This window comes from Calidris pugnax, unplaced genomic scaffold (assembly GCF_001431845.1).
Source record: "Calidris pugnax isolate Ruff unplaced genomic scaffold, ASM143184v1 scaffold95, whole genome shotgun sequence".
Taxonomy (NCBI): Eukaryota; Metazoa; Chordata; class Aves; order Charadriiformes; family Scolopacidae; genus Calidris; species Calidris pugnax.
The window spans coordinates 2,713,820-2,785,908 of record NW_015090885.1 but is presented as its reverse complement, the minus strand read 5'-3'; the positions used below and the strand labels follow the sequence as shown (position 1 = coordinate 2,785,908).

At 35.2% G+C, this 72,089-nt stretch overlaps 2 long non-coding RNA genes across 2 annotated transcripts; both read left to right on the top strand.

Moving 5' to 3' along the window:
- The first annotated feature begins 22,779 nt into the window (after nt 1–22,779).
- LOC106890981 lies at nt 22,780–41,821 on the top strand. Its single transcript, XR_001412607.1, has 4 exons — nt 22,780–22,933; nt 38,703–38,879; nt 40,206–40,277; nt 41,728–41,821. It is a non-coding gene; the product is annotated as an uncharacterized LOC106890981 (long non-coding RNA).
- A 12,838-nt stretch (nt 41,822–54,659) lies between these two features.
- LOC106890982 lies at nt 54,660–59,436 on the top strand. Its single transcript, XR_001412608.1, has 3 exons — nt 54,660–54,797; nt 56,194–56,271; nt 59,337–59,436. It is a non-coding gene; the product is annotated as an uncharacterized LOC106890982 (long non-coding RNA).
- Nucleotides 59,437–72,089: the final 12,653 nt, after the last annotated feature.

Here is a 72,089-nt window from a genome sequence, read left to right as displayed (position 1 = left end):
TTCTTTACATGACATCTAGAGGCCAAAATTGATGTGAGTTGTAATTAATCTTTCTGTGAGGCTTTATAGACCCATTGGTAAACCAGAGATAGGAATCACACTGTCTGCATACATAAAATTATTGAACATCCCAAAACAAATCTGCATTCAGAAACCGTATTTCATGGTGTCTTCGTCCAGCAGATGTAAAAGATCTGTTGAAGAAAAAAAAAGAAGTGTGAAAAACAAAGGCTGAATTTGTTTTATATGCAATCCCCTGTGCAATTAACTCATACACAAGTTGTACAGTAATATAATTAGAGCATCTGACATTTGCCTGTGACAGCCAGAACCCTTTAGGTAATCAATAATGCTAATATAAAGTGCCTGATTAAATACACCTTAATTTCCATCTGTATTCTCAAGTTGATATGCAAATTCACCTTGCCTGTGTATTTTCTAATTCCTATCTTCCGATTCTTGCTTTTAACTACATCCATATGTATCCATCAAAAGACCAAAAGAACCAAATTTTGCTATATAAAGTAGAATAAGTTATACTGTTATAATTTCATATGCATTCTGTGAGCTGCTTCAAAACATCTAATTCAATAAGCTTGAGTTTCATTAAGTCATTGTTATGTATTGCTAAACATATTACTAAATACAGCAAGCAGAAATAACTCATATTGCTTAGAGATTAAGTTTACATAACCTAAATATGGATAACAAACAATTATTTTTTAATTTTTCTGCTTTATTAACAGGGAAAGGTAAAGATTAATTCTGTGATGATGCAAGCAGGAAAATACTGACCCTTGTTGAAGGCAAAGATTTTTTTCTGTAAATTGCTGTGCTTCTCAGATCTGGTTTATCATTTTAGACTGTTTTAACTTTTCTCCCCCCCCCTCCCAAGGCTGCATATTAGGTTTACTGTTATCTATATCCTGGTAAAAAAACTCTCTCTCAGGATTCAGCATATTGATTAGCAATTAGCTAAGCTTGTTTCAAGTCATAAACACTTTAGACTTGGACTGATGTTCACACTGAACCTTCTTAAATAGTTTATACTTATTCCTGCATCCTTGATACTCAGATTGGATTATGAGCACTCAACTACAGGTCCTTGAGTGTGCAAGTGAGATCACTATCAGTAATAGTAATTGTCTTCTCTATAATATTTTGCCTAAAAACGTCATATTGTTTTAGAAGTCTTAAAATTAGATCACAGTGAAGTCTCCATTTAGTACTCCTACTCAATCCCCTGAACCCTTGTTCAAAATGGCCGGTCTGGGATTGGTGGGACAGTCTGGTCCCGCTGCCAGGGCAGGCAGGCATTTCCAAGGCACCCTGGAGATGCAAGGGATACTTCCTCCCAGTGCCAGGAACTGGAATAATTAGGAGCACGCTTGAAGCAATTCCTGTTACCTTTGTCTACAGTCATGGACTCTAGTTGGCTACAGTTATCCACTTCTTCAGCAAAACACTATTTTAGACAAAATGCCAAATGCCATGGTTTTTTTTGCATTCTCATGAAGGATAATCTTTATCTATAATTGTGCTTCTAAAATCATTTTAAATTGTATTCACTTTTTAAACTCATTTTTTTACACTCATTTTACACTCATTTTTTAATAGCAAAGACTGAATCAGTTTTGTGTTTTGATACCTCAACTTAACACAGCACAATACTATAACATGTTAAAAAGTACCTGAGGAAATTACAGGCCTAAATTTTGGTGGCCATCACTCTAACTTTCTCCTCTAAGTTACCCACATATCTTTGAAATTATGAACTTTTGGCTTGCATATTTCAAATAAATACAGTCTATTCTGGAAAAAAAAAACCAACCTAACAACCAAAACAAATATATAAAAATACACATATATTTCACAGAAGTTTCTCTTTGGTTTCCTGTCCTGTAAACTAAAAAAACCACCTGAATATGTAAACACAAAGCAAAATAAAAACCCCATTTCTTACCATGCAATTTAAATCACAGTTTTTCCTTCAGTGTATTCAAATACTTTGAGTAAACAGATGGAATAAGAAAGGATAAAGGTGACTTCAGATAAAATAAAAAAGTAAGTTGAAGGCTTTATTGGAAATGCCAGAATATGTTTATTCATAGATTTCTCAGAAATGATATTTATAAGTCTGTGTACTATGCACATAATTATTTACAAATAGTTGTTTTGCATTCCTGAAGTTTTAGCATATGTTAGGATGCAAGATGATTGGCATCTCTCAGGCATTCAAATACTGATATTTTATTTAAAAAAAAAAAAGTATTTTAAAATTAATTTTATTTACCACCTTCCCATTTTCTCAAAATATTTTTCTCATGGTAGGACTACACATGAGGGTTTCATTGTTTTGAGTAAAGTTTAGAGGTATGGTTTTTTTTATAATAAAGCATTTCAAGGGGACTACTACATCTAAGGACTATGTTTGTCTAGTGTTTTTACTGTATTTAAATTATTTCAAAATATATATTTTAATGAATCACAAGAAGAATGTAATGTTACTGTATCAGTTCTGATTTTACCTACATCTTAAATAATATTTTATTTCAAATTTAAGAACAGATTCACCAACACACTAAAACAAGCAGAGCATGCCAGCCAGTTGAGTTGCATTTTATGGTGGTTTTGACTCTCCTGAGCACTGCTACACAGCCAAAGATATCAATGATGCAGAAGATCCTTAATTTGAAATATTAGGGACATCAGTGTGTTGTAGAGCTCAGTGTTCAAGCCTCAATTTCTATAAGCTCTGTGGGAACATATGATTACCATTTTTCTGGTAGTGCTGCTTCTCCCAGCAGAGGGAATGGTGTGAAGGGGAGTCTTCCAAGAACTGTTGCCCAAGTATAATGTGACCATGTGATTTTCAAATTTCATGAGAATGGAGCTGAGTACTCCCCTTATTACATTTCTAATGCCTTTACCCAGTCTTCCTCAGAGTGATGATATATTACAAACACCAGATGATTTGCATGCTAGTTTGGTTGACTACTTAGCTCTGAATTCACAATGATCTACCAGTATTTAATCTTATTGTGGTTAAGTAAAAATTAACTGATAATAACAGACAGTAAACTTCCAGTTTTCTTGAACTGAGGATTATATACAGGAATTCAACAGCTTTTAAAAATAAACTTCAAGAATGTACAATATTTTCTTTTTGGGCTCATTAGTGGAAAAAGACTGATGTATGCTAAATGGACTAACACTTTTCTTAAAAGAGTGAAATTTTAATTAACTTTTACTCAGATTAATTAACTACCTTGTAATTTCTCAGAAAAATTAATTGTCCTCACAGACTGTGTAGTAATTTGGGGGATAATGCGCTACATTCATCACTTACAACAATGAAGTCCTTGCAAGATGGAACTTGGTCAATACTTGTAGTTCCACAAATGAAGTTCCCCCTGATCCTTCTCTAGGCTGAACAGCTCTAGCTCTATGAGCTTTTCCTCACAGGATGGATGGTCCAGTTCCTTAAACCTCTTTGTGGCCCTTCCCTGGACTCCCTCCAGTAACTCTTTCTCTTGCACTGGTGGCACCAGCACTGGACACAGTACTCTGGGTGTGCTGAATGACACAAAGCTTTGAGGAATTCAGTTTGGTTTAGCTGTTAGTGGCTTGGATAATCTTACACAGGATCAGATCAATGACAAAGTCCTTTTGGACGCCTTTTGATTCAATGCTTCTGGTTAGGCAACGACTGTAGATAAATGTTTTCCAAGTATAGTATAGTATAAGGTCATTTTTGCCTCCACTCTATCAGGTTTTCACATAGAACCTATTTCCTAGAAATCTATATTGAAAGTCAAGGCATACAACATTTGGGATTAATTCAGTTCCCTATGCATGGATGTCCAGTAACATTTTAAGGAACATAAAATATCCTGCCTGGCCTCCAGCTGTCAGCTAGAAGACAGCAGATATCCCTTGGGTTGTAAGTCATATCTGCCAGCCTTGTATGGTTGTCTTGGATGCCTTCATGGTAAGGAATATTGTATGTAAGTAACTGAATTCCATCCCTGCTGTTTCATTTTGTGGGTTTGTTTTCCCCTTTATGCCTAGACTTTATAACTTGTTTTAAAAAGATTTTAGAATGATTTGACATTATTGGCTTTTGAGAGCTGTTACTTATGTTCTTGTAATCTCCCAGGTGTTGGGTACTTCGTTTGGTTATTCATCCCATAAATTTCCTAACCTGTCTGTTCTTAAGTTTTTGGCATCTATTCATATATTTTTTCTTTTATTTTTTTTTTTTGTCCTTTCTGAAAAAATGTCACTATACTTTCAATTTCTTATCTTCGAGGACCTCATCTGCCTTCAACTTATCAAACATTCTGAATAGCAGCTGACCACAAAACCACAAAATAATAATCTGATCCTTGTATAATTATTTAGCAATCCAAATATGCCAGAAATTAGTCATTGTTGTCTCCTCTCTCTGTACCATATTTGCTTTCCTACACCACTGAATCCAGCATTGGCACTGCAGTTGTGAGCATGTGGCCCTAACTGCTGGACCTTTGGATGCATCCTTACTTCTGTTGCATAGAGCATTATCATTCTGCAGAAGAAAAATCTCAGCTACTATCCACCAGGCATCCTCAGAAATATTAAAATTATTAAAATTAAAGTGTAAGAGAATTTTAGACTTATATACGTGCAGTTATACTGAGTCCTGTTAGTAGTAGGTTTTTGCCTGCATGTGCAATCACAAGCTGGCACCCATAGTCATAGCAAGTGCTAACTCGCTACTAGTTTAACAATATTTTTGACTGTTTTGGGGTAGAACACTACAAGCAGTTTGAGTCTAAGTAATGCCCTAGCCGTAGGATCTCTGCCATTTATGCTTTAAATGTATTTTTAGTGAATAGACCTTTAAGAAATCAATGAACAGCTCTGAAATGGTCATTTTTCAAATAGCTAATCTCTTCTCCAGCTTTTCCATTGTATCAGATATCAGGATCATTTAAGGCTGAAGCACAAACTACTTTTCTCTCAGAAAATCTTTCATTTCTTTTTTCATCTCAAGCTTCAGCTTCAGATACTGGATTTGGGCAGCCCTTGGAATTTAAATACCAAATACATTTCAAAGGACTTTGAATTCCTTACAAAGACACAGGAAATGAAATTAGGTTTAAAGATGATAATTATACGCGCTTGTATCTTGTAGCTTTCATGTACACAAAACTCCCATCAATTTCAATATAAACTTATTTTTCCATCTGTCACCGATGAGAATAATTTTATTTGTAGGTTTTATAGTACATGAATTGTAGATTTATTCCTGATATATCACCTTCAGAACAAACAAACAAAAAATAGCAAGCCAAGGAGCAGTAAAACTCTGTAGAGTTTTACTACAAGCTCTGTACCAGCTTTAATGACAAAGCAGCACCTCTAGGTCTCAATGGTTCCTATTCATACCACTGCTATTTTGCAAGTGAAACTTTAAAGAGAAAACTATGCCTGAAATAATTGCAGGTTTACTTTTACATAAGAGAAAAAGACGGAGTGATATTTGTTTCCTACAGAAAAAAGGATCCTTTTTTACTTTTTTAAAAAATATTAAATATTTTCCAGAGTCAGAACTATCTTTAAATATTTAAATAAACCCCTGGAAACTGAGTCACCTCTACCTTTTTAATTGCTTATGCTAGCTTCTTGTTACATCTTTTGATATGGTTATTGGAATCTTTCTTTCTGTCACACACTGATAGTAGTGTAGAAGTGTAGTGTAACTAATACCCTTGCACTATAATGATATGCTCTTTTTATGCCCTGGTGGAGTTCCTGAACAAAGTTCAGTCCCTTAGAGTACAAGTGGAGGGATTCACCCTCGGTGGGTTTTTGTAAGTTCAAGATCTACACCAGTGTTAGTGAGATGCTGAAATAATATCGTGATTTCACATATATACTACTATAGATGTGATGTAGCATAAATTAGAGCTATAGATTCGCCAGTTACTTCATTTTCAGAAAAGGAATAATTAAAGATCTTGTTGTTATGTTTAAAAGAAAATAATTATCCTTGGTTTGCCAGATTCCATGCAAGGTATAGGGTATTTAATTTTAAGTAATCCTCAGAACAGACATCTTGAAAAATGGCAGTACAAATAGGTAGAGTATATTTATATCTTCAGTTCACATATTTCAGCTGTCTTGTTGTCATTAATCAGAGTCAAATGTTTCAAAAATTAATCAATTTATGAAGTCATTCCAGGAGTATACACTTGTACATTTCCTTCTTTTTATTATTTTTAAACAGGGATTTATTTAAAGAAATGACTGACAAGGTTAATGATGCAAAAGGAGTATTTTTAGAAGGGTATTTGATTGGACTTTGTAATAGTTCCACTATTAATTATTATACTTTCACTGATTCCTGTAAGATTTTCTACTATACCTTAACTTAATTTTCAGGAAGTATAATAAAAGTTAAGAGACTATTCATTATATTTGATGTTTATATGTTTCAAACAGCAAATTTTTCTTTTGGGACTGTTTATAAACTGAATTTCTGGATAGAAATTAGAATTTACCTTCAACGCGTCTAGTAACTATTCATCAGTCATGTTTTGGGTCTGGAGCACAAGTCTTACGAGGAGAGGCTGAGGGAACTGGGGTTGTTCAGTCTGGGGAAGAGAAGACTGAGGGGAGACCTTATCGCTCTGTACAAGTACCTGAAAGGAGGCTGTAGAGAGACGGGGGTCGGTCTCTTCTCCCAAGTTACAGATGTCAGGACAAGGGGTAATGGCTTCAAGTTGCGCCAGGGGAAGTTCAGGTTGGATATTAGGAAACATTTCTTTACTGAAAGGGTTATCCAGCATTGGAATGGGCTGCCCAGGGAGGTGGTGGAGTCACCATCCCTGGAGGTATTTAAGAAACGTGTAGACATGTTTCTTCAGGGCATGCTCTAGTGCCCAAGATTACTGGTTTGTGGTGGGGTATTGGGTGGGTGGGGGATGGTTTTTTGGTTTGGAGGTTGTTGTTGTGTGTTCAGGTGGTGGGAGCTGGTGTTGGTGTGTGTGTGTGTTTGTTTTTTTTTTTTTTGGGGTTTTTTTTTTTTTTTTTTTTTTTGTGGTTGGACTCGATGATCTCTGAGGTCCCTTCCAACCACTACAATTCTGTATTCTGTATTCTGTATTCTGTATTTTTTGAGGACATTTTGTCACATAGCCAAAGTTGCTGAAGTATAACTTACACCTTGCTGTGCATGTGTTTCTGTAACACTAAAACTAAGCTTAAATAATTATTTTTTTTGTCTATAAAAAAATGGTGGTCAGGAAAAACAAAGCATATACCATACAGACTTTGCTTAACGAAAACACATAAGTATACTAATATCTAGTCTAATAACAAATTTTGTTATATAAGGAAGTGAATTATAGGGAAAGTAGTCTTACTAATAAACTCTTACCAATAGTGTTGATTGCAGCCCTCCCCTGCACCTGAGGAATTTTCCTAATCTTTCCAAATTCTGTGCTGCTGGAGGGCTATGTATTGCTCAAGCAACAGGGTAAACTGGGGGCGCTCCTGGAGGGTACAGCCTACCTGATGTTGCTGAGTGTGAGAAGACAAACAAGCAATGCTGCTTTACGTTCAAGGAAAATAGTGCAAAATTCTTGCAGAGTCTGGTGGTGACTTGAAGAGTCTGGAGTGCCTGAAGTGCTCTTCAGGCATCAGTGCGGCTGCAGGTCAGCTGCATGTCTGAACTCCCAGCTCCTGGAGGCTCCCATTATTGCTATGGGATTCCTGCTTCAGGGCTGGCCAGAAGCAGGTGGTGGCTCCCTCCAGCAGCCACCTCCTGACACTGTGAAAGGCTGATGAAGGTACAGCACAATTAAAGACAAAGGATTTTCAGGTACCTCTTTGTCCTAAAAGGTTTTAATTGATGGATTGTCATTCCCATGTGCCAAAGGTGATGTAGTCCTGCCCCAAGCCCACAACCTCTGCTCAACCTTGGTCAAAGCAGTTGAAGTGGCAAGGACTCACAGAGGCATTTAGTCCTTTTTTTGTCTTAAAGGAAAAGAAGGTCCCAGATTACAGACATCAGTCCATTCCAGGTGTCCCTCTGCCATAGCTGCAGCAGCCTGGTGTCTACTTCTCCCCCACAGTCAATGGTGACCAATACTGTCCAAAGGTGATGTTGCAAGGGGGAGCAGGCAGCACGTACCACTGTGTCCTTTGAAAGTTGCAGCTACTGAGTTAGCGACTAAGGAAAACACGTGCTTTGACTCAGGCTTTACACAAGTACTGGTGCTATGAGGGTAACAGTGGTGTATTTAAGGTCATTTACTTGAACTAAAGAGAAGCAGAGTGTGGTTCCTCCTGATCTGTGCGGAGGTCCTTACATGTGGGGAAGGAAGGGTTTGTGGGATAGCCTCAGCAAGCTTTGGAGTACAACTGTAAGGCAGATCTTTGGCTCAGCTGGTGGAAAAATGGAGTGGAGCATGGCTAAAACTACTCCAAGGTCAATTCTGCAAGGCTCATGCAATGAAGATCTGAAGAGTCTTAGTACCAGGAGCTTTGATCTGTGCCAAATTACTTATTAATGTGGTTATAATCTTTGTTGCCGAAAACAGGTTTCTGTCCTTATGGTAGCAGGCTTATAATACTCTGAATACAATAAATCTAGGCTGGATTAGGGGTAAGTAAATCTGGTAATCTAGAGAACCTAAAGACAGACACAGGTGTTTTATATGTAGATGTATGTGCATACAGAATACATAACTGTCAGCATCATTTTAATGGGGAATATCACACTATGTATTTATTCACACTGGGTTCCTAGTTAGAAACGTACTTTCAGGCAATGTATCTTTCAAGGTGAAAAATAAGTATAATAGCAAACTTATCTCTTATTAGATCTTCCATAGATATTTCAGTCCTGTGCACTGTAAAAAAAAAAAAAAAAAAAGATGATGAAACTCCTTTGAAGAACCTCGAAAGGACCAACACTATTACAGAAAAAAATAAATTCTACAGATAAAAGTGAAGCATTCCACAGAGTTAACACAAGCAAATATTGAATCAGAGGCTGAGGCAATTAAAGGCTCCAAGTCCTCACACTGTACAAGTGAAGAGCTGCAAACTGGGAAGCTAAAATAAGACAGGTCAAACCAATATTTATGTGTATAAACAAAAATATACAGCAGCCTGAATAGGTAAATAATTTACTTGGAAATTGCAGAGACAAGACACATTCATGACAATATCCTAGTCTATTAGTATTGCAAATGTGAAAATGTCTGTATGTTTATTTTAATGTCTTTCCTTTATACAAAGAAGGGGAAAGGAGGAAGACTGACTTTTGTGTGGTAAGCACTGTGTAAGAGTGTGAGTGTGAGATCTGGTCTCATAGATACTGTTCCAAAGTACCATCAACTTTTGCTTGTAACCTCAGTGGATTTTGGACAGGGTGCCCACCATACATTTTTATCAATTCATCTCTCCGTGTTTAAGTAATTGTATGAAGCCCAATTCTAGTATATGGTGAGTTCAAAAATGTGTTAATATTATGTATCCTGTGAACAGAATATACATTTTTTAAACTATTGAACTATGACACAAATTCATGCAAGCTTAGTCAATAGCATAATTCAATTTGGTCTAAGACGTATATCACATCTTTATTTTATTGTAGAAATTTCAACATAAATGATCTGAGAATTAAGTAAATCTCTCAGGAAAGATATATTTATTCATCAGCCTGGAAAAGGGTTTAGTAGTTTGTATGTGAATGTGTTTGAGTTCTGTTATTCCTGATTATGAACATGGTTCCCTATTAAGATCATACCCAGGAACTAGACTGTTCACACTAGTTCAATAAGTGTTCCCACCGGCATATCAATGAAAATAGATAGTCTAATAAGTCATCACTAGCTACAAAGATTCCAGACTTTTTTGATGCTGGACATCATCAGTCAATGGATACATCCAGAAATTTTGTTGTACTTCTCTGGTTATCCACATGGCCATCATTCTAATGTCTAAGTATAAGGTTTGAATTTTAAAAGGAAATGAAAAATTTGATTGTTTTAAGTTAAGAAGACATTGGAAGAGACTTAAGTGCAATAACATTCAGAGGATAATAATTAAAATATAAACAAAACTGATACATTTTCAAGGAGTTCTTTATCTAAGCAGAGACAAAAGTGACAGGTAAACGCTACCCCACAAAAAGATGCTGCACTTACAAATCAAATGAAAGGCACACAAAAAATAGTGTATAGAGATGTTACTCTGTCCACTTCTGGGCCCCCCAGTTCAAAAAGGACAGGGAACTACTAGAAAGAGTTCAGTGGAGGGCTGTGCAGATGATCAAGGGAATGGAGCACCTCTCTTATCAGGAAACAGACCAAGGCCTCTCTTATGTGAGACCTTGGTCTGTTTAGCCTGGAGAAGACTGAGAGAGCGTGATGATCAAGGGAATGGAGCACCTCTCTTATCAGGAAACAGACCAAGGCCTCTCTTATGTGAGACCTTGGTCTGTTTAGCCTGGAGAAGACTGAGAGAGCGTCTTGTCAATGCTTATAAATATCGAAAGGGTGGGTGTCAAGAGGATGGGGCCAGGCTCTTCTCAGTGGTGCCTGACAAGGTGCGACACAGGCAAAAAGGTGACAGGACAAGGGGCAATGGACACAAGCTGGAACACAGGAAGTTTCATCTCAACATGGGGAAAAACTTCTTTACTTTGAGGGAGCCCAGAGAGCTTGTGGAGTCTTCTTCTCTGGAGATACTCAAAACCCCCCTGAATGCACTCCTATCCAGCCTGCTCTACGTGAACATGCTGTGGCAGCGGGGGTTGAACTAGATAATCTCTGAAGGTCCCTTCCAACCCCTACCATTCTGTTATTCTGTGATGTTGCATCTGTAGAGTTATTGTCATTAATATTATTGTTGATTTTATTACTAGTATTGTTATAAATATGGATAATGAATAATAATGGGTAATCAGTAGTGGCTAGGTACAGCAGGTGATCTGGGAGGTTGCTTTGGAAGTCCCACTCATGAATAAGTGGGTGTGGGACACTGACACATTGTGCTGAGCTCCAGCTGCAGGTAAAGAAGGGAATTCACAGCAGGGTACATGAACTGCAGCATACAGATGGACGCCAGAATTAGAATTTTGTTTTGTGAGTCAGCTGTATGGTTTCATGGAAAAAAGGCTACAAACCTTTGAAAAGATTCATCAAGGACTTGAGGTGATATCTCAGTTTACTTGAAGATCCTCTATGAAGTAGATTCTGAAAGCAAGCTAACTCCAGAGTCTTCTGTTTGTTGCAAAGCAAGTTATATTTTGTAGGCTGTGAAGATTCAAGGATTTGAGAAGAGGCAGATGAACTTGACTGCTTTTTACAGTCTGGCAACCAGTGCAGTAAGAAACCCTGTGCAAAAAGAGTATGCCTTAGCAAGGCTGAGAGGTTTTTTGAGTTTAGACTTTTATCGAATGGTCTTTGCTTTCTTGGAGGACTTTTTATGTTCGTGAATTTGGTTTGGAAGCAGAGCAGATTTGTTGGTAGTGATCAGTTAAAATGATAAAATAGAACCATGATGGAACAAAGTTTCATATTGAAGAATGTTGTGGGAAGACATGATGCACAGCTCTTTGTGCAGAACCTTGAAGGGCAGAACTTCAGCTAGCTGAAAACCTCTGATTTTGTGCAGTCATAGTGAAAGAAAGATATACATAAACTTTAAATTTTTTCTTGTAAAAGGAAAAAAATCTCAAAGACTCCTGATATCTGGACACATGGAAAAATAGAATGGTCAAAAGCCAAATGTAATTTGAATAGGGTTTTTTTAAGCAGAACTTGGCAATGTGATGGAATCACTTAAATATTATTTCTGCATACATAGATCGTGCACATTAAGTCAGGAAGATTCCTTCTAAAAAGTACCTTTTCTATGCCTAAACAATTTTTTTTTTTTCAAAAACAAAAGTCTGGAAAAAAATCAGATGTAATTACAAATATGACTGTAACTGATACTTACGGTGTGGTTAGTAATATACCTGGGAATAGTAAATAGTGTCTGCAACATTTGCAAATGAAGTTATCTTGAAAACTTCCCTGTCTGGGTCATCTTAGGGTAAGTAATGGAAAATATTGGAATTTTGCCAGCAGTTATTAATTTATAGGGTCTATTTTTTTTTTCATTAAATGAATGGATACCAATATTCTTCTCTTAAGTGCAGTTCATTTGTAATGCATGCTGCATCACAGGCTTTTACCCAATGTAAGATTTTTTTTTTTATTTTCTATGGTTCTGTAACCAGTCATCCACAGTATTTTATTTATTCATAGCTTCTAATAGTCCTCGTTTCAGGATCTTCCATTGAAAAATGAAATAAAACTTTACTGGGCCATGTCTGGGAGATGCTTGGGTCTAATAAGTTTATTAGCTTTTCCCTGATGAATTTTAGAGGCTTCACTTCTTCCACTGAGATGGGCTTGTGTGGATTGATTAGCTGCAGTCATTCCCTAAGTAGAAAATTAAATTAAATGCAAGCCAGGAAAATAGAATGGTTAAACTATGGCACACTGATGTGAGGTTTGGAGTGAGTATATGAAGAGGGCAGTCATCCTTGGAACATGCTACTATGGACTTTTCTTTTTCTTTCTTGCCTATATAATCTGATGCCCAAAATACTGGCAGCTTTTGATGCATTAACATTGTGGGGAAACAATGCATTAACAATACTGGGGAAAAAGCCTGGTGGCACCTTACCTAATCCCACAAAGAAGTATCAGGAGTATTTTGTTGAAACCTGCCATGAAAGGCAGTGTGTCTCTTTGCTGTGACCCAAGAAATCGCTTGGTGCAAAAGGAATTCCCTTTTTGTTTTCTTGTCGTCTGTAAAGGACGGTCTGGACCTGACAGTGGGACCTCTGAATTGATGCACTGGCTTGCATGGCAAAACCTGAAAACATTTTCTGTGCATTGAGTAAAACAAAACAAAAGTCTCAAATTATACATCCACAGAGAAACCAACTGAATGTAATCCTATCTTATGTATTTCATTGATTTTTTCTTTAATGTTTTTTAAATTAATTCTGGAATCTTTTTCCCTATTAAAGAAGTAGCTGTTAAATATTTAGGACGTGTTCTGATATTATGCCACAGCATATTTGAGTGTACATGTGAATAAATGCTTGAGAAATAAGTTTTATAGTATTTTCCTGCCTTTGCTAACTATTCCAAGCATTGTGTATTGGAAAATATTGCAAATCCCCTACAAAAGTCATAAAAATGTTTTGATTCCTATAGTGGTTTTTTTTGGTTTTTTTTTTTTTTTAGTCTGTGCTTTGTGCATAAATTAAGTTTGGATTTGTGAGTGTGAGTAAGGCCTTAGGGATCATTGGACTCCAGCTGAGATGCCTAAGGCTCCGTGGCAAGGCCCAGAAATTCAGAGACATTATCCACTGATTAGACAGCAATATTTCAATACAGTGTTTGGAGTTCAAGTGCTCTTTCATTCTGTTTGACTTCCTTCTCATTGCCTTTCTGGCATCAGTCCACATGAGCTCTTACTGAAGCTTCTCTCTTTACTCAGTAGAAATAAATATAGGAAATTAAAAAAAAAGCCTCATATTGTTTATAAATGACAGGTCTGCAATGAAAAGTGCAAAAGATTCAATTTTGATGATAGAGCATCAGAAATCAGTGGATATCACTGGAGCAGTCAACATGCATTTACAAAAAGAAAGTCCAATGTTCTCTCCAAATTTCTCAGCATTACCCATTTTTAGGATATAAATTATTAAACTGTGCTTCTGTATTAGGAAAAATCAATGGGTTCTTTTCATTTATAAAAGTAATTCACCTTCAACATGGAAATTGAGACTGTTTGCTTGCCTTTTTTTAGACATTTATAATACCTTATAATTTTCTGGGGTAAATACAAACCCATTGTAAACTACTCCTTTTTCTAAAGCATTTTAACAACACTGGAGAAGTGAGGTACCCAGAATTACCTGTGAGACTCTTTAGGGGTCTGATCCAAAGATTTGAGGGTCTCAATTAATTTAGAAAAGACCCAAGTTAACCCCATGCCATAGTGTTATTTAGTATTAATTTCAATCAAATTTTCCTATAGTGGTTATATTCTACATGCTGGAATTAGAAATGTTCTCAGTTTCTGAAGAATATACTCACTTAGCAGCAATGGTTACTCATAATTAAGCAGACAAGAAGACTGAATAATGCATAAGATCTGTGACACAAACAGGAATATGATCCCTTTTTCCATGACCCTAGTCTAATACCTTATCCATAAGATTATCTTTTGCTGTAAAGATCATTTATCAAAAAATGGAATAGAAGAACTACAGAAGATAGAGGAGAAATCAAAAGTTATGGAATAGTTTCTCTATGAAGAATAATTTTATAGACAGGGACCCTTCAAACTGAAAGACAGAGAGCACTGAAGGGGGAATGTGATAGAATACTGTGAAATCAGGACTGTGATGAAGAAAATGAATTATATTACTCATTAAAAAAAAGAGGGAGTGATTGTAAAATGGAACAAAGTAGATTCTTATTCACATGACGGATAGATAGAGTGGATCACATCACTATAGGATACTGTGGGATTAGACTGGTTCTAAAATGATCACAAACATTGATGAAAGAAAAAGCAGTTAAGGACTATTAAATATAACTATTTTCAACACAAAGATATTAATAAAGATAAAATACTGATATTTACTATTTAATCTGTCACAGAAAGTCCATAAACTGTAGAAAATGGAAGCTGCCAGAGAATCCTGCAAAATTTGAGTGCTCTGTCCTTCTCCAAGCATCCTCTGATGTCCACTCTCAAGAGATGGCATACTAGGCTAGGCAGATCTTTGGAATGCACTTTAACAGCATTGATTATCAAGCATACTGATGAACCATTAAACAAGCTATTAGAATCAGAAATTTTAATGTTAAGTGCTTTAAATTAAATATGGAATTAGTTTATTATATAACAATTATTATATCAATAATGTTACTCTTTAAGACATGAAAACTCTTATTTTTCATCTATGTTACTTATAAAATACATGCTTATTTAGTTACTTCAACTATCATTCCAGGCATATGCGGCGATTATTCCAAGGGTACTCAAAGACCATTTCTGTGGATTATTACTCAAATAGAAAAAATATCCATAGAATCATGAGTGATATATATCATCTCTTCTAAGAACTATTTTTTATTGTTCCTTCCAAATATAAGAGAGAAAACACTAGTGCTTTGTGACATTGATCATGGTTTTTTTTTTTCAGCTCCGAGAACTTTGTTGTTCTGTAAGACTTTGTTCTTTAAATTGCTTAACTGTTATGTTGATATTCATTGGATGAATCCAGTTAGTCCTGTATCCTATCTTGGAGAATGACCAACATAGGCTGCCCAGGGACCAGAGCAAAAAAAGAGCAGGCTCACAGTGATACGTCCTGCAACGCTCTCCCAGTTTCCACCAATTTGTTGCTCAGGGACTGTCTGACCCAGAGACGTCTGTATGTAAGTGTATATTTAATAATTCATTGTGGTCTTCCACTTCTGTGAACTTGTTCTGTTTTCCCTTGAGATTGTGTAGCTTTTTAGCATCCACCACGTTGTTTCCCTTCTTAGCCCTTTCCTCACCATTCACCCCTTTCAAAAGTATGACTATTGTGCTCAACACATGGTACAAAACAAACTATGAACCTATATCCCAAACACTTTACGTATGACTGACTGTAACTGTTATTGAACAACAGAGAACCTTTCAGGACAGTAGTGTTAATCTTTGCTGTCAACGTTCATTTTCCATCACCTCTTCTGAAGCTATTAATCTACTAAGCAGTGCTTCATTTTACATTGTTTTGTTTCTCGAAAAGAAACTTGAGTGAAGGCACAGCACTGGAAAAGTTCATCTTTGCACTTGGTGACATTAAATGGCTCTCTGGCTCTTAGAAGGTTAAGATGTAACAGGATAAGGAATTAAAAACGAACAAACTAGACTTCTTGCCCTAAATATGTTCTTTCTCTGTCTCTAGAAAGTTGTGTTATCTCATGCAAGAGAACCAAGGAAAGCATCTAAAACAAAGTGCAATATGTCACTTTCAGGTGTAGATTGAGAGGCTGTCAAGGTCCATCGTTAGAATATTGTTCTGCCCATCAGAACATTTCTTTGTCAGAGACAGGACTTTTTGTCACTGTTATAAGGTAGAGAGATTTTAAAGCTTAAATATAGCCAGCAGCTAAATGCTTTAATCTGAGGTTTAAAAGAAAGGACAGGACAAAGTTGAGTGAGAAAGTCTTGGATAAAGCAGCCTTATCATCTAGTAGGTTTAATTTAAAGGTTGTACTTCAAATACTGTTTGCAATATTCTTGGACTATTCAATGAATATTTGCCAAGAAACTTTATAATAATTCTTCTATGTGCTTTTTCTGTGTAAAGGATTTTAGTTGTGCTAACACTGGATTTTGCTTGTTGGATGAGTACTGGTGTTTTGTATGGCTGTAAGATGACCAAATTCTAACTTACTATCCAAAAATATGATAAGTGGGATTTTGGCAAAGGGCAATATAGTGCACATTGAACTCTAGGTATGCCCATACATTTCTAAATATGAAGTTTAGCAAGTTGTTTTTTATTGATGAGAAGGGAGAATATTTCACTTCTACCCAAATATTTGTACCTCAGCATTGCAGATCTCCAAGATTTTGTTTAAATCTAGATATGTATAAGTATGGGAATACAAAGCTGAAGAAAATGAAGGATGGCAGGAAAGATATACCTAGTTATTCCCCTCTGAGTAGCTCGAACTTTTTTCTGGAATATAGGCTGGGGAAAAAAGCCTTTCTTGGGGGATTAGAAAATGAAAAAGACATAAAAATTTTTTTCAAGGTTTTCCTACATATCTCACAAAAGCATACTGCAGTTCTTCCAGTATCTAATCTCAAATTTATAAAATAATTATGTAAAAATAAATTGTTATTTAATTTCTTCCTTAAAACGATTGCAAATCTTTGTAATTTAAAACAGATAAGCAGCTTGGTTTTGTAAATTATGATTTCCAACATCTCATCCTTACCTAAGTTCTTTTGTGGACTTTCTTGACATATCTCCATCTTTCCATAATATATAAGGAGAGGATTATTTATGCAAAACCTAATATTGCTCCAGTACCAAGCAGGCTAATAGTGGTGCGTGGGAAGTAGTTTTATCTGTCATTTCTTTGGGTACCCACTGCCTCTTGCAGGTTTTTGGAGAGAATGTGTTGTAGATCTGTCAATATCAAAGTAATTTCAAATGACACTGGAGTGGTGAGGCAATAATTGATTTGTTTTGATGGCAGGAATAAGTAATAGGATGCAGAGGCTGAGGAGCCTTCAGGATGGGACCTAAAGGACATCCTCACGTATTTATGTGTGGCATGGGGAATGGTTATCCCAGCAAGAGCTGAGAAATAAAGGGACTAAAACTGCTATTGAGTAAAATTTATTTTTTCCTTCTCTTCAAAAGCATTTTCTCTCTTTACCTGTTTCTTGATTCATTAGTAGGGAAAGGCCAATTAACTTCAGAAAACAAAGGAAAATAAAGCTATTGGAAATTTCAGGACTGATTAACAAAGGGAGAACACAATGACTTTCAAATATTTGCAGATATTCCTCCCTTTTTAAGAGAGAGAAAAATATCAAAGACATCACTCAGGATTAGAAGAAAAAATTGGCGAGTTGAAATGAAGAGATGGAACATTTAAAGTGATTAGGAGGAAAATGCTCCTGTATTCTAAAAGGTATCTTCTGTAAAATAATCTTATCAGGAGATATGATCAAATTCACTGTAGGGCATTTTTATTATGGGGGGAAACTGTGGAAAAAGTTCCATAGTGTTCTTCAGTGTCAGGACTCAGACCAGAAGTCTTACAGCCTTGACATGATTCTATGCAGTATTCTACAGAAAAATGACTTCCCTCTGCTCTATGTTGCCTAATCCAAAATAGATGGCGCTAGCAGAGCAGCATGCTGTTTCCTAAACTTCATGTTCTTGCCACCTACCCAGGTAGGCATATATTATTTTCAGTTCCCTTCATTTTGCTTCTGAGAGATTCACTCAGGAGGCACTGCTAATGTTGACGAAGAGCCTGGTGTCACTGAGCTCATGCTGATAAAGACAGAAGAGAGACGATCTGTTCTGAAGCTTATTTGAAGATTAAATACATCTCACATCTAGACTGGAAGGTTTTGACTTTGAAACCAAGAGAAGGTGCAGTGACTCAATGTGAATCAGAAATGAGGCAGCCATAGCTGCCTTCCAGCATTAAGGAGCATTAATCTCAGGTGCTGTTACACAAACTCTTACTTATTTCTAATGGAAGTTAAGTTCCTCAAGCAATTACAGTTGTAGAAATAATACTTGGAGCAAGAGGGTCTTAGTGTTATTCAGAATATATGGTCATCATGTCATTTTTTAACTGTTAAAATCCAACTAGTATTCAAAGTGAAGAACTGTTTTAATTTTTTCTGAAAAGCTAGAAATCTAAGAGGTAGCGATTGCAGTAAAATGTGCAGTGAAAGTCAGCACTGATGTAGTGCCGTTCTTTTTTCATTATCTGCTTTATTAAATTCACAATATCTTTTGTCTCTATCTATGAATCAAAAGCTGGAGATAAAGACTCCCAACTTCCATTGATATGATCCAGAAACAATAATCTCTTTTGTATTGCTGGCTACAGTTGGTTCACTGTTTCACCTGCAATGAATACCAAGCTTCAAGGGCAGGGTATCAGACCAAACACAAGCAATAACAATATAATTCTCATTTAGTGACAATCAAAACAGTACTTACGTAGTACCATGGGATATCAGAGTGATCAATTCTGCATACTAGATGCTGAAGGAAGGCACCAGTCCAACCAGTTATTTTCATTGTGGACTCAGTCCAAAGACCACCCAGTCAATTCCATTAGATATGCACAATTCTCATAGGTTCATATGGAATTCTTTGCCATTTCATAGAATAGATAATTGGAGCAGAAGTTCCTGCTGTTCCTAATTATCCCTCAAGATTCAAGTTTTCTCTGACAAGAGATTTTTCTCAATGCTTTCCTGTGTTGCTCAGTGTTCTTCAGAACAAACTTAGCTGTACATACAGCCCTGTTTTGCCATTGTTTTTGTTGTGCCCTAAGACTTGTTTGTGTCCAAGTGGGTCAATAAGTGGCCACCTGTATTTACAGCCATAGGCCATTTTCCATGGCCCGCATTTTCAAGAAACCTATGCGACAGTCCTTCATTTTGCATTAATTCTGGGGTCATTTCTTGTTTACTTTACAAAGAAATGGTTTCTTATAAGAATAAGATATTTATGTATGAAATATTTTCTCATCTACTTGTGTCTTAACTAATTGTGACAATGTTAGAAGCAGGTATCAAATTTCTTTGTTTATATTTGTTTATTGTCTTCAGTTTGCATACAATCTCACCTCCCTTGCTGCCATGACAGAAGTTCATTACTGGATCCCATTCAGCTTTGTGGTATCAAGCAGGCATCCCACACTTTCTCTGCACACCAGGGAACATGTCCTTAGTCAGCCTAAGCATTTGTGGAACAGTCTTACAGACTTCTAAATAACTCCCAAGGTCTGTATAAATACACGTATATATGAGTCTTCGAAATTATCCAGAAAGGCATTTACATATTCAGGGTAAATCATTTACAGTTCAACACAGTTAAAGTAATGTTGTTTTTTTATTATTTGGTTTGGTTTGTTTTCTCCAAGGGAAAACTTCTGTTCCTTACTTACTTCAGGGAGAATACATCAACTGATAAAAGGACAAAACTAAACATGCTAAGAAAATGATAAATGACTACTTCCAAAAGTAGGGTAGTTATTTCTAAGCATGTTATTCTAATATTGTGCAGTGCAGTTTCAAATTATTTTTTTCTCTCATACCTGAATTTTAAATTGCAATATTTTACAGTTTTGTCAACTTAAATCATTAATAATGTTTTCAATGAAGGGATGACAAGCTCTATTTATCTTTTTGTCTGCTTACTGCATAGTATTGGAATACTGTATTCTTTTAAAGAAATTTTAACCGAGTCTTATATTTAGATTTTCTGTTTCACACCTTTATCTGAACATTTCATTCTTTTCACACACAGATTTGTTTTCAAAGGCATTTTTCCATAGGAGTTAAAAAAAAAAAAAGCAAAAAAAAAAAAAAGCAAAACTTAAAGCCCATGTCAAAACACCATTTTTTATGAGCTATTGCTTCTCAGGAATTCACTTTTTTAAGGGGTTCCTGCAGGGGTTTATAATCCTTCTGCAAGGAACAACATACTGTAATTTTGCTTTCTTGATTTCCCTGTAGGTCCCCTCAAACTCCATAGATCCCTTTCTGCAGGAATAATCAGTTTTCAGTGGCCTCTACTGTGTTTATGAATGCAGTTCTCTTAATGAAGATATTGACTCTATTGAATAAGGAGATGGCCACATAAACATCATGTGCATTGGGACCCTTTGGTACAAGATCATGGTTTATCAACATACAACACAGACCAGCTATTAAAGGGAAAATGATGCAGTGAGCAGACAGGTAGTTGAGAAACTCATAAGAAGCCTTACAAGATGCAGCATGCTCTCAGAAACCATCCTGCCCATTCTGAAGGACTTTATAAAGTATGGGGCTTTGAATTATTTGACAGAGTAAGGTACGTAATACAGCAGAAAGCAGATATGATTTTTGATTGTGTCCTGAGTCTGTCCATGCAGTACCTAAACCAACTATACCATGGTAGTCTAACAGATGACAAAAATGTATTGTTTCAAAGATGTCAGATAACAAAAAGAAATGTAGAAAAGCTGTATAAATTAGCGATAACATAACTTATTTTGCATCAGTAAGAGGCCATGGGTTATTATGGAACAACATCCGCTTAATAGGGTGTTCTGGATGATGGACTTTGAAAACAAATTAGTTCTCCCAGAGGCTCTTTATCTCTGAAAAAAAAAAAAAAAAATCTTTTAAATACTACCATTCAAAATACACACAAAGCAACAATGCTGATCATAAATTTGCAAATCCTTATGTGAAAACCCTTTCCTTCAGATCTGAGGGAGGGCTTCTTATACAATTTATATTATTTGTAATAAGAATGTCAAAACGAGAAGCCTGACTTGGAGAGCATTTATCTTTATTTTACCTGTCTAGAAAGCCAACCAAGTGAAAATGAAATAGTTTATGGTTTTCATAATCTCATTTATTCTATTGCATGTTACAGCAGAGAAATAAATCCTGTGATTAAGATTTTCAGAAACAAGTCCATACTTATAGTTAGGCACCTGCCCAAGTTTTCAAAGTGCTGAGCTCCTGCTATTTTTCATTCATTTCAGAGACATGGATAAAATTATTTTTAGTTTGTTTCAAATTCACTCAATTTCAGTACAGAACAATGCAACCTGGAAAAATGAATAGGTGATAGATAATGGATGGGAGAAGAAGGTATATCTGAAATTTGTCTGGTGATCTGGAGTTTAGCCTCCAACACTCTGTCCTTTGCCTACACCTTATTTTTAATACTGTGGTTAATAGAAAATTACTGAATTAGTTGAATTGAAGCTCAACATTCAAGTAGAAATAACAAAAGTAGGCCATATGACTATGGAAAATCAGATGTATTTTGGAGGTTTTTTTAGAGAATAGAAATTCCACAGGAGTAATTTTCCTTTCTTTTTAATTTTTTTTTTTTTTTTTTTTTTCATTTATTGCCTTTGGTTTATTGCAGGTAGGAGTTCCCGCCTACGCTACTATCAAGCATGCAGAAGCTGCGGCATAGGAGGGTACTGCTTACAGAGAATGCTATTGCTCTCCAGTTCCTGTAAAAAGGCTTCTCTGATAAGAGATATCCTAAAGAAGAGTATTCCTGTGCTGTATGAAAAGAAGCTTGTTCTGGAGCCACCCTTGACAGATTGCAGGTTGGGATATTTTCTTTTTTTTTTTTTTTTTTTTTTTTTTTTTTTTTTGGTTTTGACTAGATCACCAGTGGCCACAACCTGATTTAAGTTTCTTCAGTGTAAATCCTCATGACCTATGTTGACTTAAACTGTAATACTCTAGTCTTTGCTATTGCTATTCTATCTCATTAAAATTTACTGAGTCATTCCAGATGGGAGCAACTGCAGTCAAATTCTTGTCCCTGATAATTTATCTTAAACAGAGAACAAAACTTCTGTCTGTAATAGAAACTCTTTAAAGTACAACAAATATTAATAGTTATAGATGAAGGGAAATTTTACTTGACTTTTCTTTCTGCATTCTATTCCTTTCTCATCAGATACGGAATTATACTTCCTGACATGAAGTTCTAAGCGAAAAAATATCTGGTTTTGTTTTGCTCTTTTTATCTGTTATCTACTTTATATGTAATGAATCTAGTTAGCGAAAACCTTTTTGACATACCTCTAGATCTTGGTTTTGGATTAGTAGCTGGAGAATTTGGAACTTCAGATAGTCTTTGAAATTGTAATACATTTGATAACATTTGCTGCAAATTTTTTGTAATATTAGAGATTAGCATTTATTAGCATTACTCTTAGAAATTAACTTTTAATGTATGAGAAACAGCTTTTTATATTATTAAAGTAATAAACAACATAGACAAAAACTGTCTCAAATTGTTGAACTAGAACAAAATCATTTATAATAAATTAATAAATATAATAAACCCAATAAATTAATTTCTGGGTTTTTTTTTTTGTATTTTCTTATGTTTCTCTGTTCTAGGTTTAATACTGCAAGGAGAAATTCTTTCACTGGTCAAAGCTGGAATTAAATATATTAAGAAAGCAAACTACTTACATGATAGAGAAAATAATTATTAAGTGGCTGATTCTTGAAAGGAATTCATCTTTCAGCACTCACTGAGATACATGAGTTTAATAAGGTAAGAAATATGTTAGGTCAGCACTGTTAGGAATTAGCTGTTTCTGAAGTTAATAAGTCTTGAAGACAGAAGTGTTAATCTTTTCATAACAAACAAGAGTTTAGTAGTCAAACTTCTTGACTGGGAAAGAAGCTTGAGCTTGATCTTGGCAGGATGAAAGTTTACAAGGAGTCACAGTGTATTTGCAGTTTAAGATAATTAATTCAGGTCATGTGACCAAAGCCTGGGTCTCATGGAGTTTCTTGATATCTCTGATAACATAAAGAGGAGAAATCTTACTGCTGTGTGTGTACAGATGGGTGCAGTGTTGCTAGGAAAGATATGTCCAGAAATACCACTCTGGCCCTTGTGATAGAATTCTCCCCCTTGTTAAGGGGAGCTGAAGTCTGCAGAGACCTTGCTTTAGTATTTTTTTTTCTCCTCTAATTGCTTAATAAAAACTTAAATTTTCAAGATTAAAACCTGATTGGGTTTGGATAGGGAGGGGTAGGGTGGGGGTCGAGTTGATTCATCTCTGAATTCAGACTGTTTATGCTTCTAGATCTCCCTTGAGCTTCCTGATGAAGTACTAATGCGAGCACATTTATCAGACGATAGTCTCACAAATTCATTCATAAATGATTTTTTGAAGACTCCATATCTAGCAGGCAGCCAAATATGTTAGAGATCAGAGTAACACGTTAAGAAATATAAAATGTTCTTGAAAGTTACGAAGAAAGCCTCAAGAGAGGTCATTCTACCAGAACAAATTACATCTATAAAAATATAAAATAAACACTTGAGTTTTCAGTGAGCAAACCTGTAAAAAGAGTTTGTGTCAACATAATTTTCTGAAATGAAACTATAGTAGATTAGTTTGGTAAAATTCAAATGTTCCAGGGAGCCCAAAGTGTAATCTAGGGTGCTGTAACTCATCTGTAAGTCCAGCATATAAAAAAAATCTGTCTAGATAAAGTTTCTGAATGCATAAAAAAAAATCTGAATTTTTCCTTTTATTCTGCCTTGAGAGAAGAGAGACTTTTGGAAGCATTTAAGGCAAAAGTAACAGAAGAAAATAATTCATCCCACAGAAACAATGCAACATTACCTGAAATGAGACACCGAGTTTCAAGATTTGCCTATTTCAGACCACCAACTCCAACCTTTCATATCACAGACAACAGCACTGGCAGTGGAAAGTCAATTTGGAATTGGTCTTTTTCAAGCTTATTTTACAATAAGTCTAGGGTATTTTGGGAAAATTCAAAATTCAAATAGCCTTTCCTTGCAGGTCCTCCATTTTACTTTAATCTTTTACTTCCAATAGGAAATCTGAGTAAATAACGTGTTATTTCCATTTTATTAATATATATATTCTGTGAATCCATCATTTTATTTCATTCAGCTTCATGATATTCTCGAATCCATCACTTGCTGCTATTCAACTCCATGAAATGCTGTAGATATAATAGCATCCTCTATCTATTTTCTAGTTCATTTATTTAGAACCCTCTCCTCCCCACCCACCCCCCATATCATTGAGAAGGAAAACCAAATGTTTTTTATCATTTGTGGCTAAGCACCAGTAGTCCATATTATTATTTCCATTGTTTCACAAATAATGTTGCCGTTATTATGTTCCTCTATTCACCTACCTTGACTTGTAAACTTCTCTCACAGTAATAGATATTTCAGATAGTTTTATTACATGCCATTTCCATTTGCTGTTTTTATCATCTATACGACATACCACACATCCTTCATGCAAAAAGTAGAAGCTACTTTTATCATTCAAAATCATGAGTGCAGCTACAGGTCAGAGTCATCAGAGACTGTACAGACTGCAGAAAAGTCTGTCCTTTTATGGTAGCCGGTTGCCCCTTATTCACAGAAGATTTACTGCAGTAAAAGAGAAGACTCTTCTGGATAATCTTAAAAGTGCTGTTTCCACAAAGGATGACTTGAATTCTTACTAAGGCTAAGTGCTCTAGCAGTGGAAAACAAGAAGGGAGGTTTTGAATCATGTGCCTTTATGCCCATACCACATTACCTTCCAGATATCACCATTCACGCTTCAATGTGTCAAATGTTACTATGGGGAATAGGGGCTAATGCAGTCATCTCCTGCTAAGGACATAATGTCAAAGATTTTATCCTGTCATGTACTGAAAGGAGAAATATGGTTAAAGATAACCTCTGGACACCTGCCACATAGCTGGATTATAAAAGGCAAACATTGAAACACCATGTGAGGCTTGTATTGAATACATTTTTTCCTACTAAAAAAGCTTAAGGCTGGATGGATCTGTTACCACAACAGAGTTAAACTGAGTTAAAACAATATAAAGACAGGTTGTTGTATTTAAACTGCAGGAATGCCTGAACGTGATAAGAGTGTGAGGTCTACAGTTAAATCTTCAAGGTAATTTTGAACATTACCCCCAGGAAACACCAGCCCTTATTGTGCCTTCAAGAGTGGTTATCGGGGATCCCTTCTTCTTGTAGTTAAACTATGTTACAAAATAAATGCTTGAATCTGGTATTTTTTTTTTGATGGGGTGGGTGTTTGGGTTTGGTTTGTATTTTTTTGAAACATAAAGGAAACCATCCATAGTTGCACAAAATTTCATCTTTAAATATTGCTTTTCAGCAGTCAGGAATCCAAATTGTGTTGCTGTGTGGATCAGAAGATGAGTAATAGTGTGATATGACAACTCTTAGATGGGCGTATCTATGTGTTTGCCTGTGCTGTTATAACTCCTTCTCCTCTTTCCCCTCAGTAACATTTTAATCTGTGGGTCAGTTCCAGCAGAGGACACAGGCAAAATATAAGTTTATTCAAAGTTTATAAAAATAAATTGTTGGGCAAAAAAATACACAATAACAATGCAGCAAATTTGAAGAATAATAGCAGATTGCTATTGCCATATGAGACATGAGGACCCTATGTGGGAGAAAACACTTCTCAAATGTCCCAAGAGTTTTGTAACCTCTTCCCATAGGTTTACCCTGCAAGGCTGGTACTCGTGAGACATAAAAACAATGGAAACAGACTTCATTAGCTATGATGTTTGACAACTACTTCTTTGCCTCTAGACTTCCAGTGGGAATCAGGTCAATTGAGTAGTGACAAGCTAATTACTCTTTGATGTCTGGCTGTTTTATCTTCATGATTTCAGTTCAATTCCCCATGGGAGGCACTTGTATCATGAGAAACCCAGCACTGTAGCAGAGCCTGTTGCAAGCCAGAGGCTTTCACCGTGAAGAACTTCATTTTTGAAAAAGAGATTAAAAACTTCAGCATAAATGCTGTACTACAAAACCTCATACACTTCTGCTGGTAGATACGTAACTTATCTGACCTTCTGCAAGTAATAATTTGCTATGAATGCTACAGTTCATAGAGTGCTAGCTTCCTTTCTATCCAAAGCAGGAGTAACTTAATAATAGTTTCAAGCAGGATGATAGACCTCTGTATGAAAATGGCCTGTACTCTTTTCTCTGTCTATTAGAGAATTTCCATATATCTTTCTTCCCTTTATCAATAGAAGTTTTCGGAAGAATTTCATTGAGTTTTAATCAGACTGTGATTTCATTTTCTTAAAAAAAAAATAATCCTTATTAAGAGGTTTTATTTTGTTTTGTTTTAAGAACTAGCTGGGTTTCAGCTAATGTACTTCAAGAGTGGAGTTTTGTGAGTGAATTGTGAGACCCCTTGACTAGAGAGACACCTTTGTGAATCTCTGACAAACAGCTAACTACAGTCAACAGCCACTTTACCTGAGCAATATGAAGAAAATGGAGCTGTATTTTAGCTGGGTGAAAAAATCATGTATTTCTGATTTAGCAGTCTAATTCTGTAAGAGGTAAAAAATGGACTTTGGTTCTTTGAAGTTATTTCCTTCAATGTATCTTTAAAGGGTATACTATTAGACTGTCCTAATGCAAAATGATCAGCTGAAACTAATCTCACTAATGAGGTTCATTTGTTCTTTGACAAAGCAATAAATAGTTTTCCCAAGAAAAAACTTAACTAATAGTTTAGCCACAGCCTTATAATTAATTTTCTTCTCCAGTGCTAGCAAGCATGGAAACAAACAGTAAATTTTTCATTTGTTCATCTCTTTAGAGCAACTGTTTAGCACAGATATGCTTGATTAATGGATTTAATTTGTTCCTCCTGTAGTCAGTTTTCATATTACACTGCTTATCAGAGGATAGGACAATAATGTGGGCACTCTCATTGTACTGTATTCCATCAGTGTCAGGGCTGCCTCCTAGCTCCAGGTCTGCATCTTTAACCTTTGTAGTCCTGACGAATCTTTCATCAATCTGTGTTACAGTCACCTTGGGAAGGAAAAGCAGAAGCACTCAGTCAGCACTTACAGGTAGTAAAGTGTGTCATTATTTCTTACAAAATGCTGGCAGCAGTGTACCTTTCATTTCCCACAGAAATATGATTTGTGAGATGGGCAACCCTACTGTTAAGAGATGAAAGTGTAAGTTAATAGTCTGCTTACTACCTGGTTTTGTATTTATATTTGTATGTGTTATGTGTGTGTGTATAGCAGTATATGTATAAGAAGGTACATACTTATACATATAAATTACACTTTTTTTAACCTTATAGTATATATATATATACAAAAACCCTATATTTTGGTCATTCTAATAATTATTAGTATCATATATTTATATTTTATATGCCTGCTTCAAGTAAGATCCTTAAAAATAAGACAGACTTCAAAACCTTCTCTTTCACTATGTTAGTTCCCTCCCAGTAGAACACACATAATCATAGAGACTTGCTAAGGTTATTCTAGGTTTCAGGCTAGCAAAATGCTGCATAATTAGAAGCTGCCGTGTTCCTTCAGTTTCTATTATACTCAAAAGGAGTTTAACCAAATTTGGTGGGAAATATATTACTTCTGTAAATGGCACATTACATGCTTATATAATAAATCAAGTTTAGAAGATCATTAAGAACTACTGAAATAAAAACATGGTTTAGAGTGCCACTGCAGGTATGCATCATAAAAATTCTTTGAGAATGATGACATACAAGTAGGAAAAAGAATTTTTGTGAACTTGTAATTTATTTTCAGATTTTGTGATTCAGCAACTACAGAAATAAGAGTTATACATCTTCTGAGGTATCAAGGTATCATATGCATTTCAGTATTGCACAGTGATGTAGATATTTCCCGTGTTCTTTAAAAATCATCTGATCTGTTTTTTAAAAATCATCTGATTTCGGTAATATAGAAATGCTGTAAGAGACATTCTAGGCCAAAGAACCTTTACAATATAAGTAGACAAGTCCAATTACACAAGTGAAAAAAACAGAGAAAAGGATGACATGCCCGAAGTCCCAGAGCAGGCTGGTGTCATAGCCAAGTGTAAGCCTGAGATCTGGATCCTGTTCAGATATGCAATCCACTGGGCATACTGGCTGCCTGTGGCACTTACATTTAAATAACTTCCATCCGTGTTATTTCTGACATATCCAGCTTATAAGGACTGAATAATACCATGACACACACTAGGTATTTTAATACTCTGTCATTTCAGGATGAAAAACATCTGTTATACAGAGTTTACTTTAGAAGAACATTACACTAAATCCCTCATTTGTCAGTAACAATAATGGCAGACAAGTTGTGAAATATTGATGCAAGTTTTTCTCATTCATCAGGATCACACCATTCATTTTGCCTTTTTTTCAAGGTATTTCCAGATGGAGAGAAAATATATGAGCGTCAATTGATATATTTATTTACTTAGCTTTCCTTCAACCTGACCCAACCTAGAAAAGTTAAATTGTGAAATGAAAATTAAAAACTCTATGATTCATGTTAGATACTTTCTTAATTTGATCATTTCATTATGATCATGACATCTAAAGCTAAATGTAAATGAAGTCATTAAAAAATACAAAAATGTTTGGTTTTTTTAATTAACAATGTGTTATTTTAGGAACATTTTCGAACTAATATTGAGCAAGGTGATAGTTTTGAAAAATGTCATTCTAGTTCTGTTTTTTTAATTAGTAAATTTCCTTGCATTTGTTCGTTTGAAGTTTGGTGGTTGGCTGGGTTTTTTTCACATTCAGTTAAAGATAGTTTGGTTTGCCAGGAAAGTTCATGAGGTCACATATATATATTTGGTTCTCCCTCTGATTTTGAGATTGTCTGAACCAAATTAGTTTTGGTCTTATTTAACCGGGAATTTTTCTTGTCTCAGTGAGTATATTTGAAACTCCAAAGCAAAAAAGTAGTCAGATTTTATCGGTAGATCATTTTTGCTCAGTATAGTATACACTTAAAGTCTATGTAAAAATTCTACACAATTAATTTTTATTTTAGAAATTATATCACACAAAATTAAGTAAGATCAGCCTTTTCTCTATGCTGTACATGTGTGAGCTTTCAGGGGTATAAAGAATATAACCTGGAAAAATATTTTAATAGTTGTATTTTGAAATTATAGAAATATAGCTAAAAGCCATTTAATAGAGATTACTTGAATTTTTATCACTTTTTTATTACTTCTTACTGTTTAGGTTAGCTTTATAATCTACTTGGTTAACAAAAAAGAATTTAAAAAAATTACTAAAATCAACATAGAACAACAAAAAGTTGCTAGCTTTTGCCAAAAAAAAAAGAAATAAATAGACCTTTCAAGTAATCTGGATGGTTTTAAAGATACCATCATCTGTCTGTTGAGGCAAGCTACTCTTCCGTATGGAACAGAAAAGAAAAGCAATCAAACACTGAAAGACAAAAGAAAAAAAAAAGTTGACTTCTAATTATGTGCGGCTTGTAAGGCTACCTCACTAACACTTTGTAAAATAAGAGCCCTTTGTTCATTCCTTAAATTTCCTACATTGATCTCTGCCTCAGGCTGAAATCTTCCAAGAAAACCCCAGCCAAAGGAGTTCAGCTGTTTCTAACAGGATCGCATTATTACTATACAGAGCCAGACACAGAAACCAATGTGGATTAGGGGTGCCACCGATAGGGATTGAAACAAAGACGTATTTTATATGCTTCTACTTAACTCACCTGAGTCTTTCTATAAATGGACCATAACCGTTTTTAGTTTGTAAATATTCAATGAGTAGTAGTTCATTTTTTATTTAAACACAATTTCAATACTTTGGAGGCCAACCTACAGATGTGCTAATGAATTCAGTGAGTATTTGAAAGCAAACTTTTACAGTGCTTCCTATTTTGAAAGAAGAAAAAAACCCCACATCCTAAAAATTCTGGTCTGGATATAGTAAATCATTGAATTTTCTCTCAATTCCTGATCTGAAATATACATTGAAAAAGCCAACTCTCGTGTTTTAGAAATATTGTGCAACTAAAGTGAAGCCTCGTTGTATAAAACTGAAAATACAAAACTTCTATAAGGAAATTAATAGTTCTATTTTCAAACTAGAGTATTGTACAGGTTTTGGCTGGGATAGAGCTATATTTCTTCATAGTATCTTGGATGGTGCTGTGGTTTGGATCTGTGCTGAAAGCAGTGTTGATAATGCAGTGATATTTTAGCTATTGCTGAGCAGTGTTTGCACAGCACCAACCTTTTTTCTGCTCCTCACCCTGCCCTGCCAGCAAGTGGGCTGGGGCAACACAAGAGATTGGGAGGGGACAGCCGAGACAACTGACCCCAGCTGACCAAAGGGATGTCCCGGACCATATGATGTCATGCTCAGCAATAAAAACTGGGGAGAAGGAGGAAGAAGGGGGGACATTTAGAGTGACAGCATTTGTCTTCCCAAGTCACCACTACATGTGATGGAGCCCTGCTCAAATTGTGAAATGAAAATTAAAAACTCTATGATTCATGTTAGATACTTTCTTAATTTGATCATTTCATTATGATCATGACATCTAAAGCTAAATGTAAATGAAGTCATTAAAAAATACAAAAATGTTTGGTTTTTTTAATTAACAATGTGTTATTTTAGGAACATTTTCGAACTAATATTGAGCAAGGTGATAGTTTTGAAAAATGTCATTCTAGTTCTGTTTTTTTAATTAGTAAATTTCCTTGCATTTGTTCGTTTGAAGTTTGGTGGTTGGCTGGGTTTTTTTCACATTCAGTTAAAGATAGTTTGGTTTGCCAGGAAAGTTCATGAGGTCACATATATATATTTGGTTCTCCCTCTGATTTTGAGATTGTCTGAACCAAATTAGTTTTGGTCTTATTTAACCGGGAATTTTTCTTGTCTCAGTGAGTATATTTGAAACTCCAAAGCAAAAAAGTAGTCAGATTTTATCGGTAGATCATTTTTGCTCAGTATAGTATACACTTAAAGTCTATGTAAAAATTCTACACAATTAATTTTTATTTTAGAAATTATATCACACAAAATTAAGTAAGATCAGCCTTTTCTCTATGCTGTACATGTGTGAGCTTTCAGGGGTATAAAGAATATAACCTGGAAAAATATTTTAATAGTTGTATTTTGAAATTATAGAAATATAGCTAAAAGCCATTTAATAGAGATTACTTGAATTTTTATCACTTTTTTATTACTTCTTACTGTTTAGGTTAGCTTTATAATCTACTTGGTTAACAAAAAAGAATTTAAAAAAATTACTAAAATCAACATAGAACAACAAAAAGTTGCTAGCTTTTGCCAAAAAAAAAAGAAATAAATAGACCTTTCAAGTAATCTGGATGGTTTTAAAGATACCATCATCTGTCTGTTGAGGCAAGCTACTCTTCCGTATGGAACAGAAAAGAAAAGCAATCAAACACTGAAAGACAAAAGAAAAAAAAAAGTTGACTTCTAATTATGTGCGGCTTGTAAGGCTACCTCACTAACACTTTGTAAAATAAGAGCCCTTTGTTCATTCCTTAAATTTCCTACATTGATCTCTGCCTCAGGCTGAAATCTTCCAAGAAAACCCCAGCCAAAGGAGTTCAGCTGTTTCTAACAGGATCGCATTATTACTATACAGAGCCAGACACAGAAACCAATGTGGATTAGGGGTGCCACCGATAGGGATTGAAACAAAGACGTATTTTATATGCTTCTACTTAACTCACCTGAGTCTTTCTATAAATGGACCATAACCGTTTTTAGTTTGTAAATATTCAATGAGTAGTAGTTCATTTTTTATTTAAACACAATTTCAATACTTTGGAGGCCAACCTACAGATGTGCTAATGAATTCAGTGAGTATTTGAAAGCAAACTTTTACAGTGCTTCCTATTTTGAAAGAAGAAAAAAACCCCACATCCTAAAAATTCTGGTCTGGATATAGTAAATCATTGAATTTTCTCTCAATTCCTGATCTGAAATATACATTGAAAAAGCCAACTCTCGTGTTTTAGAAATATTGTGCAACTAAAGTGAAGCCTCGTTGTATAAAACTGAAAATACAAAACTTCTATAAGGAAATTAATAGTTCTATTTTCAAACTAGAGTATTGTACAGGTTTTGGCTGGGATAGAGCTATATTTCTTCATAGTATCTTGGATGGTGCTGTGGTTTGGATCTGTGCTGAAAGCAGTGTTGATAATGCAGTGATATTTTAGCTATTGCTGAGCAGTGTTTGCACAGCACCAACCTTTTTTCTGCTCCTCACCCTGCCCTGCCAGCAAGTGGGCTGGGGCAACACAAGAGATTGGGAGGGGACAGCCGAGACAACTGACCCCAGCTGACCAAAGGGATGTCCCGGACCATATGATGTCATGCTCAGCAATAAAAACTGGGGAGAAGGAGGAAGAAGGGGGGACATTTAGAGTGACAGCATTTGTCTTCCCAAGTCACCACTACATGTGATGGAGCCCTGCTCTCCTGGAAATGGCTGAACACCTGCCTGCCAGTGGGAAGCAGTGAATGAATTCCTATTTTGCTTTGCTTGGAGAGCAGCTTTTGATTTATCTACCAAACTGTCTTTGTCTCAACCCATGAGTTTTCACACTTTTACCCTTCCAATTCTCTTTATTCATCTCACTGTTGGGGAGTGAGCCAGTGGCTGTGTGATGCTTAGCCGCCTACCAGGGTTAAATCACAACATATATGAGAAATATATCACGTTAAGTATATTGTGATTGTTGGGTACAATAAAAATACTTCCTGTTATGAGCAAATCCCTTCAGTTCCTACAAGAAAAAAATGGAGAATAGTACAGTAATTAAATTGTAATTCACCCCTTTTTCTATCTGTACATTAAATAAGGTTGCCTTGAAACCATAGTTCTGCCACTACTCTGTCATTAGCATGAGAGCTAACAAGCTTGGAGATGACTTAGTGAAAGGTCAGGTGCTTCATTAAAACCGCTTGTCAGCCATTGGAGGATTTCCAGCAATGGCGAGGTATGACAAAAACGACTGAATTTACATTATACTTCTGCACAATTAACTCTAAGGAAATTAGAGGCAATTTAGAGAAATAGCTGAGAGACTAGTCAAGATGAATTATATTAATCTATACCAAACCAAAGTGTCTTGATGCCTTGGCAATTAAAATACTGTTATCTGTATAGAGATGACCATTATGTCAAGCAGTTTAAGCCTGTAATCCTTAGCCAAAAAACAGGTCATAAGCTTATCTCAGAAGAGAAAATTGAAATCAGAAGCCCTCCTACTACAATCAGCAGCATATTCCAGAGAAACTAGAAATCACTTAGTACTGATTCTCACTTGGGAAGACTGCGAACAATGTATTTTGATGCATTCAATACTTGCTCTGTGTCCCATACAATCAGTCAACCTAAAAGTGGAATGTCTGCTGCATTTCTCCTGTGTGCCAGAGCAGCAGGCTTCTCCACAGAGGGGCTATTTGCTTTGCACTGGTTTTGGACTGCTATCTGAAAGGGATACTCCTATCTCAGTATTGTTTAACTTGGCATGTCCAAGTGATGAAAGACCATGACAATGGCTGAAGTAGTTCAATGTATAAAAACCAAAATGATTAAGATCTGACATTTTGACAGAGGAGTTCACAATCCTGAAGGGAATAATTCCCTTTTAATGCCCTATCACAAAATCCAAGAATAAAAAAGATGAATTTGAAGTGCAGCTTGTTAATTTGGAGAAGGCAGGGTAGCATTCACTTTTGGTGGAGGACCAGTTGTTTGCAGCTTGTATTTAAAATAGGCAAGACAATTTACTGAATGTTTATTTTATATGATTACTTTTTCACTGTTTAAGGAAAAAAAAAGTTATTCAAGTTCCTCCCTCAAGAAGTGCTGTGAGCTTTAGTTGAAGGGAAGAACTGCAATTTTTCCACTTAGGTAAAACTTTTTGCTATAACCTACTTGTAGTACCACAAATACACAGGATAATCGAAAACAAAATGAAGAGCAGGAAGCAAATGGAAAGAAATATGTATTTAAAAGAAACATATTAACATTCCAGAAAAGCAAATTTATTTGAACATTCAGAAGTAGCTGATGTACAAGAAATATAAAGAAATGGGTTTTATTAAGTTAATGCATTTTGAGTTAGGTGATGTTCTTGACATATTTGAGAAGCTCTCTTGACTGTTCTCTCTGATGGCATGGGAATACTTTTTCCATCTTTTTTCCCAAAACTTGAAATTTCAAATTAATTAATTCCGCAATTCCACAGCATCACTATGATTCAGAAGCCATTTACTCTACACCCCCCAACCTCAACTGTGCTTTTGCAGCTTGCAGGGTTTCTCTTTGTCCTCTCCCAAAACTAATGTTGAGGTAAGGAAATATGGAATAGGAAAGAATAAGCTGGTTTATTTTTGCCAAAGAATTTGGAAGCGTCAAAGAACTTTTTCTCCCCTTCCTCCCATCACTTTCTTCCTGTGAATATTTCATTAGCATTTGAGAACAGGGGAGGACAGCTGAGACTGTAATTAACTTCTTTTATGAAACAGGTGTGAACATGTATAAATCAGATAATCAGTGGTTATTCTCTGTGATGGACAAAACAATAAGTTCTCTCAACAAAATCTCATATGAGTCCTGACCTGAATCATATGATTGAGAGAAAAATCAGAAGGTAACAAAACTAACTGCATAAAAATCTCAGTATCTATTTCAATACACAAATCATATTCCACTGTTGACAAGAGATCTAGTTAGGGATCTCTTTGTGGGATTGCTTGTCATGTAACAGCTGGGTACACGAGAAATGTTTTAAAATTCCTGTGATGATTCATCAAGCTACCATGACTTACGTCCTTTAATTTCATTAAAAAGAGACTCCTGATAATAATTTAAAAAGCGCAAATTACAGAAAGTAGGTGTCTTCAAGCTGCTGCAAAACATCGTATTGACAATCACCAAGAATGTCAGCAGAAATCTTAAAATGCAGAGAGAAAAATAACATGAAAATTTAATTCTCACATATTACTATTTGCAGGAGAAACGAGTCAATAAATGTAGAACTCGGTACTTCACAGCAACTTCTAAGAAATGCTCAAAAGTTGTGAAAAACTGTTGCCTTTTTTACTTTATATGCAAGTTTGATATAGTAAACTTTGAATATTTGTGTATATGCACACTGTAACAGTGTATTTTCTAATAATTTCATTTTCTAAAAACTGATGCAAACTAAATGGTAAGTAAACCAACCTCAAACCTTCCTGAACTTTTATAATACCTGAGAACAGCAAGTCCTTACCAAACAAGCAAGATTAGTCTAATGAGTGCTGGTGTGGGGCTTAAAAGATTTGAATTCAGTTTTCTTCTGTACCAGAGTTTTCCTTCAAAAAAAGTCAGTTAGCCTTTCTTTACTTCTCCAGATAACAAGAACAACATTTTATGACTTTAGTATTATGTGACAGCAATGGAGATCCAGAATACCTTAGCGACAATAGTGATGGTGAAATATTCATTATCAAAAATAGTTAGATGTAGGTGTTGTTGTTGTTGTTTTTTTAAAATTAGCTTTATTCTCTGAGTAGCTAGCTCATCATGCAAGATATAATGCAAAAACTTTGGTTTCGTTTGAATATTTGTCATTTATTACATAAATACATATCACAGAAGTTTCAAAAGTTGGTATGATCTGTATCATTTGCTATTTCTGCTGTGGTTTTGCTTCTGTTAAATACTTATATATGTGAAATATACTAGAAATAGAAATCAAATGTGCCAACTGGTTTGTTAAGAATGCACTGCATCAGTGGAGTTTGGCTATTTGTTATCTTCTGACTGGAGTTTGTTTTCTGGATTGTATTATAATAGACCATTTGCTTGAGATCAGAGAATATTTGTGGAGGCTTCAATACCCTTAAACTAAAATTGTTGGAAAGGAGCTCATTTGAACACTTTTTTGCTCCATTTTGTGCCAGATGAGTTTCATTCTGATTATGACATTTAAAGAAAATCCAGTTAAGTATTTCAGAAGGCACTGACAAGCAAGAAAGTGAAAGTCATTTATATACATAAATGTATACATACATATACATATATTGTGTATATATGTGTATATATGTGTACATATATAGACAGCAAAGCATACAGATGTGGAACTGTACCCTGTAGCAGTCTACTGTCAAAGCCAAATGATTTACTCAATGCCATAAGTAATAACTGCAATGAAATGGCACTAGCTTCAGTTTTCAGTTGTATTGAACAATGCAAATTATCCAGGAAATTCAGAGTACTTAAGATTCTCAAACATACTAAAGCTCAGGCCTCTGCCATTCTTTTTATCTCCTATTTAGTGTGCAAACACAGCTATGCTCGCAGTCTGTTCTCCTATCTTCAATTTTCTGCGAAAAAGCATCTAGAAAACTTTCCTTATAATGTTTCTGGAACCATTTGTATTTAAACAAGAGGAGTAAATCTAGTACCATTTCCTTAATGATTTCATGATGTATTTTTATGGATAACAAAGGATTTGAGAACCTGCAGAGGCCTCTTTTTCATGTGTATTTACATGCTAATACTTTTCTGATAAAAGCTGCAAAGAAAAATATTTTCCAGACAGAGTTTATTTTGGTTTATTTTACTTCTAGTACAGAAGATAATAGTGTAAATGTGGAGATTTACACTGAGGTGAGGGAGATCTTGTCAAGGATCACAGTGAAAACATGACTGTGCTCACAACATATCTTCAAGCAAGTGCAGTCCCTCTTATAAATGGGAACAGTGACATAAAGTGTGATATGAGGCAGATTAGCTGTGTCTCAGTGCCTTCTGGCAGCACATGATGTTCATGTCATGTTCTTGAATTTCATTTACAGATAAGCTCTGTGAGTAATTGTAGCATGCATCTTAAAATTGTAATTACTTTTGATGTATGGAAACAGAGGAAATTAGGTTGAGAGAATCTTTCAAATTACTTTGTAAGTCATTTAGGTTGTGGATACATGGTTTTCTGCAAACAAATCTTTTCCTCCGCTGCTACTCTTAAACCTTTTCAGTCTCCTAACAGACTATAGTTTAAGGTAAGAGGAATAAATTGGTGGCCACTGAGCTCTTAAATTAGTAGGTTTTCCTGGGTTTTCTGTTAATGCAGTAAGTCCTATTGGTCTTGCAAGCGTAGATGGTATTAATGTTAATATATTATCTTAATGGTCTGAATGCCATTAATATTCCACCTTAAGCTTCAGTAATTACTATTCAAATTATATTTAACTTAAAAGCAACATCTGAGTAGATCCCACCTTTCTCCCACACATCTCTGTCACATGTAAGAGTGATTAGAAAATGAATTGTACGATTTCCTAATTGTTCATTAAAGGAATACTTTCCAGATTTAACAAAAGAAACTCAGTTTGCATAGGGACTTCACAAACCAGGGTGACATCATTCTGCACTCCTGAACAGCTGATAGAAAATTTTAGGACATGTTCAGTCAATTAATGTCCAAGGAAATCCTCTGAACATACTGATCTCATGTAATAATAAAAGACTGGCCATAGGCTTGTCTCCTCTGGAGAGCTAAAAGTCATGTGAAACTATAAAAAAGGGATCTGCTGAAAAAATCTCAATTTCAATTGTTTTTGAGGAAATCTCATTTTTAAATACTAACATTTGCTAGTTAGAAGCCAAACAAAGTAAAATCTGAGTGTGATGACAAGAAGTTTCCTTCTTCACTTCACATTAAACATTCTACCCAGTCTACCCAGCTGATTTCTCTTCCTGCTGTATCTTGTAAATGACTCTTCTATGGATTCATCTCTGTTCAGAGCTATGAAAGATAATCATCTCACTTTACACCTACAGTTAGTATCCTTCTCAGCCACAGCAACATAAAAAAGCTGTAAGGGTCGTGCTTGGAAATTACTCACTTAACAATAGTAAGAGATGAAATTTCACATCATTATAAAGAACTGTTAGGCAAGAGTTGTTTTGCAAGCAGCTACTTTCCCATCTGATGTATTTGCTTTGCTTTGGCAATTAAAAGTTATGTTTGCATAAAAGTTGTGGTAAGATGAAACACTGCATATATCCCCTCTTGCAGATAGCAAATGAATATTGCAGAGGTATTTTATTGCATTATTGCTACTCTGCGCCATCTCTGCCATTTCACAAATATCATTAAATCTGAAGAAGATCAGTCATAATATGTTTAAGATTTAGCATAAACAGGAGTTACGTGCATAGGTTTTCTGTGCTCAAACAGCAGACTAGCCCCTCTGGAATGTGTATATACTAACAAATCCACTTTGCTGGCAATTATCATTGCGAATAATTATCCCTGAATTCACTTCTTGGCTGGTCTTCAAAGTAAAACTCTGTTCCTCAGAAAAATTATTTTTATGAAACGGACTTGGAGGACCTACCTTTTTTCTAATGATCTTTTAGTGACCTATGCCTGGTTTTATTTGTTACAGTGTGAGGCTTGGATATGTATAATACCTACATCAGCAGACTTCAGCAGAAGACACAGACAGTGAGGAAGAGCACATTTCATTTACCTTGACATTAATGTTTGAACAATGAACTGATACACAATACTCAAGTCATCAGATGAAACTGAAACAAGAAGAACTTTTGTTTTGAAGGCCCCTGTAAGTGTCCCTCCAAGGCTTCTTCAGCTAAACCCATACTACCCTATGGGCTTAGTCTCATAATTCACTGCCAGGGCTTCATACCTATAAATTCTGAGAATTGATAAAAATGGCTCTTTGAGATTGCTTTAGTGATTCAATTTGAGATGCTCAGGGACCACTTTAAAGAAAGCAGTTTCTGCAAGGCCACTTTCAAGGGACCATGGTTGACACAGTTCACTTGTTTACATATGCAGGAAATATTTGTCATAGCTGAAAATGCCATAAATTCAAACAAAGAAATTCATAGGTTATGTCTCAGTATGTCTTCAACTTGTTAAGTATACTTTAGGTTTTCTGTTGCAAAACACCTTTCCTGGCGTGCTTCTTTCCTGAGTCCTGATGCTGTGTCCTCTTCAGGTGCTCAAGTCTTGCTCAGTCTTGCACATCCCAGTAAAAGATCAATGGACCTCATGCCAGTCATGTGTACCTGGAGCTTGTCAGCAAGAAGGACAAATACAAAGTAATCATAAAGAAAAATGATAGTATGGTTATTTATATGTGACACTCTTCATTTGTGTCCATCCTATAGTGCAGAACTAGTATTCCCTCAGTACCAGATTCCACTAAGCATGACATGGTATTATTTGATCCTTTGATTAAAAAACATGCATTCATAGCTATATGTTTTGTAAATCCCATCAACCTAAGTTATTCCTGAACGAATGGTATAAAATATTTTTCCTTAAATATTCACTTGAAGATAATGAAAATTGCTCAAGAAATTATCCAAAAAGACACTTAAGTATTTTAGAATTAATGTCTGATTAAAAACCTAAAGAACAAAGGAGAAAACTTTAATATAAAGTTATTTTTTATTATTCTTTTATCAATTATGAAGATTTTCTTTGATAAGTAAGCCAGGTCTCAAGAGTCGGTATGTTCCAGGGAAACTGAGAGCTCTAGGAAATTCTTTACATTCCTGGGATGAGTTCCATTATTTTACATGTATTTGCTCCATGCTCATTCTGTAGTAGTGCATTATAAATAACACATGAGAATCTTTCTGGTCAAGACATACTAAAATTTTAATTTTTTAAAAAACTTTGTTTTCAAAGGAAATTTCATTAAGAAAAAGTAAAATTCATGTGTTAGAGGAAATTCACTGGTCAAACTGAGAAAGAAAAGATGTGGAGCTTGAACCAGTATCTTCCATACCCAAACCAGGTTCCTACCTCTTAGTTACAGAGTACCTTTTAGTGTCTGTGGTGTAACTCTCAGATTAAGTGACATTTTTCCCTTTTGTTCAGAGTCTTAAATTATTGCTGACCACCATTTTTCTTCCAGATCTTGCTGTACTAAATGAAGACATTGAATCGCAGCCTGTCCACCATGGTTTATAATTTCTCCCTGATAGAGGTTAGTATCCTTATAAGCTAACAACCTCATTGAAACATTTCCAAGCTCAGGCCATGCAAAATAGTTTGGGGTTGCAAAAATATTCTGTCTAAACTTAACTTCCATCATTTTGACTGAAATAATTTTGCAAACATCAGTACAGTTAGCTAAGCAGGTGGTTAGGAGGGGTTGATAGTACTCAGTAAGAAAATGGTAATACTTGATTAGCAGCAGCAAAGCTGTCAGCTGTGAATTTCTGGTCCTGCTCTGGAAAGTAGCTAAAAGTTCTCCATATGGTGTTGTCTCAACTCAGATACCAGGATGGGTGTCTCCCTACTGTGTTGTCTTTCGTATTTGGCTTAAACTAGTTTCTAGAGTGCCTGTCTTTTCTTCAAAACGTCTACATTGTTCACATCAAATGAAACCTCACATATGAAGACTACTGAAGGGAGAAGAACATAAACCCATGTTAAACTGGCAGTCTCCTAAATCTCAAATGGAACAATTGAGAAAGAAGAAATCCTGTAATATTTGTTTACTTTCCCAGCTGGAACACAAATACTGGTAAATCACTGCCACATGCATATTTACATTAGTAGAATCAGGGGAATCTTCTTATAATGTGATTTATCAACCTGGGTTCCACAAACTGTTCCACAATGGAAATTTTCTTTTTCTTTAACAATGTATTTCTCCGATAAACATTGTCAGGATTTTTAATTAAAGCAAACAACATGGATCATTGCTTAACAGGTCTGGAATCATTATTAAATGAATTAACTTTATTAATGTTTATAGGGACTTAGAACATATCATGACAATGGGAAACCTCCCAGGAAGAGAGAGTTTGGGCTCAACATGTGTGTAGTGCAAATAATAGCTATAAAACTGGAAGGAAGTTTTACTTTTAGACCTATATTTTAAAGCCCAAATAAAAAAACCTAAAATGTTATTTATCTTATTAAACAATTAACTGAAAAGGCCAAAGGAAACAGTTCCCCTAGGTGGGCGTAGTATCAGGTAGCATACATATATATATATATATGTGTGTATATATGTATGTATATACGAAGGTTGACTCCTCAATGGAAGTAATACATAAATTTGACAGAAAAAAAATTATTATGAAAAGAGAAAAAAAAAGAAAAAAGTTCTTACAAACTTTTCTGTTCAAAATTTATTTCTCTTACACTGTTTTTTACAGATGTGCCCATCTATAACGATCTGTCTGTATTGTAAATCCAATATGTGGCCTAAACCCACAATTCTTAACAGTTGCTGTGATCCTGATAATACTTTGACAATGTTAAAGCAAAATGTGTTAAAGTAAAAATTTTTCCTGCCTGTTTTCTGTTTTTGAAGGGAGAGAAGGGATTATAGGACTATTCCCTTTTATAGGTATGTTCAGTACAAATAACCTTGCAGTTATTGTTGTGGGAGACATAAATTTTTGTCTTTTCACTCATTTAAGGACTGATACAATACCCATGGAAGTCAATGGAAGGTTATCAAGACTTACAGGAATAATTTACCACAACTAAACGTCTGCTTTGTCTACAGAGATATGTAAGTAATCAATCATGTTTGAGTTTCATAATGTGTTTTAAACTAGTAAGTGTACATTAATAAGAATTACATAACTATAGATTTTTTTTATTTTTAAAATAATATCAAAATATAATACTGTATATAAAATGGAAAGATTTGACCTGCAGTTTAGGGGATGGTATTAGGAAAGGGTCTTCTGTGTTATTTTGAAATTATTGCATGAAAATAATTATTTTATGGTGTAATATAGGGGGAGCATAATGTATGCTCTGAGGGTTAGTATGAAAACGATCACAATTATTAGTAGGGAGTTTTCATTATATTTTACAATGTTTTCTGATAAAACATATTTCCTTCACACCTCTTAGAGTTTGTCCATAAACCAAAAAAAAAGAAATGAAAGTGTTGAGATAGCAAATTACACAGAATCTAGATTATTTAACAAAAAGTTTTATTATTAATTCTGAATAATCTAGTTATTTCGTTACTTCACAACTGAAGCACTTCAAGACAATGACATTGGCAGTTTCATATTTGCAGTTTAAGTTATAGAGAAGAAAAAACAGACAAGATCATTTGTAAATCTAATCATATATAAAGAAAGAAACTTTGTGATTCAACTTCTTAGAGGTAAAAATGGCATCATACATATAAACAGATTGGTCTAGAACAAAAGTGGTAGGACAGGAATGTCTATGGACTCAGTGCATACTTTCTCTCACTCTTGTGTATGCACTATTCTCTCACTTTTATGTACCAACATGTTCCAGTTTCTTTGATTTGAAGATCCCCAAGAGTTATTTCTCAAGTGACAGCTATTTTTAACAGTAGTCTGGTATTTCAGCTGATAGCTGCTATCTGGGTACAAACTTAAAGTTATGACAGTATGTTAATACACAAGTTAGAAAAGTGTTCTGATTACCTATAATTTCCATACATGTTATCTGTACAGAACAAATAAATACATATTTCCATTATGAATACATTTTTCTGGTTTAGAGAAGGGTGGCTAATCTTGTAAGCCTGTATTTAGGGGTTACATTTGTGGCAAGAAACAGACTGTTATTGAAACTTACTGCTTAAGTAACAAGTTTCAAAAGCGATGCACGCAAGCACGGTGTAGGTGTTTAGGGGTTTTTGTGTGTCTTTCTCTTCAGAGATACCACCTAAGTATCTGAACTTTAGCTTTGAAAATTGTAAAAAAAAATATTGATTAAAAATAATAGCGATAATATGGACCATTTTCCAACCAGGATACAATGGAAAAGCTTACAGATGAAAATTACTCAATCATATGTGAAGAGAGAAACTCTAGTTTATGGAAGTACAACTCAATGATGTTTACACAGCCCAGCCAAATCCAAAAATCATTATGAAGTTGCAGCAGATAAATCCTATCATTATAACTTGCTTAAAGGTTGTGTGCGGTGTTGTCAGTTTGCTAGTATGTGAATCCCACATTTTCAGTTTGTGCAGTTAGATAGATGAAACTGACCTTTAGCTCTGCAGCAGCTTTCCCCTAACCATGAAAAGTGCTGATGTAGGCTCTCTCCCCTCTTTCATGCAAAGACAAGATGTTACAGGAGACAGAACTGTCTTTCATGGTTAATTTATAAATTCTGGGTTTTTTTAAATCTTTCCTTACAAAGGAATTTTCTGCGAATATTTCTACCATTGCCAAAGGCAACAATAATATAAAAGTAAGCCAAAAAGGCTGCATTATTTGATTTTAACCAGACAAGCATAAATTCAGTAAATACTAATGGTCTACTTTAATGTACCATATTGTTACATACCTTACATTTTTTGTGAAAGTCTTAGCAGTATAGCAGCTCTGTGCACAGGTATCATTTGTGTACATAAAATAAATAAAATTTAGATGCGGATTTTTTACATGTGAATACACATACTTGTTTTAATAATGGCTATGTTGTGATGTATTATAGATATCTATCTTCTATTTTTAGAGAAAGTGCACTTTCAGCTTCTAAATCTTAAATTAAACTGCCATGGACTAATAAAAAAAGAAATAAAATCTACTGAAATAAATTGCTTCTGAAATAGATTTAAACTTTGTAAGAATTATCAGCCTCTTATCTAGTGGGGAAGGCAAAATATGAAGGAACTATTAAATTCATATCTCAGCGATTACAAAACAGTATTTCTGTATCTGTGGTACATGAGATTGTACCGCTCTGAGTTGTCTGTAAAACCAAGGAATGTGTAATGATAACTAAGGGAATTAGCAAACAGATTAAGGACTAGATTGCTCACCAGACAGGCTAAAAGTTTCACAGTTACCCACACAGACACATATTCCCCTGAGTCCTCCTGTAAGTTAATGTTGTCCGTTGGAACCAAGGCTGGCAGAAGCTGCTCTTCAAGAAATATAACAGATAAACTCAGTATGTATCATGTGTAGTTATGTTTGAAACTCATAGAAAGGTAGGAAGGGAAGGGAGGAAATGGAGAAAATCAGATAATCTCTAAGTAGCCTGGCTAAACCTCAAATTCTAAACCAACGCAAAATAATGACAAAAAAAAGAAAAAATGCTTTGCTTGATTTGCATGAGTTCCGTGATTATTCAGAAAATAGACATTCTAAAAGAAAAATAGAAACAAATCTTTGCTATGTGGAAAATCTACTAAAGAGAAGTAAGGTCATTAAAAAAGAATTACCAAATTACTAAAGGACTAGAAAACAAAGCCCTGGGATTCCAATAAGATATATGGAGAAAATTCAATATACTAAAAAGACAATATTTAAATAAGAGACTTTCAGAAGAACAGTAACTTGTGAAAAAGTCACATTGAATATTATGTTCTCTGCAGCAGAGAATACTATATTCTCTGCCCAGCATGCCACTCCTCCTCTGCCTATATCACTGACCCTCTGAGCTCAGCCGATCATCTCTTAGCCCAACTAATAGTTAAGGAAGAAGAGAAGAGGTGGGCAAACATTAGATCCTCTTTAATCACACATTAATGACATATGATATACACTTGAAAATTATTTCAATATTCATGCCTTTTTATATGCCTGTAATTTCTCAGAATAACAGCAAACAGCTACAAATGCAACATTCCACACAAAATGGTGGTCACTTAATTTGATGGATCAGACACCTAGGGACTAATTCATATTATATAGAGCCCTTCAGTCATACAGTACTTTTTTGCCCTGTGCAGAAAAGATAACCTACCAGTCCAATTCTCTTAGGTGTCTCAATCAATTAACCAACATGGCAAACAGTAGATAGTAGAAGCAATCATCACATCCTTTGAATCTCCACAAACATTTCACTTTCAATTCAGGACATTGTGTTGGGTTGTTTTTCTATTTTATTTTATTATAAATATGCAGCATGTGTTTTGCATGCTATGATGAAATAAACTAGCAAAAACAAGGCTTAGAAACAGAGCCTTGGTGCCATAATTCAAATTTTTAACAGGTGAAAGACTTAAACATCAGTCATCTGCTTTGCAGCAGGAGTTGATTGCTATTGCTGAGAAAAAAGGCCACAGCTCTCCTTTTTATCATAATCCCTGTTATCTTTTAGATGATCCTTTCATATAAAGATGATAAAAAGAAAAATCCAGACCACTTTTGATATCCACACAGTGGAATGGCAGTACCATGCCTATTTTCAGGCCCACTTAACATGGAGAATATAAAATCTTCCAGTAAATTGTGCATTGGCAATAGCATTTGCGAATGCATTTCCTATCCTTCCATCATTATCTTTGTTGGGAGTGCAAGTGTGGCAAATACAGAGTTTAATTCAATAGTTAAATAATATCAACATATAAACCCAATTTATAAATATTATAGTAATAGTTATATCATCATATCTGTTATTTTAATGATACCTACAAGTATTATAATTAGTTATAAATAAGTATAATTTATAATAGTATAAATATGAATATACAAGACCAGTATTTTTATATTTTGAAGTGGGAACTTCTATTAACTCACTTTCCTGCCTCCTTCTGTCACATTGTAATTCATCGGTATCATTTATGAATGAAGAATTTTGTTGGCAAAAAGACAATTGGTAACCAGTAAAGACTGCAACCTGAGGTGTAGTGCTAGAAAACACATGCATTTATTCAACCATAGAATACTAGATTGGAAGAAACCTCAAGAATCATCTGGTCCAAACTTTCTTGGCAAAAGCATGTGTGTCAGTCATACGCAGGTGTAACACTATGATGCTATTCCCATTTCAGGAAATCTAATCATAGAATCGTTTAGGTTGGAAGGGACCTTTACTATCATTGACTCCAACCATTAACCTAACACTGACAATAAACACCAATAAACCATGTCCCTAAGCACCACATCTACTTACTTTTAAATACCCCGAGGTACCACTTCCCTGGGCAGCCTCTTCTAATAACGTTATCTTCTGATAATGCTTTTGGTGAAGAAATTTGTCCTAATTTCCAATCTAAACCTTCTCTGGTGCAACTTGAGGCTGTTTCCTTTTGTCCTATCACTTGTTACCTGGGAGAAAAGACTAACCCCCACCAGATTTCAAGAACCGAAGTGTATGCAGATTTGACCTCCTTAAACTATATCGAACATCTTCTCATTCAGTAGGCATTCAGTTTGTGTCTACACTAAAAATATTAGCAGATGTGTTTCCACAGCAAAGAGGTAGGTTCAGCTGCATTGTCATCAAGGTGCACGTATTGTTGTTCTTGCAAAAGGACCTCTTGCTAAAGGTCTAATATGATTGGACTTTGAAGTTCCAGTCAGATTCAGAAGAGATGAGCTTTGTGAGGTCCTATCACTTGTTACCTGGGAGAAAAGACTAACCCCCACCAGATTTCAAGAACCGAAGTGTATGCAGATTTGACCTCCTTAAACTATATCGAACATCTTCTCATTCAGTAGGCATTCAGTTTGTGTCTACACTAAAAATATTAGCAGATGTGTTTCCACAGCAAAGAGGTAGGTTCAGCTGCATTGTCATCAAGGTGCACGTATTGTTGTTCTTGCAAAAGGACCTCTTGCTAAAGGTCTAATATGATTGGACTTACCAATAACAGTCAGATTCAGAAGAGATGAGCTTTGTGAGGGCTTTGGTTGGTCTTCTTAGAAAAAGAAAAGAAAAACAAAGCTAAAACCTGCTCTGGGGGAGCAGAAAATAAAACAAACAAACAAAAAAATTCCTAATTTCACTTGATTTTTTCCAGGCTGAGCATTTGAAGTGGATAATTCTGCATGGTTAAAAATTCATTTACGTAAAATTACCTTGAACAACTCTGTTCTCAGTGGTGCAGCATTGTTATCTAGCATATGTGAAATGAAATTCAAATCCCTGATCTGTCTAATTTAACATATACCAAAAGACTGAGCTCTAAATTTAAACACTTTCAACACAATCATTATGTAATTGAGTTTGAAGGGGGCCTCTGGAGGTCATTTGCTCAAGCCTCCTCCTCAGAGCATGGCCAACTTTAAATTAAGTTCCAACACTGAAGTTAGAGACAGTAGTCAAAGCCTTGTCCAGTGAAATTGTGAGAATCTCCAAGGACAAAGAACCCACAGCTTCTCTGTCCAGCCTGCTCCATTGCTCTGCCACAGCTGATGTCTTATGCAATGTCACTGCATACTTGGGCATGTTGCCGTTTTGCTATGCACCCCGACAAGAGTCAGGCTCTGTCTTCTCCATAACAGCCATACCTTGTGTGGTGAAAGACTCCAGAGATTACCCCATTAACCTTTCCTTCCTCACACTAAGCAAAGTCAATATTTCCATCATATGCCCCAGAGCCATTACTGTGTCTTTTGCTGGGCTCTCTCCAGTTTGTTCATCTCTCTTTAGAGAAATTGCTAAGGCACAGTCTATCCCACTGGCCAGGATGCTGATAAAGAAGCAACATACAATCTTTGCAGAAACAGGTTATAAAAAAAAATTGAATGGGAAATTCCTTTCTGTTAAACTTTTAAAAAAAGAACAAAAACAACAACAAAAAACCAAACCAAACCCAAACAAAAACAACACAACAAAACAAACAGGAAAAACTAGCCCAGTCTCTCCTCTGTTAATGTTCTGAAAGAAAAGAGTTTTTCAGAAAAGATCCAAGACTGTTTAGTTTATGGAATTTGTAAGTAGGGCATCTCTTGTCTTTCCACCCAGAACAATGTTACCCAGCTCTGGACTATGTGGGATTAAAAAAAGAGTTTTTCAAAGGATACTGTGTTTCTAGGCTTTTTCAAACTCCAGAAATCAATTGAACAGAATCATCAGTGTATTCTGAGAACAGTAGTTCAGAAAAGTATATGGTGCAGAAAACTTAGTGAATGCATGTAGATTAATGTAGATTATGAGTATATTTGAAGCAGTCTTGCTTGTTTAGTTTTTTAATCAAAAGTTTATTCATGAGAAATTCTGTATTTACTCACCACTTTTGCTCATAGACAAAGAATAAAACCATGCCATTCTATGTGTACTAGAAAAATAAGGTAACCTAAGGAAGTGGCCACTAGTCACTAGTTTGCAAGTAAATTGAGAGTAAAGACTACTTGCAAGCAAACGTATTAGGTATTGACCCACTCCTGCAAATATGGAAGATATTTCTAAATGAATATAGGGTAAGTAATAATGGTGGTCATGTTATCAAATTAAAGTTTTAAAGCACTTAGTTTCCTATATTGGCTCTATTACCAGTTATACAAACTGTTAGGGCAAAACAAAGCATCAGTGCACCTTTATTTTCCTTCCCTTGTGACTCCATAGGTTATGTTAACACCTGTGGGGTAATCTATCTGTATTGCCCATTAGCAAGGAAAATGGACAAAAGCAAACAAAATATGACACATGACATGTAATGGACATATATTTGATGAAGTGCAGTCTCTATACTATATTTTAGGCTGACAGCTTATGTACACATTTTGTTGCTTATATATGATGGCAATAAATCCTGTGAATTGAAATAGATTCGAATTAATGTTTTCCAATTGTTTTTACCACAAATTGGAGGATCACACTGATGCAAAACCATCCAGCTATAAAATGGATAAATATCTATAGTATATTGCATATGTGTGTATGTATTAGTACTGAAGGTAGAAGAAAAATGGGAACAAAGGCCATTGGTCAACACCTAAATTAAGAAATCTGCTCTATTTTCTTTTATTCATTCTTTTCAGTTTTTCTGTCAAAATCCTTAATGTTTCCTTTCAAGGAGAATTGCACAGAATAAGTCAGATGCCTTGAATATGTGGATGAAAGAACTGGATTCATAAGCAACAAGAGCCCAGAGACATCTCTTGAATCTTCTCTTCTTTGTCTACAATTCTAAATCCATTTGTAAACACAGCTCTATATCAAAACTGGAACCAATATCCTCTTCAGTGTACTCCTCAGGTTAGAGGCACAGGACAAAGCATTTAGCAGCTTGTTTAAAATCGTCTAGCTATGAGGAACTTTCTAGCCCATAAGATCCCTAATGCTTGTCATTGTTTTGGATTTACCTTCAAAGTTGTATGGAAGATAAGGTGGAGTTTTGTGAAAGATGTAATGTGAATATGTTATTGTAACTAATCCAGCCTTTATTCTTTCTGTTCTATATGCGCTTCTTATTTTCTTTTTTTTTTTATTATTATTTTATTTGTCTTTTTTTTTTTTTGACAAGCGGATATTATATGCTGATACATGCAATGGGGGAAGTTCACGTAAGTCATAAAAAGCAATTTTATGAGCACATATGTGTGAACTGAGGGGCCTCCCAAGGAGATAAAATGATACCATCTGCACTTTGTGAAGAAGTTAAAGCAGACAGGAGCCACTGGAAAAATGACAACACCCCAGCTTTCAGGGCTGCGAGTGCACATTGCCATTGAGCTTCTCGTCAACATCCCCAAGTCCTTCTCCTCAGGACTGCTCTTAATTCATTCTCTGCCCAGCCTACAATTGTGCTTGGGATTGCTCTGACTCATGTGCAGGACCTTGTGCTTAGCCTCATTGAATTTCATTAGCTTGGCATAGGCCCACCTCTGAAGCCTGCCCAGGTCCCTCTGGATGCCATCTCTTACCTCTAGAGTGTTGACCACACAGCTTGGGGCCATCAGCGAACTTCCTGAGGGTGCACTCAATCCCAATGTCCATGTCACCAACAAAGATGTTAAACAGTACTGGTCCAAGTACCAAACCCTGAGGAATGCCGCTCATCACTGGTTGCCACTTAGACATCAAGCTGTTGATGGCAATTCTTTGAGTGCAGCTATCCAACCAATTCTTCATCCATCAAGTGGTCTACCTGTTAAACCCATGTTTCTCCAATTTAGAGACAAGGATGTCATGCAAGACAGTGTCAAATGCTTTGCACAAGTCCAGGTAGATGATGTCAGTTGCTCTTCCCTTATGCACCAATCCTGTAACACTGTCACAGAAGGTCACCAAATTTGTCAGGCACAATTTTCCCTTAGTGAGGCCATATTGGTTATGACCAGTCACCTCCTTATTTTTCATGTGCCTTTGCAGAGATTCCAGGAGGATCTGCTCCATGATCTTGCTGGGCACAGAGGTATTTTTACACAGATATCAGTTAAACAAGAAAATTAGTAGTTTCATGTCTAAGGGAGTCTCATGCAGGGTGAAGGAGGGGCAGGGTTCAGTATAACTTTTAGCTTGGACCTTGTGTTTAAGTCTTTAACCTCTTACTGTCAGTGAGTACCTGTTGGAATTTACTGTACTGTAGCAAAGGTTACAAATTTCTGTATATCAAATTCGTATTTATTGTGAGAAGCCCATCCTCTTCACTTTCTGTAATTTTATTTCGTCCTAAACATAAGATTTTAGGCAGAAAGGGACCAGAACTCTACTTAGCCCCCACAGCACACCTTTGGGATTATTCCAGACAGAGGTGCCTGTCAATGCCTGCCAGCACAGTCTTCCAAGGCTCTTCTTCATGTTTCTTGCAGCATTTGTAAACATTAGTGGTATGTATGTTGATATATTAGCAGATGTTATTCTAGAGCAGAATTAGGGTCTTAAATTAAGCTGACCTGACCTTATGTGAAACTGCAGAGAAACAACAGTTTCTACCATCCTGTAAATAGGTATTCAGAAGCATACTTAAAAGCATATTGCCAAAATTATTTTTTTAGAAGATTTTCAAAGGAATACCTTTTTTTCTCACTTCTTGATTTAAATAGATTATTGAAATGCTAATGTGGTAAAGAGCTAAGATTTTATTATACCTAATGTTACAGTAATTTGGCCAATTCAGGAACTAAATTAATCTTTTGATAAAAATTCAAACATACAAATTGAGTTACCACTAAGATATACCAGAATTCTGTAAAAAAGCTACATGAGCTTTATACAATCCACAGAAAATGACAAGGGTCAATTTAAGAAGAAATTCTGTTGCTAGGAGACGAGAACTGCAAGAAACCCCAATAATGTTTCCTCATTTTAAATAGTAACTGGATTAAGAAATAGTAACCATAGATTAACAAGAAAATAAACCCAAGAAGGTCAATGAGTGGTTTTGTGTGAATTTATCGAAAATTCAATGTAAATGTAAAACATTTAGATAAAACTCGCTTTTATGCTTACTGCAACTGCATATATAAGTAAATACAGAGTAGACAGCAGATCATCCCTATATATTGAATCTATGTTTTGTTCTATATTATACCTGGCATTAATATTTGCAAAACTATCATGGAAATGCAAGTGCATCTGGTACACTAAATTTATTACAGTTTCATATATAATATAATAGAAATTAGAAATTATCATTGACCATTATAAACTTAGAAAGCTAGATCTCAATTTTAACTACAGAAGGTAGGGATTAATCAAAAAAGTTAATCGTCTACAAAATATTCAACATTTCACAACAAATCAAAAAGACAACTGTAAAGAGAAAAGAATAGGTAATGCTAAGTTGCTAAGAGAAATGTTATTGCCTCATGCCTTGTTATCATTTTGCTCCCATCTCATTTAGTTTAAAACCATCTAAAATGCTTCCAAAAAAATATTATATTTTTAAATACAAATTTCTACTCAATCTCTTTTTTCAGTCTCTAAAATTTGTCTTTGCCTTTGAAGCGTATCTCAGCTTAACGTTAGTATCTTCTCTATTGAATTAATCGGTCCAAATCTCCCTTCTCCATAGTAGCTTTTAGCTCTTCATTCTTCCATTTTAATTCTAACACTTGTTTTTGCTACTTCGGTTTCCAAGTGACAAGCAGGGAGAGTTCTCCTAAACGCAACACTGCAAAACACCGGTCCATGATCTAAAACCTTTGATTCTGTCTATGGAAAATTTTTAACAGTAAATGGAGAAAAGTATGTCACAGAAGAAATACTTATTATATTCTAGATATTATTGTGGCTCTTTTCTGACATCTATTTTGTGCAAATATTTATGCTTAGATTTCTTATAGTAATGATATAGACATTTTTTTAAAAAGGTTGGAAGAGACCTCAGGAAGTCATCTAGTCCAACCTTTCTCTCTTAGGGAGTCAGCTGCAACAGATTGAATGAGGGTCTTGTCCACTATTGGAAATACTTGCTTTTGTAAGTGAAATTCAGAATTTTTGTCCTGTGGGAAATTCCAACGTTTGTTTTTTTCCCAAACTTTATTTTTACTCTTTCTATACAGAATAAAAAATTTATATTAAAGGTAAGTTTTAAACATCTGCTTTAATGTATTCCCTAAATTAGTAACAGTGGAAGGATACAAACACAGAGAAGTTTGTCTCAGGGGGTCCTTTGTGAGAGTGCCTGCAATGTTTGGAATACAGAAGCACCAAGAGTCTCAGCCCCAAGAACTGCAATCGGGGCTTCAGAAATAACAAAACTGTTGGGCAGATTTCTTGTGTTGAATATCGCTTTGGACCAAGTCCAGGCATTTGTACTATTGCTGTTGTATATAAGGTAATCATATAAATATATATTTTAATATATATGTGTAAATTTATTATTTATAATATATAATATAGCTATATATAATATATATTATACAATATATTATGTATAGTATTATATATTATTATTTTTAAATATTAATATATAAATAATAGTAAGTTATTATATATTGTTATATATTTAATATATTTTTCTTTGAGAATATTTAAGGAACATTTGAAAATAGTTAGGAATAAAAATAACTGATCATTCCAATGCTCAGACCTGGCTTACTGCACACTACAATAATGCTATCTATTGTTTTGTTAAGTTCCTTAAATTATGTTTATGCATGATAATTTTTGTCTGTGTGCTTGTCCATCATTCTATTGTATATCTGACTTTTGTAACTCATCTGTATGTGTTGAGTCATAATACAGTAACAAACTAAACACAGGGGAACCTTTGTTGGAACTCGGTCCATACAAAACCTTTTTGTGGCATGTTGTCACAGTTTATAAGTAGACACAAGTTTATACAAAGCATTTTGTCTATGCAAAAATTAAATCTGTATTAATCACTACTCCAATAACATTTTACTCCTATATACTCATATCATTATATAATTTCATATAGCCAGGCCTTTTGAGATGCTTTTTTACTGTTAGTCATGAATCCCTTTGTACTGCAAAATGTTACTATGTTCATGAAGTAAATGACATGCTAGTTTTATCAGACCTCTAATTCCTGTTGTAGCCATTTTACAGGCACTGTAGGTCTCGCATATTCTTCTCTATAATTTTTTCTTTTCATTTTAAGACACCCTGTAATTTAGTATTCCTCACCCATGCCAAACTCATTTAAGGGAGAGCAGTCCCTTCCTCCTCTTCCCCTCTGAACTCCTGGTAATGAAATGCTATTTCAATTGATAAAAAGTTGTCTAGTCTTCAGAAGAAGCTGAAAAAAATTAAGGGATTTTCAGAACAAAGTTTAGGACAGGAAGATTATTCCATGGAGACGTATCTTCAGCAACAAAGCTGCAAGCATCCTATGTTTTCCAATAACTTCACGCCTCTGACACCATGTCATTACTGGAACATAACACCAAGGCACTCTGACTGATATCAGATGTTTCTTACAATTATACAGCTGAATGAACAGCACATCAGAGCTTAAACCCAACTTAGTAATGGACATGAAATGAATTGAAACTACCAAAAGAGTCTGAGATTACCAGGAAGATGAGATGTAGGTGCCCTTGAAATATAGACCAGCATCTATTGGAGCATACTGGCTTTTATGACTCTGTCAAACTGCTACTGGTGTAGAGATAAAGGTGTCTCTTCCTCACTTCCTTGCCTGATATCATTCTGCTAACTATGGCTGATCTTCTAGCTGTCTGAAATTTTACCCAGGCTTACACATACTTTTTAGTTTTGCTTATTACTATCAAAATGTACTCAGTCTTCTCTAACATTTTCCCATTTCATGGTATTTTTACTCTTGTTAGAATAATTTCTGATGTTTAGAGATGCTCATAATTCTCTGATACCACATCTGTTGGAATCCATTCTCCCTGTAGAGCTACCCAGAACTTATAATGGTACTTACTATTTTTTAAATTTCACTTTCCAAGCATCCACAATATGCATATCAGTGGTTTCATCAGCGTGGAGAGCACAGAAAAGTCCAGCTTTCTTTTGTACCTGGTAAAGGTAGAAACACAGTTTCCAACTTATTTCTCCAGATTTAGCAAAGAAAGTGTCTTGAAAAAAATATTTTTCACAACACAATATTAGTTTGTGGGGCTAAGGGTGTTAGACAGTAGCATGCATGCACGTCATGGTCCTAACTCTGTGATCAGAGGTGGATTTTTTTTTTTTTAATTGTAAATTTTCCAATAATCAGTACTTAATTTTTTTTCCAGAATTATTCAGAGTTGTATCAATTGAACACTGCATCACACAGCTCAAGGTGTATGGAAGGGAAGATTCAGTCCCAGGACTTATTCAAATTTAAGAGTTTGGGATGAAATATTTGAATCGAACAAGAGAAGACTTTGCCTCGGGTCTTCTACTTTCGTGAAGAATATTTTGTCAATTGGTTTATCAGGTATTCAGTAACAACTGCTACTGGAGTGTTTTATTTTCCTCTGGGGAAACCTGTAAGAGTCTCTGGCCTGTCCTTGTATTAGAGAGCATTTTGAAGAGGAGAGGTGAGAGGAGATATTTGGTGCAGTGGTGAGTTGAGGGAATTTCTTGCTTGTATTTCAGCTTGAGAAGGCTCCAAATTTATCTCAGGATCCAGAGCCTAGAAAAGGAGAGGCAAAAGTGTGATAGGAGGAGATGAAAGGCAGTGGACAGCCACTTATGCACCTTCTGCTGCAATCTGTGCAAGGTGCAATGAGTGTCTTGCTGTGCTACACCTAGCTGTAAGGTGCACAATTAGAGGTTCTATTTAAACACACCGTGAAGGTGAAATCCTCCTTCCCCTTCAACCAGTCGAACAGAAAGATTGTTGATTTTTCTGTTTGTTTAAAACTCCATTTTACTTCTAAAACAGAGGATGTGATAAGGTAAATTGTTGTCTCACAAACTAAACCAGACTATATCAATAACTTTTGCAATTTGCTCCTTTTCTGAATACTGAGATTTACTTTCTACCTTCAATGTAGATACACAGATTGATCAGGACCAAGGTAGTAGTATTTCCCCTTAGGCAAGCTCTACTACAGAGGTTGTGGATACTTCTCACTTCTCTGATCTTGCCACTGCTTCCTGCAAAGATGGCTTCTATTAATATTTATGTCCTGTCCAGTGAGAAAATTTGTTTTTTAGGAAAGATGGTTGTGGTGAATAATCATTATTCATCTGCACAGTAATTCACATCCCTTGTCTCTGAAGTTCAAGTGAAGAATTGAAGGTTGAGCAGCAGAGGTAGTGTTAGCCTGAGGGAGTTTATTGACTTAAAAGATATAGACAGTTCCCATTTAAAGGGGAACTTATCCCCACAAAATCTAATTTTACTAATACATCTGTGGTTGGATCACATGTGTTTGGTCAGTTTGCATTTATAGGCTTCTTCTGACAACCTCAGGTGAATCCCAAGGTGAGAAAACCATCGGCTATGTGTGTAAAAAAAGCTCCGAAACAAATGATTAATTTACACAACAGTTTATTTTGTTTTGGTTTTACCTCTTAAAATAAGCATTTTGTTTCTCTTGTTGACTGCTGCACCTGATGTATTTTCTGCATCGTTTAGTTGAGAAGGGCTCTTGATTGTCTGTATACCATGTGGTTAAGTTGTAGATGCTTTTGTTTATCAGCAGCACAATAGATTAAGAGAACAGTATTTACTTAGTCACACGTTTTATGGTTATAGGAGTATGAACAGCAATACTATTTACACTTAAAGCAAATAAACAGAAGAATTTGACTGAAAACTGGCATTTTGAGAAATCCTCCATTTATAAAAGTTGCTGACATAATGCACTATCGTCTTCCTATAGATTGTGATGGTGTGTCAGGAGCTAAAATCTCCAGAAAGCCACTCATGAGGATGAAACAAAACAAAATACTATTTGCAAGTAAGCCTTCTTAAATCTGTTCTGTATTTTGAGAAAGTTTAATCTATAGGATTTTGAAAATGCAATTCCTGCTGATTAATGCAACTGGTAGGTAAGCCAAGTCAAGCTTTGTATGAACATAAATTTAAAGGCAGATGAGATAAAGAAGATAAATCAAATGCTGCTTTACACGGTCAGGATAGTCAATGAAACTGAAACACAACACAATTCAAATTGGAAAAAAGATCCATTTTGCAAAACATTTAATTAGTCTGTCAAATTTGCTGCTGTGAGAGAAAGTTAATTACAGAAGCTTAGTGAGATTCACAAGAAAAGGACATTTGCATGAATATGGGAAACATTTATGCTACAGATGATTGAAAGTGCATAACTTTAGCTCTGTCTAAGAAGATAGTGACTTAATGAACACCAGGAAGAAGTTTTCCCCTTCTAGTTCAATTGTTGCCCACTACAGGATTATCGGCACTCTTTTTTTTTTCAAAAGAAAAAAATCAACTGTAAACTACTCTTATCATCTATAGAACTTCAGTATCTTTTAAAAAAATCCTATTTAGCTAAACCTGAATTACTTCACAGCAAAACTCTGTACATAGGGAGAAGAGAAAATTTTCACATAAATTATCAAATTGGGTCTCTTAGAACTACCGTATTTCTATAAACCTGGCTAAAAATAGTGTCTTGCCTTAGAGAAATTGAGTACTTGGAATAAGGTATTAATCTTTTAAAATATTTTAAATTGAACAGCCCTTGTCTCAGTAAGTATATATTTAAACAAGACTCAGAATGGAATCAAAAAGGTCCTTAACTTCTTGAATCTGTCAGTACACTATTAATAAAACAACCCAAAACAAAGCCAAACCCGAGCCCAAACAGATAGCTTTTGCACATGAGAGGGTACCATCTTCTCTCTTCCCCTCCTTTTTGGCTGCTTGTAGAATGGCTGCTTTTCTTTGCCATTCTACAGTAGAGAGTAAGACCATCTGTCACTTGCAAAACCTCTGATACCCAGAGGTTTTCAATCCATTTTATTCCTCAACTGAAAGATACTTCTTGAAAAAATAAATGCTTGTGTATCATCCTGAGAAGACTGCTTTCTAATGAATATCTAATCCAGCTCCTGGATTTTAATTAGTTATTGAAATCTCATGAAAAAATGGAGTAAACCAAAACAGCAAGGAAATTTCTGTTATTGTGCTAAAATTCAAAGTATTCAGTTTATGATGAGCAATAAACAGACCAAGAATGAAAAAAGTGTAGCCTACAAGTGTATTTGCAGGTTTTCCTCTACCAGAGGTAATGCTTTCAGAGCACTCAACTATGAACTGGAGGTAAAGAGGTATTGTTCATGAGCTACAAATTATATTGGTTAATTTTAGGGATATTTTTGGCTAATATAGGTAGAGTTATGTCTTCCAGAGTCATGATTTACTATTGTACTAATTTCTGGCTATGCTTTCTAAGCGGAAAGAAAATTGGCTTTGAATGAGGAAAATAAATAAAGGAATTAAAACAATAATGAGAGTTAGAAACTTTTTTTTCTTGTTTTTTAAAAAATGTGTTTATGGAGTTAGAACAAAAAACTTAAATAAACCCCTTCCAGAGGGTTTTTTTTTTCCCTCTCTAAAACTGGGATTGATTCATTAGAGCCTTTTCCAAGATCAAAATCTTTGCACTAACAAACATTTGAAAAATGATTTCTGGAAATAACTCTGCATCTATTAACCCCTCTGGGACAGAATAGAAATGGCCCTGCTTTTAATGAAAATCCACGAATTTAATAAGCTTCTCAGACTTAGAAAAACACGCAGTCATCTTTCAGGTAGTAAAGTCCCTTTTCACACTAACAAAGACGCTCACAATATTTTATTTAAAACAGAGTATCCAAGACTGGACAGGAATCTCATTTTATGCTTTTGCTCTCTTCCTTCTCTCAGGAAAACAAAAAACAGTAGCAATAATTTTATGAGGCTCTACCTTTGAGCAGAACATGAACATCTCTTTCTGCAGTCCCAAGGACACATATGACTAAAATTTCATTTGAATATGAATTTTGATTCTAACTTAAACTGTGGTTTGCTATGGCAGCACAGCAGAGCATTGCTCTAAGCAGCCTGTCTATCTATGTAAAAGCCAAAATTACTGTTGAACAATGCTGTTTTGACCCTTTAAGCAGAATGGTAGGGGGAAGGTCTGTGTAGTTATGGTGAATAAATAGAAGTCACAGGTCTTCAGACAACATGGTGCAGCTGACCTAGTGAATAGAGTTGGAAGACATGCAGCATGATTTTGTATACATGGCTATATGGAAGCATTTGCATATACTTGAATGTTCAGTTTTGTGTAATTCCTATATATTTCACTATTTGCGTTTTGTATAGGATTTTATTTTGGACTTTCAATCAAGGTCAAAAGACTTTTATGTCAATATCACTTTGTTCTTTCTCAATTAATTTTTCAAGTGTTTTAAACCGAAAAAGGTATTGTGGATGATGCAGCATGGGATCTGAAAGTTATAAAATAAAGTAGAAGGCAAGTAGGAAAATAAAATAGAAGGCCTGGAAAAAGTGACTGAATAACCCCTTCTGATTTAGGGGTGTTTTTTGAAACATTGAGGTTTTTATTCTTTTGAACTACTGCTAAGTTACTGAAAAAGATTCAAAGATTGAAGTTAATGGAAAGATTGTCATCCACAGTGGGATAACTCAGATTTGATTCTAATGATGGTATTCTACAGGCAAACTGGTCTGGAAATATAGACCAGTATACATATATACTGTATATGTATATACATATATATACATATACATAGTATACATATTATGTATGGATAGTGCAATACATATATATGTATTGCACTATACAATAGTGCAAATGAGTTCTCTCTGCTAAAATTCTCGTCTGACTTTGACCAAGGACTTCCTCTTACATCTGCAAGGTCTGCAAAAAACCCCTAATTTTTAAAAAAAATCTATGCATACGCAATATCAGCCCTTCTGATCTAGTAATGGAATAGGTAGCCATACAGATTCAATTTTAATGAAATCTCTTTCTTCCTGTATTCCCAGAACGTGTTTGTAAAACATATTCACCATTCAGCTTTCAAAGGCTATTCCGTAAGCAGAGAAACGTGTACTTTATTAGAGTGCCCTTGACTGTAATCCTAAAGCCAAATGGGTAAGCTATTCTCTTCTTTTTTTTTTTTTTTTCAAATTTGTCCTTTATTTGCTGAAACCAATTGCATATTCTATAACTGAAAAGCTAGTTCAATTTTTATGGGTTTAATAAAAACAGCATTTTTTTTCAATACGTATTAAAGAAGAATGTGATTTCTTCAAAACTGCTTAGATTAATTGAAGGAAGCAGATTCCCTGCTAGGGCAGTATGTTGCCAAACACAGAAAGTCAGCCACAGAAAGCTGACTTTGATCTAAAGGGTATGCTATATAAACATCTAGCAGTTCTGGAACTTTTCTTTCCGTGCACTTTAGCTCCAAGTACAGCAATGGGGAAACTACACTGCCAAAGGCATTCTTAGTTTGAGGTGTTTTGTGATATATAGAGCCATGAAGGAGAAAGGACAATGGAGAATACTTTCATAACCATTAAAAGTAAAACCATCCTGAACTTACTAGCCACTGGGTTCAGATAAAGAGCTCACAGTCGTCCCCCAGGTTCAAAAAAGGCAAATGTATGTAGCTGACCCATAGAGATCTGTTTGGCATATCAACTTTGCTTAGAAAATTGGGCAAGCATGTTAATGAAATGAAATGGAATTAATTTCTTGTGACTGAGCTTTACATGTACTCTGAAATAATCTACTTTTCCTTCTGAATTTCACCCTGTACAAGTGCTAAACTTTATCGGTGTTTAAAATAAGGTATTTTCTACAAACTCCTCTTACAAGGAGAATGGAAGAGAGTTTAATGCTGGAGTAATTTTTTACTTTGACTAATGACTGTATATCAGATCTGAGAAGAACAGATGTAACTTGTGTTACATGCTGCAGACTTTACTGCTTTGCTGTGATAACTTTGAAAACTTAACTAAAAAAGGCCATTTCTGTAGGGCAGAGATACTACAAGGTGAAATCAATCTTGCTGCTGATGAAAGGAATTGTATGCCACACTGTTTGCACTTTAAATTATTTAAGAGCGTTAAGGCTTCCTTGCCAGCAGACATAATTGATTTGAGAGCTGGTTGACTAAAGACTAGCAACATGCTATGTAAAATTTGTGATGTATTCTGTGTTGGCAGTTCACCATGCTTCTGGGCTAAAGAAATTGCTTAGAATTGCTTTAATTCATAAATGTATTCCTAGGCAAAGTCATTGTGACAAGAGGCACTGCAGAAATAAAATGGTCACTAGTTTTCCATGAAATACTGGAAATAGGGATTCAGTCTACACAATAGTTTTCATGCTCCCAACCATCCTTCAAACCACTGGCAAAACGTCTCACAGATGTAGCTCCTGGAGCTAGGAAGAAAAGTCAGGCAATCACCAAATGAAACAGAATGAAGCAGCAAATTTCTCTCTGGCTTGTCCCCTCAATCTTGATGACTGGAATGCTCAGCATGCAATAAATTATAAGTCATTTAAATGGTTTCCTGACTGTAAAATAATTTGCCACCTTTCTCGTATACCAGTAGGCTAGATGAAAAAAAGCATGCTAGCACTTGGAAATCTAAAATGGAGAATGAGTTAGTTCTTCAGTCAAAAGAACATCCTAAAGCCTAACTGATCACTCCATCCGTTTGCTAATGAAAGGTTGCCCGTCAGGTACCTGAACCAAATGAAACGGAAACAGAGCCTGAAGACCACGGCTTTCATTACATCTACAGTATCAATCTCTATCCATCTTGCCATCCAAGAAGGCCAAGAACATGTACGTTCTGTGACTTCTCAGTAAATCATTTATATGCTTGCCTATGCTCTTGGAGCTGCTGGTATGTATTGGGCTCATCAAAACCAGCTGGATATATGTTTACCTCAGAGTAAATAATTTACATTAAAATAGTTTAAATCTAGTTTCATATCTTGTGACTGTATGCTCATCAGCTGAACCATACTGTTTAAAGACCTCTGATGTCTATGCAGGAAAAAATCTTTATAGCATTCTTTATAGAGAGGTTTTTCACCAGGTAATCATCTGTTTGGCAGAGTCTAAGTCTATCATTATTGGCCAACACTATGAAGACATTAAACTATCAGTAAAACACCTACTCATAATAAATGTCATGCATTATGTCATGCATTTAGGGAAGAAAACAGAACACTGAGGACACGCAGTGCAGCAGGTCAGGCATATGCATGGGTTCAAGGCTTAATGAAACATAGTGAAGCATGTCATGTCTGAATGGAGACTTCAAATAAATAACTTACTTACTCGTCCATTCTGTCTCATTAAATCTTTCTTCATGTCTTTCCCTTGTGACAATTTTATTACTTCCACCATTTATTGTTTTTATCTGTCAGTCTTTATGATTGTCTTTCATTATTTTGACTGTTCAGCCAGAGCAAAACGCATTGTGGTTTTTTTCTTTAACAATCAGCCAAATCACAGGGTTACTGATGTGACCATCAGGTTTTTGGGTTCCTATTTGTTCTAAGCAAGGTAATTAACAGTGATTTCAAGATAAAACTGTAGCTTTTTTTCATCAATTGAAGGTATGAAGCAGCAATTGAAAAATGAATGGTTGGCTGATAAAACCTGTCCCTTGGTCGGTTAGTGTCATTTTGGTATATTGAGCTCTTGAAGGTCTGCTATAGGCATAAAGCACTAAGCCTCGGCAGAAAATATTGTTCCACAGCTCACGGGGTAATGTAAAGTGACTGTATCTGACTTTCTTCTTCTCATACACACAGATATCCACATGCATACGTACTCCAGTTATAACTAGAAATGGGAAAAAATGCTGCCAGAATTAATTAAAACAGTGTTGGCTCCACATTTACTTTTCTAAATTTTTTAATCTACCCACATCCACATGCATAAATACTCCAGTTACAGCAAGAAATTGGAAAAAATGCTGCCAGAATTAATTAAAATGATGTTGGCTCCATGTTTACTTTTATAAATTTTTTAATCATGTTCTGTTGTGCCTGAAAGCTACTTTAGTCACTAGTCTCTGGCTATTAGAAGATTTCTATTTACATTATTTACTAATTAACAAAAGAATATTAGTTTTAAGGATTGTGACTTAGGTATATTCCTTGTCTCCATCTCTGTGACTTCAACAAAGAACTGACTTTAAGGTAACCTCTAATCTTCTTCTCATTGTTAAAATGACAAAAATTCAGCTTTGGGCACATCTAACTCTCTTTCCCCCTGAAATGTCTCTGGAGACATTTGGAACAGTCCAGTAAAAGTCAAGTTAAAGTGTAATTGATATTAAAAGAGCTACAATGGTGCAAGTTTCTTTTAAATACCCTTGTTTTCATTTTACTACAGACCCTCAATCAGTGACACTTCTCTTTTCTACCAAAGAAAATAATCAATAAAAAGTAACTATTTTGTAAATTTATGCTGGATTATTTTTAATCCAGGTCCATTTCTCATTTCATGGCTGAACAAGCAGTTGTACTTGTTTAATTGAGGGGGTGATGGCAGGGGGACAGACAAGAGAGCAGGGAATGAAATCTGCTTACACCACTTGTGTTACGATTCAGTGGTCATTTCAGATCACTGAAATGATCTGAATAAAAAGCACCACTTAAAACTGCAGGGTGGGGAAAAAAGGAAGCAGGAATTGTGTTTAAATCAGCCTTGTTCAGGATGTGATTCATTGAGATGCAGGATTACAATTTTCTTCTTGCTGCTGAAGATGGGAAAGTCCTGGTTAGGCCACCACTCATCTCAGCTATACACAGGTGACGAATACTGTGTACGGGTTCTCATGCTCATGGGACCTCTCAATGAACTAATTTAATTAGTCCATTGGAAAATGTACTTAGTGGCATAACTAGGTAGGTTTCTGCTTGGTTAGTGAGTTAGTGAGGAAAGAGTTGTGAGTGCCAGAGCTGGAGCAAGGCAGAGGTGTGTGTTGCTGCTCTTCAGTAATTTGTCTTGGCTGCTGTAGTGAACAGATTGGATACAGCGCAGCTGGAATGGGGAGACTGCATAATCCAAATGCATGGCCTAATTCACACCAGTCTTCCTGTTGCCTTGGAAAAGCACAGGACACCACTGAAAAGCGAAGGAAGGGTGCAAGTTTTGGTTTTTTTTATAAAAAAGAAGTAAAAAAATGGTTAAAAGAAACAGAAGGAAACACATATATAGTCAGAGAAAGGGCAATAGAAACTAGAGTAAGTCGTGAAGCACAACACCAATGCTAATTCAGGGAAAGGTGGCATACAAATGCAAAGGCCAAAATTCAAAATCACCTCCGAAAAAGACACTAAGATAAAGGAGAGAGAAAGAAATTTTTAAAAGTCCATATCCATGTTTACCTTTCTTTTGCATTATTTGTATATGCCTTGATCCTGGGCTTTAGGTGTTAAAAATTTTAATAAATTGTTCCATTAATAAATGGAACCTTTAATAAATTTTTCCATTTAATAAATTATTAAATTTAATAAATTTAACCTGCTTGAATAAATTGTTCCAGATCTTGAGGACTGGAACTGCATTGCTTCCAATTGTTTTTAATGGGAAAGTAGGCTTTTTAAACAAATTTTACAGGAGGTATCAATTAATTTATTTTTTTTTCCCACTTGCGAGGCAATCATTCCTCAGTAGGTGATTTCATCAGGAAGACAGATCCTGGAAGCCCTTGAGAGCTCTCTGCTCCATGACAGGCTGCTCTTCCTTCCCCAAAAAGACTTCTCCCTGAACTGTAGCATGAACAAGATCTGAATTAAAACACTTAAAATGTGCAACAAAAGATGAAGTAGAAATTTTTGTTAAATCATCAATCAGGTTCATAGCTTGGCTTAGCATGCTGTTGTGCCATGCCTCTTTACTGGGAAAACAGCAGGCTGCATTATAGCTTATAACGCCAGGGAAGCTTTTGAGCCTCTTTGGGAAGAGCTAAGAAAAACACAGGAAAAAGATAATTATTTTTCTAAATCTATTTTTCTAAAAGGGAGTTTTATGTTGCAAGATGGATGAGGTTAGTGTTTGCAGATTGTTTGAACTTGACTCCAAAATAGATGAAATCAAAATATTTGTCAGTTTAAAACTGAAAAATGTAGCATTAAATTCTCGGAAACATATTTTCCTTGTACGTTGTGTGAGTGATGGAGGGAGGCAGATAGTGTAGGAAAAGCAGAAAGCCTTGGGTTCCTCCTTCCCTAAGGTGGGCAAGAGGTGGCATGGAGCCTGCGCAGCCCCAACTTCCTGTAGCCCCCAGAGAGCTCTGAGGAGGAAAATACCCTCTCCATGGATCACACCCCTCACTACTGGTGACTTTTCTGCATGAATTAACAGATAATTTTCTCTAATGCTTACCCATACTCCAGAAAATACCTGTTAGATCTGTCATCATGAGCCTCATATTACCTCACACTATTCAGTTAATTATGGTACATTTCACCCTTTTTTTTTTTTACGGCAAGCATTTTCTGAGAAAGTCTATGTTGACTGCTGAAATGTTCTGGATGTGTAAAGGTGTTCAGCTTCATAGTGATTAAGGACACTGAGATAATCTGGAACACTTTTCTCTTGTGTGCTTCGGCCATTGAACATCAGCTTTATCTGAAATCCAATAGAACATATTTTGTTAAAGAATACAGTTCAGGAAGACCCTGTCTGATTATGAAACTATTGAAAGATGAAAGCTCTAGGATTTTACTGTTTAGTTACCACCACTGCATTTAAGTTCATAATATATAAATATTTGTTGTGTAAGTTACAGAACTCATTAATATCCATTTTTTCACTCTGTGTGTGCATGTGTGCAGATACTTATACAATAATGTTACAAACATATTTTGTCAGAAATTATACAAACTGGGGTCTTCTAGTCACTCACTAAACAGACTTATTTCCCTGGGCCTTTCATTGTTCTTATGTTTGTTACTCAATAGTCATTGTTTCTGGGGATCAGAGTGTGGTGTGTAGTGTTACATCATCTGTCTTACTGATGCAACAAAACTGAGCTAAAATCATTCTCCCATCCATCTCATTACTTGGTTTGTATATTCTCTACTCCTTCGTGCAGCATTATTTCACTGGGGACTCTTGTTAGTTACTGCCTAACCCTCACAGCCCTTAAATCCTTTCCAGGGTAATTGCTTCCCAGGATAGCATCTATCTCTTTATGAAGCTACATCTTACATACCTGCCATATCCTCTTAATTATTTCCAATTTACCTTTGTTGTAGACAGCTTTTATTGGTTATTAATCATATACATCCAGATCAACATGGGAAGAAAAAGACGTAAGATCCACAAAGTTCAACTAAAAATGTGGAGAGAGGCTTTTTGCATGATTTGTCAATTCTTAATTTTTTAACATTGACTTCAATGATATTTTAATCCATTTAGTGCTGCTCAATGAAGCATCAAGTGACATTGAGATTGTATTTCTCATGACATTCTGGCTCCCCCCCAAAAAGAGATATTTCTAAACTTCTTTTATATCATTGATACAGTTCACAAGGACCAGCCTCACAAACAAGTGAAAGGAGGACTGGTTAAACAAACAATCAGAAAAGAAGTGGGAATAAGAAGTGGAGGGACAGAGAAGTGAATAATTCTTCATGCTAATTTTGCCACAAAATGCAACATAGCAAAAAATCTGGCTGAAGTAATAGGATTAAGTGAATATCAATGTTTTGTTTTATACTAAGAGAATCATCTGTCTTACCCCCTTTGAATAACATTACAGACATTGTTCCAGTTTTCAGAAATTTCTTGAATATTTCTTAGAGATAAACAAGTACCTTAATTGATACTTTTATGTCTTTGGAGATAAAATGAATTATATTTGCTGATTAAATGTTTGTGTATACAAAACTGTATTTTTTTTCTTATACATGATATTTAACATTCTCTTTGGTTACCAATGAGCTGGAAAGTATTAAATCATCCTGAGTGATTAAGAGTACAGAAAAGAGATTTTGGTATGCCCATTAAAGATGTTTTTATTTCCATCTAGCTATGGGTCCATACAACATACAATTGTAAGAATAACTCGCCTCCTTAAGTCCTACTTATTGACCTTCCAGTGGCATGTTTTTCTGTGCTTTTGACTTTCCTTAGCCTAGTTAGGTATTTCTTAGGCAAAAATCAATATAAATAAAATGTTAGGTCCTGCTTGTTTTTCATTTGTTCTTTATTACTTTTTATTTCTGAGTTCTGCTGTGGAATGAAGATAGAATTTTAGTCTTGGCTATTGCATTTTTCTTTGAATTGTGCCTTAATAGGCACCTGATTTGGTCCTTTTTAAAGAACTCCTAATTTTCAATCTCATTTTTCTTAGGTATTCATTTCTACGCTAGTGAGTCTCAATAGCATTTCAAGTGTTCTGTAGAGAGAAAACACCTATGTCTCAGAATAAATCCCTATCAGAACTTGCTTTCAAACAATTTTGTCTCTGGAATCATCACTTTGCACTGGTGACCTTCAAACTGCTGAAGGAAAGAAATGAAATCTGATCTATAAGGGCAACAGAAAGTAAGAGTTCTTCTGCAGGGATTGATTCAATAGTGACTCCATCAAATTTTGCTTAGAACCAATTTTGCTGAGAAGCTATAAGAGCACCCAAACAACTATGATGGAGGAAAAGAAAAAAGACCATGTTTTGATTTTTGTCAGCTTTCAATTGTGAAATATAATGCTAAAAAGAGAGGACAAGCATCTCAAGTTCAACTGGCCATGTATTTGAAATGGAAACAAAACAACAATCACAGCAGTTAAATATTTTTTATTGTTATTTAATGACCAGGACTAAAATCCTTGATATTTTAAATTAAACTTTGATCAGTGCTTGGTCAGACCTCTGTTTTTTTTGGATTAAATTTTGTTCTTTTTGGCTAGGTACTGAATTCGCAACGTAGAAAGTAAGCTTTTGGTTTTTTTAATTTGAGACTTGCACATTGTTTCAATTTAGCAACAATTTCACATAAAATATAATCTCCTTTAAAGCCTATTAATATTTCTAATCATTAACCTCTGAAAACCTCAGAATCCCCAAATACCTGAAGGACTGGAGGCATTAAGCAGATTTAAAATTGGCATTGATTGGCAGTCCCTGTAAGGCAATTGTTCTATCTTTGTAAAATCTGAAGTCTGTTTTAGCTTTCATTCGCTTTACGTGTTCTGCTAGGCAGGGGAGGGGGAAGGGGAAGATTAAAAAAATGAAACAAAACCTTACTCTGGAAGTATCTTTAAAAAAAGAAATTAAGATAAAACTCTCCCAAAATTCCTACAAAATGTCTTCAGATAAAATGATTCACTTTTTTTTTTTTCTACAAGTTTAAGGTGCTGGGAATTTTTCAGTATGTAAAGGAGAAAAGACCACAACCGTTTCAATGTGTTTGCAAAAAAAGAAATAAGAAGAGATTCTGGATATGAGAGAGGGAGAGATATTCAGAAATACCTTCCTGGATAGCTGGTAGAAATCCTGTGCTACTCTGAGGCACCACATGGATCAGCTGAATGCATAAATATACAGGGATCAGGATAAAGAAGAAATCGCTTGCTCCTTCCTGAAACACAGTCATAGCTATGTGTAAGTTAAGGTTTACGTGTACCAGAGTCACACAGTGATGTTCTTATTGTTATTTGTTTCTGGACTGATTTCGAAGGTCAATGGCTTTCATGGGTTTTTAATTGATAAATTAAAATGTGAACTGAGTTGGGTAACAGACTAAAAATTGACAAAGACAGAAACATAGAATCCTAAAACAACATAAATTGAAGGGATTTCTGTACGTCACCTGGCCCAAGCCCCCACTCAAGGCAGAGTTTGCTTTGAATTCAGAAGCAGTATCGAGCTGTATCAGGTTCCTCAGAGTCATACCCAATTAAGCACTGAACATTTCCCAAAATGGAGGTTCCATAGCTGTCCTGGGCAACCTTCTGTAGTGTTTGATCTCCCTCAGTGTGAATTTGCTTTTCCTAATATCTAATTGGATTTTGCTTTGTTGCACCTGTAGGTTGATGTACCTATTTGGAAATCCTAGGAATTGGAAGCTAACCAGAATCTAGAAAAAAAAAAAAAAAAAGTTTTTAAGGAAAAGACTCATGAAGGAGCAAATTGATCAAATTGATCATAAAATGGACAGCCAGAATTCCTAGTCAGAACCTGCAAAAACAGATGCTATAGTTTTCAGATAAGTGGCACAGGATCCACTAAGAATGATCACACTACCTGTTTCCCATAAGGACAGCATTATAAGGAGACACAGCTTTTACACGGGTCATGCTCCCTGTACTCTGACTCCTTCTTGAGCATGATCTCAGGATCAGACAGGATGATGAGGGGAGAAGCTGGGTCTTTTCCCATTTAATGTTCTGGACACCAATGTTTTTATACATGTTGTCCACTTGTGGAACATCCTAGAAAATTTTGCTAATGCCGCACTTTGGGGATTCTGGAAAATGGCAGTGCTGGATAAACTCTTTTCTCCTTTTAGCACATGCATAAAGGTATATGGACCTCACATACCTTCTAAACACATCTCCATGCTGCTCTGAGGTAGGGAAGTCACCCTGCCCCTATTGGCAGTGTAGGTAGACTGACCCCCCTTCTGCTCAAAGAAAGATTCCTCCATGCCTGACCAACAGGTACAGAAGCCTTGTCTTATTATCCTTGGTTAAAGATAGAGAAATAAAGCAATGAGGGTGAGATTCATCTCACCTTTAAGCAAAAACATTCAAAGATAATGGACTAATTATTTTTTTCTTTCCTTTTTCTGAGGGCAGTGGATAGAAATTCTAATAAGGGAGCCATTTCATCTACCTTTTTATTCTGACTAAAAAGGGAGCCTTGGTAATTAGATTAAACGGAACATGTAATTTTTAGATGAACTTTCTCATAGAGATTAAAGGTCAGACACATGACGGTATTTATACTTCTTTAGGCAACTATCTCACATTGATTTTACTGACAGCTAGCTGCCTGAAACTTCTGAGATTTGGATCTAATTATAGTATAAAGATCCCATATGAAGTTTGTGGCAAGCCTTACTGAAGTAAATCTTTCAAAAAACATTGCATGCTCTCTTGGATAATATCAATAATATTTTTCACGTCTGCTTCATTACTGAGATACAATTCATGGGAGAATCCACTTAATGCTTGCATATTATGAAAACATTTATAAAAAAATTTAAGATATAAATGATAAATTTTAAGACTTAAATTACTTTGAATTATTGTACTTTTCATTTTATTATTGATGGAAATATTCGTATTCATCTTTCAGTTATATTAAGAGAAACATATTAACAAATTAATAAAAGGCATTAAGTAGATGCAAGGAGCACAAGCTAGTATCTGTTACATTAGTTACCAACTCAGGAAAGTACTTAGACACATGGTTCCAGTTAACTTGCCACGATTTTACTCAGATTTGTTCATGTTCTTCTTAAATCTATTTTACCAAATTAAGCCTGTAATTATATACTTGTTAATGTATATAGAAAAATATTGCAGGTACTTCATGTAAGACTGTTTCAACTTTTCCTGCCCATTTAAAAAAATATTTATTTTGAATATTAATTTAAACTCACGTTTTGTGAATAAAATAAAATAATCTACCCAAATAATCAAGTTATTTTGAACTTAAAAGACAAACCTGCTTTAGGAAGTGCTATCCTCCTACTGACTCATTCTGTTATAATTTAGAAAAACTGATGAGCTTCTTCTAACGAATGTGAATATATGAATGCAGAAATGTTAAGAATACATTATTTACTTCACACATCTACAATAACAACTATTTTTCTGTACACTGGATATTATTTTGATCCTTGTTTAAAAAAAAAGCATTCTAATTTCTTAAATATATTACTATAAAATATTATAAAAGGCTAATATTCTTTACACTCAATAAACATTCCCATGACATACTGTGTCTAAGCTAGTGAAATAGCCAAAATTAATTCATGACATATGTATGTTATTTAATAGTAATAAATTTGGCTCCCATTTTGCCTTTTTCATTGTCAAGCAAATGAAGCTTTGTAAAAAGTAACCATCCAGCTTTGGTGGAGATTCCTGGAGCATTTTGTATTTGGAAGTTTTTTGATTTGTCTGTGTTTTGGTACAACAAAATTAGTGGTTCATGCTAGAAATACATTTATTGGTTATGTTGTAGTGGCACATGAAGTGAATACTTTCCTTCCTGCTATCCAATGCTAATTTTTGTTGAAGAAATCAACGTCTAGAGATGCTCAGTCTCTTCCTGTTCTTTTGACACAGGTCTCCAGAAATGAGACTGCATAAGACTTTTATCCATTCCTTTTGAAACCAACTTCCTAGGCCAACTGGTCTTCAAATAAGAAGTAAATTCCTGTAATGACAAAGATCAGAGGAGATCTCTTTGGAGGAATGAACAATCTCTTGAAACAGTGAAAAAACATCTTAAGTGTTGAAGGCAAGCAAAAATGCCCAAAGAACGTCAACCATAACATTTCCAGGGCCTGGAGGATAACAGCAAGTTCTATAATCAATCTGAAAGTTTGCCAATCTAATTTTTGCACAATTCAGGAAGAAAAACTTCAATTCAGATGAGCAGAGAGAAATCAAACCCATTTGTTTACTTTGAATCTGAAAGTAAACCTCTCTGATTTTATTCTCTGTGAAATTTAAATTCTGCCTTTCACCACTCTAATAATATTATTGTATTTACATATTTTATTAATCATAAAAGCTTATTTTAATTTATGTGGCTTTATTTACTTTCTGGACTAATTGTATGGTAGATGTTTAAAGTGTACATACTTGATAATATCATCTTTGTTATTGCTTAACACTCACAGTGCAGCAGAGCCACAAAACCTCCAGAAATGATTGATGTCTCTTGTGTTTAGTGTATGAATACACACAGGGAGGAAAGAAAGCAGAAGTCTCTACCCTAATGTACTTTGATGTCCCCAGTCCTGAAGGACTAATGGCAAAGTCAGATTCTGGACTTGGACAGAAAGAGACATAGAAATCAATGGAAGGGTATTTCTGATTTGGGAGAATATTCTGTTCTTACTACGTAATGGTGATATTAAACTGTTGACTCTTAAATGCCCTTACTAAGCTGCTCATAGGAGCTAAGTCACGTTGTCCAATAACAGCCTTTTCTGTGGAACACAGCTTTGAATTATTTTCTTCTTAGCTGAGAGTATTTTAGTATCAGGTGGTTTTAAATAAGAAGCATTTAATCTTAGCTTATAGCATGATTTCTATAACAGCATAATTATAGGAAATATATTTTCAGAAAACCTTTAGAATATTCTGTTTTCTAACACAATTACCCAAAAGGTCCAATATACAGCAGCTCCAAAAAGAACAGGAAGAAAAAAAAAATAGTTGTTACGCACAGGAATACAATAGGAAAGTAAGAACAATAGAATATCTATTCTAAAGTTCAGTAACTGAAAACTGGATTGTTGACGCACATATGAGGTAGCTAGTTACTGCTGATCTGCTGAACTTTAATAAAATTGATATTTTATTAAAGAGACCTGTAAAGGACACTCAACTCTAATAAAGGGCAAATATTGTAAGGTCATTTAGAAGTGTTTATGCTTCAGCTGCCTCAGTCAATGTGGGAAGGCAGAAGTCTTGGAAATCCTACCCACTTAACCCAACTAAGATTCTATAACTTGGTAATTAGGGTTGGTGGTTTTTTTGTTTTGTTTTATTCATGGAAAAATGA